This window comes from Aedes albopictus, chromosome 1 (genome assembly GCF_035046485.1).
Source record: "Aedes albopictus strain Foshan chromosome 1, AalbF5, whole genome shotgun sequence".
NCBI classification, from domain to species: Eukaryota; Metazoa; Arthropoda; class Insecta; order Diptera; family Culicidae; genus Aedes; species Aedes albopictus.
The window spans coordinates 123,682,167-123,743,064 of NC_085136.1; the positions used below are offsets into that span (position 1 = coordinate 123,682,167).

At 38.9% G+C, this 60,898-nt stretch overlaps 2 protein-coding genes across 2 annotated transcripts; one reads left to right on the forward strand and one right to left on the reverse strand.

Moving 5' to 3' along the window:
- Positions 1-6,977: 6,977 nt before the first annotated feature.
- On the forward strand, positions 6,978-51,613 carry LOC109397607 (uncharacterized). The gene is made up of 2 exons (XM_062846741.1): positions 6,978-7,360; positions 50,610-51,613. The coding sequence occupies exon 2, from the start codon at positions 51,148-51,150 to the stop codon at positions 51,451-51,453; it is 306 nt and encodes a 101-aa protein (XP_062702725.1). The 5' UTR covers positions 6,978-7,360; positions 50,610-51,147; the 3' UTR covers positions 51,454-51,613.
- LOC134285615 (uncharacterized) lies at positions 33,286-34,303 on the reverse strand. Its single transcript, XM_062846732.1, has one exon. The coding sequence runs from the start codon at positions 34,213-34,215 to the stop codon at positions 33,340-33,342; it is 876 nt and encodes a 291-aa protein (XP_062702716.1). The 5' UTR covers positions 34,216-34,303; the 3' UTR covers positions 33,286-33,339.
- Positions 51,614-60,898: the final 9,285 nt, after the last annotated feature.

Below are 60,898 nucleotides of genomic sequence, written 5' to 3' on the forward strand. Positions count from 1 at the left end.
AAACAGTCACTACATACTAGTAAACAAGAGAGGTCCCAGGAGCTTCTTGCTGAGCAGTTCGATCACTTACTAGGTGATTTCAAATCATTCATGGATAAGTTGGGGTATGGTAAAGCTGAAAATTGGAAAAAAATCTTTAGCTTAAGGTGTGGATGGATACATGAAAGGATTTGTTGGAACGTTTGTCCATTTACTACGCATTCTAAATATTCTAAAAATGCTTAAAATTCTTAAAAATTTTAAAACTCTAGAAATTTATTCTGCTGCTGCTATTATTCTGCTATTATCAACGCATCCCCTGGCTTTCGCCCATCTGCGTTGTCTTTTCACTAGGCAATACGTCTACCAATTGATGTTTATGGGCTTGCCGGACCAAGTCATGTAGCTAAGCCAAACACCCCACCTACAACTGTTGGGTAGGCACCATTGTCCCGCCCACTGGTCTTTTACAGCTAGTTGTAGGTGCATGTGTGCGTGTAAGTTTTGGAGTGTGTGTGTGTCAGTGTTGGTGTATTGTAGGCGCCAACTCGTTCTAATCCACTCTGATAGCTAACACCCTATTGAACCATTACCCTTAAATTTGGCAATCTATGAAATAGAATGAGTTAAACGCCTGTAGAAAACAGTCAGTTAAATCAAACAAGGAATATTAGTATTAAAGCGAAGATACAACGAAGCAACGCCCCGAACCTCGAGAGCACAAACCCCAAGAACCAAATGACAGGCAGCGCCGATAAGTCGATCGACTGGCCACCATCAGTGAATAACCAATCGAGTAAACCCCCCAGCACAAACTGCCACCAGCTCTCCCGACCTGCGCCCAACAAATCCGAGGCACAGCCCAGCCTTAGCTTCACCTTAAAACCAAAATCTAGATTACAGAGCACAATACTTCCCAAGTAACCACACAGCTCGAGCCGCAAATCACGCACAACACGGCACAAATAAGACAAACACTACCACGCCCGTACAACCGAACCCGACCTAGAGTAGAGAAGGGTCTCTTTCCACTCCAACCCGGACTCAACTGCACCCACAGGGCAGCGCACCTCACCCACACCGCACTCATTCATGCATCACTGTCCGAGCCGCACGGTCACCTGGGTTGAGTCTATCTGCATGACCTCGCCCAACCCGTAACGCAGAGTTTAAATCCCTCTCTTGCATTACAAAGTACTCCCTCTTCCCAAAAATCTGTGCGTGGTATAAATGAGATCTTAAGGCTGAAGAAATCGTCACCAATACAACCGCCAACACTGAGCACTCAATGATGTCGGCCTTATCAACGACGACCCCCTCAGTCCCAAACCCAATTATCCCACACTACCCAAGTAACCACCCTGCTGAAGCCGTAAGCACCACACGCACAAAGCACACACACACCGACACGCACCACCCCACACAAACCACCAAGGCCGAACAAAAGCGGAAAGCGGTGCCACCACTGCTGAATCACGAGTTTTTCAGTATAATTCAGCAATCGTAGATCCATTCTTCGACCCTACTCAGCCCTAACGGTCCATAGCAATGCCTGTCAATATATGCGCCTCACACATGCAACCCCTACACCCTAACAGTATGGTCACTTGGGTATCCCTGGGTTTTGACATGATGGTCAGGGATCACAGCCATCAAAACGTTCCACACTTTATCAGGGCTTACGACCTGTAGACATGATGATTTCTCAATAGTTTCAAGCTCTTTCGGACCTTCCGCTATTGGAGACCATCATGGCTAGCGGTGTTAATTTTAAAACTCTAGAAATTTAGTATTCATAATTATTTTTAGTATTTCTTAAAATACTAAAAATTTAAAATTTTAAAAATAAAAAAAAACAAATTTTCTAAAAAATTTATTTTTTTGAAAATTTTGAAAATTAAAAATAAATTCTAAAAAATTTAAAAATGCTAATTTTTTTTTAAATTCTTAAAATCTTTGAAATGTTAAAAAATCCTGAATTTTTGAAAAATACTTAAAGTTTTTAAAATTCTAAAAGTTGAAAAAAACTAAAAATTCTAAGGAATCTAAAAATTTGAAACTTTTTAAAAATTCTGAAAAAATTAAAAAAAATTCAAAAAGTATTAAAAAATTTATTTTTTTTTCCTAAAATTCTTAAAAACTATAAAATATCTTAAAAGTACTCAAAATTTTCGTGGCTTCGTGGCCGTGCGGTTAGCGGCGTCAGTTGTCTAGGCGTTTCGTAAGCCTCGGAGTGCGGGTTCGATTCCCGCTCCAGTCGGGGAAAACTTTTCGTCAAACGGAAAATTCTCCATTGGGCCACTGGGTGTTACGTGTGTTGTCCGTTGTCTCGTGTATGTAATGTTCAGTCTGTGCAGCCTCTGGCTGAAGACGGTGTAGTGTCTTTAAAAAAAAAAGAAAAAGAGAATTTTAAAAATTCTAAAATTACAAAAATAATCAAATTTTTAAAAATTAAAAAAAAATAAAAATTTTAGAAAATAAGTACTTAAATTCAAAAAAAAATACAAAAAAAAGCAAAAAATGCTAAAAAATTAAAAAATTTGGAAAATTTTAAAAATTTAAAATAAATTCTAAAAATTTTAATTAATCCTATTTTTATATCTAAAATGCTGAGAATTTAAAAAAACCTAAAAATTTAAAAAATTCTATAATTTTTAAAATTTTTAAAAATTCTCGAATTCTAATAGTTTTAGCATTTTTTAAAATGCTTGAATTAAAATAAAAATTAAATATGGGAATTTTTCCATTACCGTTTGCACCAAAGGGTCTCAGATTTTCATGATTCCCGTAACGTGGGTAGATCACCAATGATGTCAGTGGAATGCCAGCTTTATATCCTTGCTTGAAGCTGATTGCAAGAGAACTACCGTACCTGCCAGAAAGCATAACCAGGAATCCATCGTCTTCAGCGGTACTGGATACATTTCGCAACACAATGCAAACCCCAAAAGTTGTTGCAGAAAATTTTAATGTGCAATGGCCCAGGATTTGGCGAAACGTTCGAAGCAGGGCATTGACAACAGCCGAGAAATCCTCCTACTATATTATCGTCAACGGAAAAATCCCACACGCTGCTTTGTTTTTTTCGACAAAACAGGGTAGACACTCCCATGTGCATCCATTGCACTAATGTAGAGGAGGATCTTGTACATAAGTTCTCCGTGTACGTCATCTTTGGAGCTATCTTCGTCCGAAACTGGAAGCAGTCTTGAACAGAAGAGTAAACTACAAAATGTTGTCATTTTCAGAGTTGAAGAATACTGATTTCATTTCAAGAAACAAGGCTCTAAAAATGTTTATTGTATATGTAAACTTCGTTTTAGATGTCAAAAGTAGTTTTACAGTAGAAGCTCTTGACTTTGTTTTAAGTAGTTGTTGTCCTTAGATTAAAAATGAACTAAATAAATGTGTTTATAAAAAAATGGTGCACTGCTAATTAACATTTTATTTCAGGAGGATTCAGATAAATCTTATGAACAAATAAATGCTAACCAAACATAATCATAACATTTTAGTTTTCACATAACAAAAAGGTAAGAATGTTCTATCATTTAATGAACAATCACACATATACACACATATCATATCATATATTGGGAAAGGGAGGGACCATCAGGGCATCCGATTGAAACGATTTGGATAGGAGCCTGGGACTGCCTCCTCCTTGTTGGATGTTAGGTTCATGTCGTGGATTGAGGGCGGGCTCTTCGACCCCATCTATTGGGAGTATTTTGTCAATCAAGGGCTTGATTTTGCCGTTGTTTGTGGGAACTTTCTTTTGGATGGAGATTCTTTTCCCCTGACGTTAGGTTCATGTCGTGGATTGAGGGCGGGCTCTTCGACCCCATCTATTGGGAGTATTTTATCAATCAACGGCTTGATTTTGCCGTTGTTTGTGGGAACTTTCTTTTGGATGGAGATTCTTTTCCCCTGACGCGGGTTTCGCGCAAGTGCCTCTGCTTGCGGGTCCGCACATCCCTTTTTTTGGCCCTTCATACAGGAGACTGACAGGAGATGACTAACAACAACACAATCTTGATCAAATCGCTTTTCAGATTATCCCAGTGCTATAGGCAGATGCCTTGCTACAATAGATGGTAGAACAATATCATTATCATCATCATCATCAAAAAGGGTCTTAGATTTTCATGAAACTTTTTCCATGAGCCCGAAAAATGAACAAAAAATAAAAAAAATTCAGGGTCGCCTATTTTCCCGAAAAACTAAAGTGGAAATTTTTTGTTTTCCTCTGACGCCCTGACACTACTTACTTTAAAAAAATCATAACTCAAGAACGAAGCATCGTAGAAACAAATTTTTCTTAGAAAATGAAAGAAAATTTTCTCAGAAATCGAAAAAAAATGAACTGGAAAAAGTTTTCCACAGTTGAGAAAATTCGTAAAGAAAAGCCGGAAAAACTATACCCAAACTCGTGGAAAATTTTGAAAAACATATTTTTGAGAAGGTTATTTCATAAGCTTTAATCGCTGAAATTTTAGGAATGAACTTTTTTTCGTTTTAAAATTATGGGCAATTTTGTTGAAAAATGTCCATATGTGCCATATAACCCTTTTTTGAAAAATCATAACTTAAGAACGAAGCATCGTATAAATAAAGTTTTTTAATGAAAATGAAAGCAAATTTTTCCAGGAATCAAAAAAAAAATATGAACTGGAAATAGTTTTCCACAAAATTTTTCACTGTTGAGAAAATTCATAAAGAAAAACCGGAAAAAAACTATGCCCGAACTCGCGGAAAATTTTCATAAAAATATTTTTGAGAAGGTGATTTCATAAGCTTTGATGGCTGAAATATTTGAAATGCATTTTTTTTTCGTTCCTGAGTTATGGCCAATTTTGTGAAAAATGACCATATATGTAATATTGGCTTACATGGTCATTTTTCACAAAATTGGTTATAACTCAGAAAGAAAAAAGTGCTTTCCAAAATCGGGCATAGTTTTTCCGACTTTTGTTTATGAATTTTCTTAACGGTGGAAAATTTTGTGGTAAACCTATCTTCATAAATCAGTTCATATATTTTTTTTGATTCCTGATAAAATTTGCTTTCATTTTCATCAAAAAACTTTGTTTCTACACACTAACTCTCAGCTACCCAAAGCGACTCAGATCGAGCAAAACTATGATTATTCAAAGAAAAGGCTTATGTGGCACATTTGGACATTTTTAATCAAATTTGGCCAAAATTCAAAAACGGAAAAAAGTGCATTCCAAAAATGTTAGCGATTAAAATTTATGAAATAACCTTCCCAAAAACATTTCTTTGAAAATTTTCTATGATTTCGAGCATAGTTTTTCCGGCTTTTTTCAACTGTGGAAAATTTTGTGGCACACTTTTTCCAGTAATTTTTTTTTATTTCTCAGAAAATTTGTTTTTATTTTCTCAAAAAAAAAACTTTGTTTCTACGATGCTTCGTTATGATTTTTCAAAGTATGTAGTGTCAGGGGACAACAAAAAATTACACCTGAGTTTTCCGGAAAAATAAGCGACCCTGATTTTTGTTTGTTCATATATCCAAGAGCCTTGCCTGTGGAAAAAGTTTCATGTAAATATGAGACCTTTCGGCCCAATTTGTACAATAATAAAAGATGCCCATGTTTTAAAAATTCTGAATATTCTTATACAGAATTCTAAAAATTCCTAAAATTCTTAAAATAAATAAAAATTCAAAAAAAAATTAAAATAAAAAAAAAATATTTTTTTTTATTTCTAAAAATTACAAAAAAAAATCTCAAAATAAATATTTAAAAAATTATAAAAATGTTAAAAATTCTAAAATTTTAACTTTTCTTAAAATGAAGATTTTAAAAGATCTAAAAATATTGAAAATTCTAAAACTTATTTTTTTTGAAAAGATAAAAAAATCATACTTTTTAAAAAATTATAAAATATATAAAAATTTCTAAAATTCTGAAAATACAAAAATGCAACAAGTTCTTGGAATTTTAAGAAATTGTGAATTTTAAAATTTACAACAATTTATCAAACTCTGATATTCCAAAAATATTTCAAAACTCTTTGAAAATTCTAAAAAAAAAAACTTGAAATCCCTGTTTAATTTTTAAAATGCTTCAAAATTTAAAAATACTGTCTATTTCTAGATATGAGGTTTCTCCATAACCTCATCTAAACTTTCGTATTACTAAACTTGGGTCGGAATATGTTGAAAGCACTGTCTGATTTCTAAAATCTGTTCTGTGGAAATCGTCATTTTCATGCTTTTTAAAGTTTTTGTTCTCTTGGTTCGTAAGATGACTGAATTCCAAAGGTCTGGAGAATTCTGAGTATTGCTTGAAGTTGGAATACCTAAATTGTGTTTCGAAGCCAAACTTATCTGAAATTCTTGAGCCAGAATCCAAAATCTGAAATGAATGAAATGGACTAGATGAAGCTCGGGGATAGAAGTAGTACCTAATAGAAGACTTCTTAAAACCATCCAGAACAGTAACATTAAGTGTGGTGTATTGACCTTTTGGTCTATGAAAGGCTTGCCTTACGACCACACACCTTCTCTGTACTGGGCCAAGTTACGACAAAACGCCTTTATTGTGGGCTAGAAAAATGACACTGCCAAACGAACAATTTATTTCGCCAACAACACGAACCTGAATTTCGTGAGCACCACGCAAATATCACATTTCCAACCATGCGGTGCGGACCCTATTTCGAAACCAACCAAAGCCCCTTGCCTTCAGCTTCCGCACTCCGACCGAAGGCACTTGATCGTAGAGCTTCGACTTGGTGGTGCATTGATATTGTGTGCTATTTGTGTGAAGTTCCATTTGGTACCGCGCCGGCGCACATGCCACCAAATAACGTTAATCGTTTCTTCCCGACTCACTATTTGGGCATTGCATGATTGCAAGCTCTGTAGAAGTACTCGTAGGTACTTAGCTGCCTACCTACCTACCGATAATGTGCACTCAGCGTGGACCGAGCGCCAGTTTGTAACAGGTTTTGCACGGTAGGATTTATGCCTTCTGTGGCATTTGAGTCAGATTCGAGCACGGGTGCCTCTCTATGCCTTAACGCGAAAAATTCCAAACGGCAACAATCTACTACCATGTGCTTCAGTTACCATCCGTCGGTCCGCAGTTGAACAACACGTTGTTTTTGGTTTACATGTTTCTTTTAAAAAAACGAACGTATTCGTAAATAATACGTTGCTGATAAGCGAGAGTGTATCGCGAGAACCTAGAACTTTTTCGCGATCTCCCGAGACGAGGCAGTGACCAACGCGAAGGTCACCGGTGTGTTTGAACTCGTCAGTTTACAGGAAGAGCCACTCTGAGTTCAAGTGAATTGAATTCAAATATTTACAAAATTAGTCAACAGTCAGTATTGAATTGGCCATAACAAGGTAATCAAAATTGTCTTATGGTCACAAGTCACAAGGGGTGGCCGACAGAGGGTAAGCACAGTGTGTACCCCTGAGCGCAGTGAAGTTCAAGAACTACCGTAAAGTAGGGTGAAATTATTAAGTGTGTCGTACATTATTAAAAAAAAAGTTTCATTACATATATACATATTAGCTCAGCTTAGTTTTAAAAGACTACACAGTGCATATCTTCTTCTTCTTCTTTATGGCTCTACGTCCCCACTGGGACTTGGCCTGCCTCACTTCAACTTAGTGTTCTTTGAGCATTTCCACATTGAAGGGCTTTCTTTGCCTGCCATTGCATGAATTTGTATATTGTGAGGCAAGTACAATGATACACTATGCCCAGGGAGTCGAGAAAATTTTCCCGACCGGAACGGGAATCGAACCCGCCGTCTCCGGATTGGCGATCCATAGCCTTAACCACTAGGCTAACAGAGACCCACAGTGCGTATATGTATGGTCATTACTCCGAAACTGAATAACATCAATCAAATAAAAGAATAACTAGGAGTGATTATAATCTTACCTCCTGTGCAGAGTTCAGTGAGTCTGCTTATAGAATGTTCAATAACGGCGCGCTGGCCATGTTATTGTAGTCTTGTCGTCTCTTGCAGGGAATAAGCCATTTACGGACCGAGAATTGTTGATATTGATATTGATATTCACGCGTTAGGTCGTAAGATGGACTATAGGGTAGAAATATTGGTAGGCACAGGAAGGGAGGTTCGTTATGTCATAGGAATCGCTTTGTTAAATTATTAGAACCATATATTAATTATACACCATGTTTCATAACTGTAGACAATATTTTTGGATATTCGGATATGTAGAAAGGATTCGATCCATATTATTTTCTAATTTAATTCATTGTTTGAGTAAACATGAGAAAAAATATAATATCGATATTACATGTGTTCTCTGAATCTAATTAATATTCTAATATAAGCCCCTTGTTTCACAACAATAGATCCAAGCGGAAATTCATTCTAATTCATTGAAGCTACACAAAACATTCAACATATCAATAACGAGTAGTCTCTCTTTTGTTCTCAATAAACTCAAACAAATTGGAAGCTGCTTGGATTTTATTCCACGTTTGAACAACTGCACGATGTAGATTTGGAATGCTTCTGTACGGCTTATTTTATTCATACATTGTTCTTATAATCCACTCTAAATATTCTCAATTGGGTTCTGGTCAGGATGAGAAGATGAACATTCCTTAATCTGAACATGCTTTTCACGCCATAATTGCTTGAACCGTGTGAACAGGTGTATTATCTTGATGAAATGTCTAATTTGTTCAACGGCGTTGCTGTAAAAAAAAACGTCAGTAGATACATCTTCAGACTCATGCATTCCTGAAAGTCCGTCCATTCTAGTCGACAGAACCCTCCCTATACTATCAAGCGGCCACCTTCGAGAAATTTCTTGAGAAGTAATGTGATTCTTTTCGTAAATCTTTCCAGTGTGAAAAAAAAAATCGGTGGATTCTAGCTGAACTTCTTTTCGTCCAAAAAGATCTCATAAAGTATCAAATATGTCTTACCTCCAGGATTATATTCTTATTCTCTATTTATTATCCCTTAGGATCCCTACAAAACAACATAACAGTTGATTATCCGCATCTGGAAGGATCATCCCATATCACGTTGGTCTCTTAAATATCGAGATGCGCAGAATTAACTTTAATTAGTTGAAGCATTTAGAGATCAAAATGAAGGACCAATTTTTAAGCCTCCGTAACTAGAAAAAACTTTCACCAAACAGATATCACCTTCACCTTCCCAGAGTAGTTTGTACCTTGGAAACCAGATACAATAACTTGTAAAAAAAAGTTTTACTAGAAGGTTTTTGTCTGGAAATGGTATGCTAGGGAGATTCTGGTTGATAAAAACAAAAAACGAGAGACAGCTTTACCGCTGTAATAGGCCAAATAAATCAGGCCGAAACGTCGGGGAATGCATATTTAATCGTTTGGATTCCCTGGACTGAGAAAGCCATAATCTTCATAACACGTAAAAAATATATCGACAAACTCAGAGAAAATCTTGAACAAAAACTATCGAGATCGCTAAAGATATGGAGATATCGTGATAAAGTGATATCGACCTGTAGAACATCAAGATGTGGAGTCAACTGTAATATGTACCTACTTGTTGACATAGTAGGCAATCGCCCCTGCCCCGAGGGGTTAGTTCGTTAGTTACACCCTTGGCAACCATAGTTGTTATTTTTTCCTAACAGTCAGTTCTTGACAAGACTCCGGCCAATGTGGTCGTAATAAAGTTACTCCTGAAACTTATCCGTGTCGCATTCATTCCGAAGCTCCCACTTCAACAGGTTATGGGCACCAGCGCGAAGTACGTGGAAGCGGTGCAGTGGAGTGACCATGTGCGGAATGCGGATATTCTCGGATGCAAGAGGTTTGTCGGAGGTGCTCACCGATGTGGTCTCGGAAGAAGCAACCGACAAGAGCAAGTTTGAAAAATGGAATCTTCAAGCGGCTGGCGTATCAGAGGTGATCACCGGTGTGGCACCGGAAGCATCAACAGAACGAGTCGTGTTGGTGAAGGCCCGAAAGTTATCTCCAAGCGGCAGACAGAAGTGATCACCGGTGTGGCACCGGAAGCATAAACTGGACGTGTCATGTTGGAGAAAGATCGGAAGTTACCTCGGCTGTTTCACGAAACGTAGGGCGTCGCGGAAGTTCTCACCGGAGTGGCTCAGGTAGCAGAAGCCAAGAAAGCCAAGTTCGAGCCAGAGGGGGAAGCAAGGGCGAATCGCGGGTTTTGCGTTGGAGGTTTTGCGGATCCAATGGGATTGGAAGCACAATGGAAGGTTCAACTGTCGAATAGTTGTGCCTGGATGAGTGGACCAACGAACCTCAGGAATCCAACAACAAATCCAGTGACGAAGGGGTGTTCTCGCTGTTCGCGGAGGTCGCCAATTGGTCGATTAAGAGGGGGTGTTGACATAGTAGGCAATCGCCCCTGTCCCGAGGGGTTAGATCGTTAGTTACACCCTTGGCAACCATAGTTGTTATTTTTTCCTAACAGTCAGTTCTTGACAAGACTCCGACCAATGTGGTCGTAATAAAGTTACTCCTGAAACTTATCCGTGTCGCATTCATTCCGAAGCTCCCACTTCAACACTACTGTACTCCAATCTCGACGCATGTTATCGCAATCAAATTTTAAGCACGCTTTCTTATGATGACTTAAAAGTTGTGGAGCCCGTTCCCATTTTTCACGTTGATTGTCTGGACATTCTTTCAGGACTCGATAAATTGTCAAACGCGTGACGTTAGTGCCCGTTTTTTCTTTATCTGGTTTAAACTTTTTAGCGAATTGATTGCGATCCTTCGTTTTTTTGCGAATAGACAGCTTTTTCGTGTTTTCTTACTGCCGTATTGTACAATATGTATTGAATCTTAAGGCTTTTTACGGCATCATCAGCATCGGCCGCCATGTTGGATATGAGCCTCAAAATTTCAAAGTGATAATTCTCTGTCACCAAAACGAATATTCGTATGGAAAAGTATCATCCTATATGCTCACTCGCAGTGATTGCGATGATACTTTTTCTGCTGCGTTGTTGCAGAATTGACAGTTTTTTATCACTTCAAAAATGCGAGGCAAACAATCATTGAAAAGCAAAAAAGTCAATGATTCATTTGAAAACTTAGTGATGCAGTAAGACACCTTAAAATAAAATTATTAAATTACATTTTGCAAAGTGTTAAACTCCTGTCTTGATGCGTCAAAATCTTTCTTGTTTCAACTTCAGTTATACATTTTGCAAGCGGCATATTTTAAATTGAAGTTCACTCTTAACAATACGTCAACCGCCGAAATAAAACTGAGCTTAGAAGATGAAACAATGCGTTGGTTAGGCACAGCGAACTTACATGTATTGGATCTTTCCACGGAGCACAGTGCCAATCTATCTCTATCATATATATAAATAAACGCAACCAAAAGTGAACTGCACCGCATCAACTTCAGATTAATCAGACACATTTTAAGTGTAGAATTAGCTTAATGAGGAATTCCACGGAGTCATGTCAGTCGATCCTGAGCGACCATTTCAAAAATATCTGAAACTTTGCACAGTTTTTCAATTTCATCTAAATCGCCATTTTTCGATATCAAACCTTCATATTCACTCACGACTAACTTTTCAAAAGGGTGTATGCGAAAATAGTTCAAAAATATTCTAAAAGCTGTACAGCAAAAACGGATTGTTCGATTGTTATGAATTTTTCAGCAAAGTTAGATAACTAAATGATGATTCCTTAGAAAATATACACTGTAAAAAATTTCTTTTTTTACTATAAAAAAATATGATCTTTGTCACAAAAACTCAAATATCTCAGAACCCTATCTTTTTACCAACGTCAATTTTTTAGGGAAAATGGCCCATTATATCAGCTATCTACCATAAAATTTTGGTGATGGTAAACTGATAAACAAAAAAGTTATGACATTTCAAACATTTCACAATTTTTACATTTAGTAACAAAAAAAAATTTTTTTCTGTGTAAATTATTTGGAGAACTATATTTTGATGCTGATTTTATTGTAAAGGCTACCGGATGAATTAAACAAGTAGTTTTCATGATATTTTTGTTTGATTATTTATAATTACTATAGTATCTATTTGAACCTTAGACGCGATCCAGTGTTGTGATCAAAAATATTGAGATTGTCATACTTTTTATTGTACGTGACTGGTGAAAAAATCCCTTGATAGTGTTGAAAAGCTGTTGATGATAAGAAAAATGGAATTAAACTTATTTTGAAGACGAAAGCTGCATAATAAAAGTTTTATATATACGCGTATACGTCTAGTTGATCTGCAAAAAAATACCTCTTAGAGAACAGACTTTATGATCGGAAAAATGCGAGTAACTTCAACAACAACAAATGCATGAGAGGTACATACCACAGACAAACAGACGAAACGCCTAGAACAATTTTCGTGAAAATCCATCGCCCAGTTCACACTACCACCACCTGGTGGAAATGTTTCACGAAACACTGCGTTGTGCAATATCGTCATCAGAAGGCGCTAGTGTGAAACGTCAAACGCAAAGAAAAACGATGGGCACTCTTCTGGTTATGAAAGCCACAACCAAGATTCAAAATGATCGTTAAAGGCGTGGTCAATGAAAATTTCGTCAGTGTTACGTTTGTTTGTCTGTATACATACCATGAAAATGCTCACGAAGAAGCAAAAAAATACTACCGCTATGGATATTAAAAATTTTATAGTAAATTTTTTCTTCGTCCAAGCAAACAACACCAAACTAGTCAGTTAAAACTAATAAGTGATTTTGTTTATTATAATCTAACGAACAACATGAACAGTCGCTTTCTCAAAGGTCTTCAACTCAACGCTCTCTTGTAGACCGTTTGTGAAAAAAATGTTCAAAAGAGTTACGAAATCTCATAGATAAACTGAAAGAGACTGGTTATGCCCAAATTGAATACAAATTTACGCATTTGCACGTCCTGCCGTCTAGACTTTGACAAACGAGCCATCTGTATATCATCGGTAAAGCAGGGCGCAGGAAGTTCGAAAACGACAACAACTGAGAAATTGCCAGAAGTGCTAAGTGCAGAGAGTCATGCCACCGTACCATCAGCGACATCTGTTTAAACAATTTAATCACGCCTCTTTTCAAAAATGCTTTGAAATATACTTCAACATTTATACCCATTTCAATATTTTTAACGTTGCAAAACACGCTTTCAACATTCATCTTGAAGAAGAGGGAAAACACTTGTCCTCAAATGTAACAGCAAATTAATCAATAAACGACTAATGCGCGGAGGGCGTGATAAAATCGGAACAGTACTAGCATAGCATAGCATAGCATAGCATGAATACTTGCACAAATCTTGGGTGGAGTTGCAAAGTTGAATATATCCATTGACATTGCTGATGTCGCTACTATCTATAATGTCATAGACCCACTCAGCTCCACACACCTGGCCAAGTCCTTGCAAGCATTTATAAATCCCTTCATCAACTTAGAAAGAGCCCAGAACTGAAGCAGCTTCCAATACATGAATGGATGTTGAAAATAGCGAATTTTCAACTTAAATGCAATTAAATAACAAATGTATAACAGAGGTAGAATTATTCATAAATAAATAATATTGGAAAGATCTCACCAATTGTTGTGTGGTTATTGTGGTCCGATATTCAGGTTCTTCACATGGAGTCTTGGCAGAAATATTTCTGACTTGCCTCATTTTTCTTCGAGTGAGACATGACACATGAGCAGCAACAGTATGTTTTCACACGCATATTTTTCACTGATTTTCTTCATTTGTTTCTTCTTGTCTATTTCATTTCTACATATTCTAATGTAACTTTAGTAGCTTATCGGCTACGCCCTCGACCGACGACCGTGATTTCCAGAGCGATAAAAAAGGGTATTGCTGCGAACCAATCAAACTACGACAGAAAATCTAAAGCTCTTTCATAATCGATTTCCGGGAATTTTGCTACCACAAATAGATTTACTTGCCAGCGGTGGCCACTTGTAAATGTGAAAAATGTGAATTTTACTCACTACTTAAATACCTGCTTTTCAACAAATGTCATGACAACATTCGAAATAGAAGAAAACTTCACACATGGCCCGATTCAAGTACACAAATTCACAGCTCTGCTGCTGTCACAACAGCAAATTATCCCCAACACTTTTTTCCAGCACTGCATTTACCCTCTTCAACACACACCCACATAGCCTAAACAATCGGAACCACTTTCTGGAAATTCAGACCAGTGGACACTTTACGGCTGGTTTCTTTCGTTTGTTTGCCAGCTGGGATCGGCCCGCGTTTCATGCACCGGAAAACGTCATACTCACGATGGATCACATGCACAATTTTTGATCGACTTTCGCATTTCAAATTTGCTCGGAACCCTCTGCAAAAAAAAAACCGTTTTCCCAACATCACTCCGGCGGATTCCGTAACCGATATCGTAACTCGGTAGACTTAGAACCACGAAATTTGCTCTATTGGCCTCGATAATCGCGGACACGAAAAAACATGACAGCGAAAACAATTAAACACCCGCACGCGCTCCAGAATATTCGAAGGTTGGTATCATGATAAAATCGGAACAGTACTGTACATATAATATACATAATACATAATAAAAACAGATTGTTTTACTCACGCAAGGCCATTAACAATAAAATCAGCATCAAACTGCGCTTTCCGGCCGAAATAATTTACACTAAAAAAAAATTATTACTAAATGTGAAAATTGTGGAATGTTTGAATTGTCATAACTTTTTTGTTTATTAGTTTATCATCACCAAATTTTTATGGTAGATTGCTAATACAATGGACCGTTTTCCCTAAAAAATTACATTGGTAAAAAGATAGGGTTTTGAGATATTTGAGTTTTTGTGACAAAAATGATATTTTTTAATGTTAAAAAAAGATTTTTTTTTCACAGTGTACATTTTCTTAGGAATCACCATTTAGTTATCTAACTTTGCTGAACAATAAAATCTGCATCTAACTGCGATTTCTGATCGAAATAATTTACACAGAAAAAAATATTTACCAAATGTGAAAATTGTGAAATGTTTGAAATGTTATAACTTTTTTGTTTATTAGTTTACCATCATTAAATTTTTATGGTAGATTGCTAATACAATGGACCGTCTTTCCTAAAAAAATTACGTTGGTAAAAAGATAGGGTTTTGAGATATTTGAGTTTTTGTGACAAAAATGATATTTTTTAATGTTAAAAAAGATTTTTTTTCACAGTGTATATTTTCTTAGGAATCACCATTTAGTTATCTAACTTTGCTGAAAAATTTATAGCAATCGAACGAACCATTTTGGCTGTGCAGATTTTTGAATATTTTTGAACCATTTTCACATACACCCTTTTGAAAAGTTAGTCGTGATTCAAAATAAAAATTTGATATCGGAAAATGACGATTTAGATGGAACTTAAAAACTGTGCAAAGTTTCAGTTCAATAGAAAATCATGAATTAAAAAATTTCCTTAATTTTGATGCTGTTGCTTGGAATCGCTCTAATGTTAAAATACACAATGATAAAAATAAATAAATAAGACACATTCTACCGTGAAGTTACAACGTTTTGAAGCCTTTTTGATCAGATTTTCCCCAATAACTTTTTAATACGACCGTAACCCTGAAACTAGCCCTGAAATATATTTTTTTTTTCATATTCGGATCCCTTGTAAAATGTTCAGTAAATATGGTTTGCAAAACAATAAGTTTTCATTGCAAAAGCTTGTTTAAAATGGGAACCAGTAGCGTAACGTCACACTATTAATTTTCATTTTGAACATAGTTTCAAATACACTGATGAAAATGCCTTAACATCCATGTGCACAACAGAAACATGTGCTCAATGAATAAATTGAGATTTGAATTATGAAAAGAAATCCACGTACTCAAGTGAGACTCGAACTCACGACACCCAATTCGCTAGACGATCGCTTCTATTCCTTCAAGCTACGGAGTTACTCGACTATCTCTGTCGTCAGTAGGCGTAGAACTGAAATCGATTCCACAGCCGCACATGGTTTTGCTTCTTTTCACAATCCAAATCTCCTTCGGGTGGGATTAGATGAACATCTAATGCACATGTATGTCAAAGCGGGAGAGGAAATTATTTTTAAATTGAAATTTGGAGTAAATTCCATTTTCGTTAGCCGAAAACTCTGATTTTCAACTAAATTGATAATACAAATCCATATGCGATAGTCGATTTACTCCGTAGCTTGAAGGAATATAAGCGCCCGTCTAGCGAATTGGGAGTCTTGAGATCGAGTCTCACCGGTGTAAGTGGATTTCTATTCATAATTCAAATCTCATTTTGTTCATCGAGCACATGTTTCTGTTGTACAACTTGATATCAAAGCATTTTCAACAGTGTATTTTCCGCATGGCTTGGTCAAATCAAGAAATTGACATACTTTCTAATGAAAAATAAATGTTCAATAGATTATATTTACCGCGAATTTGACAAGTATTACGAATATGTAAAAATATTTGAGGTTTACAATCGTATTTATGAATTAATTATAGGGGAAACCTGACCAAAAAGGCATCAAAACGTTGCAAACAGATTAATCTTTCACCTTACACTTGGCATCCACGCACGAATGTGTGAACCCTCAGCCCTCCATATCCCATCAACACTCCGACATCCGCATAAATTTGTGCAGATGCAGAAGTACATTCGGTGTGCCGTTGATTGCAATAATTACCTGCCCTACATTGACCTGTAAACTGACGTGGCTGGCATCACTGTAGCTTAATTTTCTTAAATTTATTTTTTAAATTCAAAAAATGAAAGATCACCATCACTCAGTCACTGAAAATGCCTGTTAGTGTCCCAATTAACTATCCCATTGATTCATTGTGTGGATGTAGCTGCATGGTCTGACGATACTGGAGTAGCATCTACGGGCTGTCAAATAAGGTCAACAACGATATAGTGATTAGGATCGCTCTTTCCCAATCGAACTGTGCACAAAGTGACATGAGTTTCCTGTGATGGCGTCACGGACGGAGCCTTCATTATGCGCGGATGAAACGCAGCACCGACATTGTGATCGACCATCAACTCCTAATCGGCGCATTCACCATCAGTCCTGGCGGGTGTAAATACAGTTTTGTCACCGTTCCAAATGTTCTAGCAATAATATCCATGTCATCCGCAAAACAAACAAATTGGCCGGATTTCCTGAAAACCGTTGAACAGCAGCATGAGAGTTCATCATCTTGTCGCCGTCTACGGAGAGAACCAAACGAACTAGACAGATGATGATGATGATTTCCATTCATTGTAGCACGGTACTAAGCCCGATAGCAATGGGCTGTCCATCCAATGTGATTTGATCAAGCAAAACATTATAATTATACAACCAAGATCATACAATTACATATAGTGCAAGCCATCGCATTGGAGGATGCCCCAATGAATGTGAAAAAGAAGAATCTGTCATTCTTCACATAAAAGTCATAATAAGAAGTTGGCATCTCCACTCTTCCCAACCATTATGTTTCGACTGACAGCTCTTATTTCCCTCCACTCCCAAAAATAGTTGTTTTATACCAAATGTTTTATAATATCAAAGAACTATCATATTATAGTTTTCCCTCATAACTTACCTATTTTTCTCTTCGAACCTTACCAAGTACCCACAAACTCCCAGGTCAAACCAAATGTGATGATGATGATCCTTCAATGAACCAAACGAACTAGACAGATATCCCGAAACTGTAGCAATTTTTTACACTGTTCATCGTCACTTTGATAAGTTGAGTGAGCTTCCAAAAGGAACCGTTTTCATCCATGACTTTCCGTAGCTTTGTGCGGTCGACACTGTCGTACGTCATCTTGAAGTTGATGGTGTTCACTGCATTTTTAAAGGATTTACCGCACGGTAAAGATCTGGTCTGTTTTCGAGCGGTCATCGACGAAGCTGGATTGATATCTTTCCAGTTCCCACAAACTCATGCACTTTAGGTGAAAGACGAAGGAAGATGATCATCTATATATATATATATATATAAATGAGTTTGAAGTCCCTTTGAGACAACAAAACTCAAGAACGGCTGAACCTATCATCATGACTCTTACATGGATTGATTTGTATTTATGGTCGCTGTGTTTATATGTATAAAAAGTTACGAAAATCAACTGAAAAAGTAAAAAAATTAATAAAATACTGATTTCTAATAAGCTGGGAATAAAATTAACGCGATCGAAACTAAACCAATCTAGATGGCGGTGCAGAGATGACCTCAACAGTTGTCAAACCACCACATCATGGCAAGACAAAGTTTGCCGGGACAGCTAGTCTATATATAACAATGAGTTTGAAGTCCCTTTGAGGCAACAAAACTCATGAACGGCTGAACCGATCGGAATAACTCTTGAATGGTTCGATTCGTATTCATGGTGGCTGTGTTTATATGTAAACAAATGTTGAGAAACTTTACTAAAAAAGTAAAAAAATTGATAAAGTACTGTTTTTTAGGAGCTGGGATGAAAATCAATACGATCGAAATAAAGCCAATCTAGAGTGCGTTGCTGCAATGAACTAAACAGTTGTCAAACCACCGCAACTTGGCAAGACAAAGTTTGCCGGGCCAGCTAGTCTGTAATAAAACTTTGCGACATTAGAATTGTGATCAGTCGGAAGTTCTTACACGCCAACTTGTGACCTTTCTTGCAGATGGGACCAATGACCAATGACCCTTTCCTTCCACGAGGGAGTTTTCCCAGTAGCATGGAAAAGGTAGAGCCTGGTTCCATTGCCAAAGGCGGGGAATCCACCCGGAGACCCGTCGCACAGTGGGATCATTCTGAAAAAAGACGATCAAAACCTCTAAGAGCCGTTAGATGACATTTTAGCATAGAGGTGTCTTTGGAAGATGTGTTCAGAAAAATCGTCTCTATTTTTTTGCATATTCACTGTATGGTAAAACTGTAGGGTGAACCCGAGCAGAAAAATATTTTTTCAAAATAATTTTTTAGAGGGTAGATGTCTTCAGCAAAGTTGTAGAACAAGTAATTTCAAGTATCTTTGCTGAAGACACCTTATAGCTTGGACTTCATTTTTTGGGAGAAAATATGAAAGTTTGAAAAACAACCTCAAAATCAGTTTTTTGAACTTTTCCATGATTATATCGTAAAATTTCAACGTGATATGTTCTACAAGTTTGTAGATACTACTAGAATACACTATCTTGCTGAAGACACCAACTCTGTAAAATTGAAAATTGCTCCAGTAAACCAATTTTTTTGAAAAATTTTCACTATTTTCACTATTGAATATTTTTTGGATAGGCACTTTTTGGCAGACGCGCTATCAAAACTTCAATGCTTTATCATCATGTCCAGAATAGACTAAAAGTGACTTAACAATCGGGTCTGATAAGGCACTTTGATTTTTGATGCTATTTTAATAGTCATTTTTCAAAGAAAATATTCACAAATTTCATACAAATCAATTAATACAAACTGAAAACTCACGAAAACTTTTCGACATTAATATTTGTTAATCCAAATAGTATTCTTGTTGAAATAGTCTACATTTCTAACACTGTGGTTGACTTCACATTGAATATACGACAAAAAATATCGCTTTTTAAATTTTTAGACCAATTAAAAATTGTGTTTTTATCTATTTTTTATTGTAATTCCCAATGCATTTGTTTATGTTAAAATACATACATTAATCAATCAACTAAAACAATGATAACATTTTTTTTCATTTGCTATGTTAACATTATAACTGCGGTTAAAAAACTAAAAAGGCGAAAATATAATGAATGCCTCTACAAGTTTTGTGTTGAAAATAAAAAAAAAAAATAAAATAAAACGAGTGAAACATTGTTACATCACATTGAAATAGCCAGTATCTGTTAGAGATATTCTAGGTTGTAAATCTTACGTCATGATGAAAATTCTTCACAGATGTTTTATTGAATTTATTATGCTGTTTGATACTCTTTAAAATTTATTTTTTCCAGTTTTCAAGAACTGCGTCCGTTAGGTCGATTCCTGTCCATGATTTTCAAAATTTCTTCGTCGTAGACATACTACCTTGGGTTATCCCTTGACAAGCCCGCATCAAGATCTGGGCTCGATATGGATACTTTTCCGAAGAAGCCTTTAGTTTCAAGTTTATATTATAACGATTTTTTGAAAAGATAAAAAGGTTTTGTGCCTTTTTGAGAAAGATTTCGTAGATGAGGAAATCACTCAAAGAGGCTTTTCCCTTTTTCAAAATTCGTAGTTCAAAATAAGTGATACTAACAGTTGAAATAGTCTACATTTATTTAACTTGCTTTTTTTTTATTCAGAATTACTACTTGGATGAGCTAAAAATAATATCGAAAGGTTGTATGAGACTTGTGAATATTTTCTTCGAAAATTACTATTAAAAAGCTTCAGATATCAAGGTGCCTTATCAGACCCCATTGTTAAGTCAATTTTGGTCTATTCTGGACATAATAAACCATAGAAATTTTGACAGCACGGCTGCCAAAAAGTGCCTACTCAAAAAATATTCGATAGTGAGTTTTTACCTCATCTAAAATTTAAAAAGCGATATTTTTGTCGGGTATTCAATGTAAAGTCAACCACAGTGTTAGAAATGTAGACTATTTCAACAAGAAAACTATTTTATTTAACAAATATTAATGTCGAAAAGTTCTCGTGAGTTTTCAGTTTGTATTAAATGATTTGTATGAAATTTGTGAATATTTTCTTTGAAAAATGACTATTAAAATAGCATCAGAAATCAAAGTGCCTTATCAGACCCGATTGTTAAGTCACTTTTGGTCTATTCTGGACATGATAAAGCATTGAAATTTTGATAGCACGGCTGCCAAAAAGTGCCTATTCAAAAAATATTCAATAGTGAAAATAGTGAAAAAATTTCAAAAAAATTGGTTTACTGGAGCAATTTTCAATTTTACAGAGTTGGTGTCTTCGGTAAGATAGTGTATTCCAGTAGTACCTACAAACTTGTAGAAAATATCACGTTGAAATTTTACGATATAATCATGGAAAAGTTCAAAAAACTGATTTTGAGGTTGTTTTTTAAACTTTCATACTTTCTTGCTGAAGACATCTACCCTCTAAAAAATTATTTTGAAAACATATTTTTCTGCTCGGGTTCACCCTACAGTTTTACCATACAGTGAATATGCATAAAGATAGAGACGATTTTTCTGAACACATCTTCCAAAGACACTCATATGCTAAAATGTCATCTAACGGCTCTTAGAGGTTTTGATCGTCTTTTTTCAGAATGATCCCACTGTGCGTCGGTATATAGACCAATAGGATTGATCGACACGGCAGGGAAGGTGCTTGAAAAGCTCATCCTCACGCAATAGAATGTTGAGTATGCTGTCCCTTATTTTACAAAAGTTTGAAATGTTTTAAATTCGTTGTTGGAAAATGATCGTTTTAGCTAAGAAATGATTTTGTCAAAATTTGAAGACCGTATCTCAAGGCTAAGTGGTTCCTCAAGGGGCTTAAAGTTGTCAAAATTGTATGGGACCAAAAAAACATGAAAACAATACGCTGGTCTACTAAAACCGATGATTTTAGAACCCTAAAGAAGCAAAAATGTTCTCAGAATTGCGATATCTCAACTTGTTTTTAAGTTATTGAGCAAAATAAGGTTGGTTTCCTTCGGGGTCTAAAAAAATTGAAAAACATGAAGTTTTTTCGGTTGTTGTTTGTCAGTAACACAAAAACGAGTAGAGATATCGCAATTCTGATCTCATTTTTTGGCTCTTCTGGTCTCAAATCATCGGTTTTAGTAGAATAGCGTATTTTTGTTTTCCAAAAAAATTCATGTTTTTGGGTCCCATATTATTTTTGACAACTTTAGGCCCCTTGAGGGACCACTTAGCCTTGGGATCCGGACTTTAAATTTTGACACAATCATTTCTTAGCTAAAACGATCATTTTCCAACAACGAACTTGTAACATTTCCATTTTTTGCAAAATAGGGGACGGCCTAATGTTGAGGCACATTTTTGAGCGTTGCCGTTTTTGCGTGTGTGCATGCATCGCTCCTGTACACTGAAGCAAAACATCCTCCTCAAAACGGCTGAAAAGTGATACGCTCGAGCCCTTTAACAATACTCAGTCGAAAATCGGATGATGACCATACGGTCTGATTCGTCATTGGATGACGATCATACGTATGCGTGTCATACGGTTGTGGTGAGATCTTATGTATGGTTTCCTTATGAAAATCTTGCTAGTTTTGAATTGCATTCAAAATGCAATCAAAATGAACAGAAATACGTTTTTTGAATGATTCTCAGTGGTTTTTGGTAATTAAAATTTGCCTGAATACTGTTTCATGCGAATTGACGAAATTTCATAAAATAAAATATCAATTTTATTGTAATAACGTAACCACATTTATTAAAACATTTGTTTTTAAACATTTACAGATTAAATTTGTCCGAAAACTGCTTAAATATGTGCGTCAGCGACAACTGCTCCCGATGGCGACGATAGAATCCTCTGAAGCTGGCTCTGAAAACTGGCGGACTGTGCTGGATCCAATGGTCAGGATGATGAAAATTGTCATTCTGCGGATGAATAGGCGAAACTGAATTTTGAGAACATTTCAAAAGCATTGTAACTCACCTCTTAATTTAAGCAACCACTTCAAAATAAAAGATTTTCCACGCTTCTCCAGAATTGCGAGTAGAAATGTTCAAAAACTTCATGAACTAGCTCGTAAAATACTAACTCGGAAATATTAAAATGGTGGCCTTATTGCGTCTCACGAGTAACTAGCTGCGAGCCGCCGACCATCGGGAACACAATTTAAAACCGACTGATTATTGTTTTGGGGCGTGATCGAAGCAAGCATCATTCTGTGTTCGACTGGTTTTTTGTTGGTATGTCGAGTGCTCCAAAAACGGGATGTTATGTCATATGATAGTGTTCTGAGCATCATCCACTTTCTGAATGATTCGGATACGGGTACTCGAGGAAGTAACAGTCACATTATTTCTGCATACGATTTTCGGAGGAGACGTTTTGATGCCTGTGCATATTACAGTTCAGTCAATTCAAGGAGGATGTTTCGGTTCAGTGTAGGGGTGAGTATGGCAGTATAATCGATCGCGTTCGCTATTGTCTCGAGAGAAAATCAAAACAATAGATGCGCAGGTGTTTAGTATTCAGTATTGTGTTGTTCTTTGCTGTGCATGCATCGCTCCTGTAAGGAATGAGTATGGCAGCATAATCGATCGCGTTCGGTATTATCTCGAGTGAAAATCAAAACAATAGATGCGCGGGTGTTTGGTGTTCAGTATTGTGTTGTTCTTTGCTGAGTATTGTGTTGTTCTTTACAGAGAATAACATTAATTAAGGCAATAAGATGATCGGCATTGAACCACAAAAACCCCACAACAATTGGTGAGATCTTTCCAATATTATGTATTTATAAATAATTCTACTTCAGTATATTTACCGTATAACTGCATATAAGTTGAAAATTCGCTATTTTCAACATCCTTTCATCTATTGGAAGATGCTTCAGTTCTGGGCTCTTTCTAAGTTGATGAAGGGATTTATAAATGCTTGCAAGGACTTGGCCAGGTGTGTGGAGCTGAGTGAATCTATGACATTGTAGATAGTAGCGACATCAGCAATGTCAATGGATATATTCAACTTTGCAACTCCATCCAAGATTAGTGCAAGTATTCATGCTATGCTATGCTATGCTATGCTAATAGGGGACGGCCTAATGTTGAGGCACACCGAGGGTGCAAATGGTCTCTCAAGTAGTAAGTTCGGCTTCCGGAAGGAGAGATCGACCGTAGACGCATACTTGTCGGTTACAAAAACCGCCAGGAAAGCACTCGAGCGTAAGGGAAGGGGGAATCGCTACTGTGCAGTTGTGACTCTGGATGTGCAGAGATGGCATGCTCCTCAGTGTCAGTGCAAGTGTGCGCGATTTTAATATGAAAATGAGCTGCACTGTGCACATTTTCAGTGCGGAATGCCATCCCTGGATGTAAGGAATGCGTTGGATAGCGCCAGTTGGTCAGCTTTTGCAGTAGCGCTTCTGCGTCTGGGAGATACCCGAGTACCTGTACAAGATTCTCGGGAGTTACTTCCGAAATCGATTACTAGTTTAGGACACAGAGGTGGGTCGGAAGTGCTTTCACATAACCTTGGAGTCCCACAAGGTTCCATCCTGGGCCCGGTGTTATGGAATGTCATGTACGACGAGGTGATGAGGTTAGAGTTCCCGGTGGTAGTGAAGATTGACGGTTTTGCTGACGACATTACGCTCGAAGAATACGGTGAGTCGAGCGAAGAAATGGGGTTGACTACCACTGACTCGATCAATGTTGTGGAAGCGTGGATGAGGTCCAGGAAATTGGAGTTGGCTCACCACAAAACTGAGGTGATGATTGTGAACAACCGGAAGTCGGAGCAGCAAGCGGTGATCAGTGTAGGCGATTACACTATCAAGTCAAAGCGCTCCGTCCAACACTTGGGCGTGATGATCGACGATAAGCTCACCTTCAGTTGATTATGCCTGCAAAAGAGCCTCCACAGCTATAGTGGCACTGTCTCGGATGATGTTCAATAGCACTGCGGTTACGCCAGTATCGCTAGTGTCACTACGTTCATACTAATGTATGGCGGCCTGGCATGGGGCACGGCGCTAAGGTCCGAAAGTTACCGTGGTAAGCTGGAACGTACTTATAGGCTGATGTGCCTGAGGATTTCGAGCGCGTACCATACCGTGTCACACGATGCGCTCTGCGTCATCACTGACTGGTATGGTGCCTATCGGTTTCCTTATCAGTGAGGACATGGAGTGCTTCGAAATGCGCGGCACAAGAGGCATACGCAGGACAGCCAGGATGGCCTCTATGGTCAAATGGCAGCGCGCGTGGGACAGTTCCACCAAAGGAAGGTGGACCCATAGGTTGATACCGAGGGTAGATAGTTGAATTAATAGGCGCCATGGGGAAGTTACATTCCACCTGACACAGGTCCTTTCAGGTCATGGTTGCTTCCGACAGTATCTACACCGTTTCGGGCATGCGGATTCTCCCGAATGCCCAGTGTGCAATGGTTTAGAGGAAACGATGGAACACATTTTGTTCGTGTGCTCGCGTTTTCGCACAATGCGTGACCGCATGCTTGCCACAAGCGGGGAGGACATAACTCCGGACAATTTGGTCCAGAGGATATGTAGGGATGAGGTTAGCTGGAACGCTGTTTCGACGGCTATCATCCATATCGTCTGGGAGCTACAGAGGAGGTGGCGCGTGGACTCAGAGAATGGCTAGTTCAGGTGTGGTACAAGAGGTGGTCCAGGGGTTCGGAGTCGGCTTCGTAGGTCATACCGGTGCCCTGTGGTTGAGATCGACCCTTACAGCGATTAAGGGGCCGGGGAGAGGAAGTCGCGTTAGCGTTGCTGTCGTGGCGTCGGTCTTCTAGGTTGGATCCGAGCCCGCCGTTGGAAAGGGGTCCCCGGCAAGGGTCGGGGTAGGTGAGACCCTGCTGTCTGCAACCTTCGGGTGCATCTGATAGGGCCTGAAGGGTAATGATACCCCTGTCCTCAGCAGGTCAGATCTGGTTGCACGTAGTCACCAGTTCTTGATGTCTGCATAACAGTTGGGCGCGAACGCGATGGCTACACACACATAACATAAGTGGAACTACTAAGGAGAATGACGACGAAAAGTTGGTTCTTTTTGCTTCGAAAAGAATAGGTATAACTGGTATACAGCACACCGTTCTGTCATCGATATTCGTAAACAAAAACTGGCATGGCAGCTCTCAATTACTTGCAGCTGGTATAAAACTGTGAAGTTTGGCTAATCCGATATTGAACACTTATGAGACAAAATTAAAAAAAAAATCTCTTGAATTTATCAACAGATTTCTGACGAATACAGTTTTTTTTTATTAAACGGTGCTGTATGACTCGTCAAAGTGAAAATGACAAAAGTAAAACTTAATTAGACAGGTCACCCAATCAGTGTAATTTATCCCTTTTGTAAATTATTTATGTAACAAACTGAGGCTAGCTTGAGATTCTAGTGTTGTAACGAGCTCTTTCTTATTGGTCTTGTTTCTGTGAAAACTGTCAGGTTTTTCAATTCTAATAAATCTAATGCACCGTGTGATGACTTGTACGTTTCTTCGGTGACCAGTAGAAAACATGATTTTAAAAGCACTTACAGCGACAGGTCGAACAACACAACGTCGACGGGACAAAAGACAAAATGAAAAAAATTAAAATTACCTGATTTTCAAAGATCGATAATATTACTAGGAATGAAAAAAAAGTCTACGAGTTTGATCCCGCTTTTATTCTGCACACTAAGATCTCGATCTTGAGCTCGTATTTTTTTTTTGCTGAGTTATAACTTAAACTTTACTACCGGGCTCGACTACCGATTATCAAGAATTCAACAGCTGAGCTGGCTCGACAATTTAGCTCTTTACAATAACTTAGTAAATGAAGTCATCGAGCGAACCAAGCTTAATTTGCTGTTATTTTCACACTACGCGCGTTCGTTGCTATCGAGATTTATATGCCCGAAAAACCGGATTAGTGCGGCGATACTGTGCGTTATACTAGTTTGACGTCTGCGACAACGGCGACAACAAAGCACGCAAGAGGTGGCTTCTCAGCAGTCGAGCGAGGGGCGACTGAAGACAAAAAAGCTTGAAGCGGTGATAATATTTTGACACATATAAAAATTCGTATATTTTAATCATTTTTAGATTGAGTTTTGCCACCGCTAACAAAAATAACATTGAACGCACTCTTTCTGTTGGTGCAATGAATGTATGGTTCGTTCAGCTGCTAAATGCTATGCAATCTGACGTTTGAGTATTTATTTTATATCTTCAAAGATTTGCTCGAAAGTTTACCAACGAATGAAAAATGCAATACATATTTTTTCTATTTCATTGCGGATAAAAGGCGGAAAAGTGTTACACTTGTAAAGAAGATCGTTTAGTACAACATGAAAAAAAAAAGATCAATGTGCGTTATAATCGATTTTTTTGACATCCCGATATATCTATTGTGTAAATGATGCAGCATAAACGAAAATGTTTATGTAGCACGATGTTTGTATATAAATACCCAAAGTAAAAAATGTTAACATATTTAATAATTTTGTTCGACATGTTCAGATTGTGGGACCCCTCGTATATAACTGCTCAAGGCATACATTTAAAAATATCCTAAACTACTAAAGGATGAAAGTGAAATAATAACTGACAGAAACTCGATGTGAATTTTATATTTAACGGATTTCTTATATGAAATGTATTATTACAGATACACAGACTTACAGTTACAGGTGCGGAGTACAAAAAGAACGATTTTCTAAACGTGTTGTACAAAATACAACAGTACGATCGCTCGAGGGTTAACATCACTCTCGATGCCTACGCCGGGAGACACCGGATTGGCCAGCTAACAAAAAAAAATCCGGAAGATTGCTCGCCGGAGGCATAGCAAGACCTCCTCAAATTAATCACTTAAATTGTTCAGAAGTACCCACCGGATCTAAGCGTATCTGACAAAGAATTAAATGTTTTTTTTTTTCCAAAATGTGATTGTTCGGTTCTCTACGATGCGGAACTCGATTAGAAAAAGTGAAAATAGTTCAGTTTGCCTATGCTGCGCCATGGCATTTTTTGGCAGCGTCACTCTTTTCATAGGGTTCTCACTCCTGCCACCAGATGCGGAGGGATCGTTAGCTTCCGTCAAATTTGCTTATTTGTAACACTATCCTGCTGAGCCAATTTTCTCTACCTTTTCCTCTACCTTTCAATACCATATACCTCTACCTTTTACTTACATCACGCGAAGCAGTAGCATCATGGGTTCCATAGAGATGGGTGACATTTCAACACACACTCAGAAATAAAAGTATACACGGAATTACTATTATGTATGCATTTTGTATCCGCCTCTCTCTCACTCTCTTTCTGTTTTCATGCTATCTGGTGCTTCAACTGGGTTGACGAAACACTTCTCTTCAACCCAGACTAAACGGTAGATAGCATATGAAAACAAAAAGAGAGTGAGAGATATGCGGATACAAAATGCATAAATAATAGTATTTCCGTGTATATTTTTATTTCTGAGTGAACGATCAGTGTAATACTTTGTTTACAATTCACCTGCTCGAGCGGGAGACTCAAGCTTAATAGCCTATCTTATGCCGTTTTTTTTGTTTCAGTTTTTTTTTTGTTTCAGTTCCAACCTGGTTTGGAACTGGATGACACAGACAAACAGACGTAACAGCTTCAACGAAATCCATCGCTCAGTTCACGGTTGCAATCCTAACACAACTTAGGTTCGATTGTGTTGCACATTTGTTTGACTTTATTAGTTTCAGTATTTTCCGCCAGTCCAGTTCTAATCCAGGTTAAAAAAATAAATAAAACGGCATTAATTAATGCGCACCACGAAAGGAAGAAAAAAAAAACTGCCAGTAGTGAACATGCATAATTAAACATGATACATATTGAATCCATAGATTCTTTTTAAATGTTAAGCTCGTAACTAGTATAATGGTTTTGACATTTCGATGTTCCTTATACCATATTCAAATCCCACACTGGGTACAACTTTCTGAGCGCGAGTTCCACTTATGTTATGTGCTACACAGCTAACCTTGAGGGTGCGATATGCACTAGCCCTTCTCTGAAGCGATGCCTTCTTGGTGGTTCCGGAGAGACGTAGGGTTTGGCCACCATAAAAATGTTGTTTATTGGGTCGAGGAGAGACTAGTATTGGCTTTTACTTTTGTTATAGAAGAGACGGCCTTAATCCCACACTACCAGCACCTTTCTATTCGGATGTCTGTTGAGCAGATTTCCCCCCTAATAGATTTCCCCCTAATAGGGCCCCCATGGTTTAGCAGAAAAAAAACTGCTTTTGCGAGTTTAAAAATGTATGGAAAACAATCAGACTAGTCGACGTACCAAATCTGAATTTTCAACTCAAACGAGAAATCTGTGCTGCTGCACGCTAATGAAACTTGGTGTAAATCAGTGGAGAACACTCAGCAGCTGCAGGTCCTCATCAATATACCCGATTCTTTTTTTGCACAGGTCTGGTTCTTGCCATAACTCAGTCAATTTCAAACAGATTCTCATGAAATTTTACCCGACCCTTGCAAAAAAAAAAAAAAAACAAAAAAAAATCGAGTGTAGATGCCTGCGGTAATTCGTGCATGGTGTCCTCACAATTGTATCTCCAACATCGAGCTCCGTCGTCGATGTCATCAAAAGCCGATAGCGACAGAAATTCGGTAGCGAAAGTTGGGTTGGGTCGGCCACACTCTACGCAGGAGCGGGAACGAAATCTAGAAGCAAGCGTTAGATTGGAACAAAGTATGCCTCGAAATGGAAATGAAGAAGTCGTCAGAACCTAACAACAGGTTAGAACGATGGCGGGCAATCGCCCTGGATGTAGATCCTTCATTTCGGCTCTTTGCACCACCATGCATGCTCACTCAGGTTTTGTAAAACGTCTCATTGAGGCACGTTTATTAGACTTTTGGGGCTGTCCATAAACCACGTGGTCATGAGGGGGGGGGGGGGGGGGGTTCGGCCAATGATCATTTTGTATGGACAAATAAAATTTTTTGTATGGACTAATGACCACGCGGGGGGGGGGGGGGGGTGGGTTGAAAAGTCCAAAAAAAATGACCACGTGGTTTATGGACAGCCCCTTTTAGGCGTGTAATACTATTTCAAGTCGGGGCCCGTGGCAATTGGTCACACGTTTGCTTCATAAGCAGATGATCATGGATTCGATCCCAGTCCCGGCCCTTTCGTCAGTTGCTTTTTCCCCCTAGCAACTGACACTGACCCTCTTCTGAGCCTATGGCTCAAATGGAATCGGGTACTTGGACATCGGCGAACGGCAACCCATAATGGACTCCCAATCGGACTGGAAGCAGGATCAACCATCACTCACACATCAACATCCTCGTGCTCATCATTCTACCATGATACGGTTGAAAGTGAAAGCAGCGCAACGGCAACCAGTTCGATATAGTATAATTAGAATACACACTTAGAAAAATTCATGTAAATTTGCGTCACTTTGGATGCACATATAAAAGCGACACATATGACGTAAATTTGAACGCCCAAGTGACGTAATTTTCAGTCACATTAAACTGGATTTTTCGTCATATGAAACGTAATGACTCACGATTCCCAAATTGTTTACGTCACCTTGAACTCAATTTTACAAGAATGACGTATAATTAAGTCAAAAGACCTGTAAATTTACGTCATTAAACTGTTTACGTTCTGTGCAGTAAATTTACGTCACGAGTAATTTTGATTTTTTCGTAGTGTGTAGAATACATTTAAGCGCTGTACAAAGTGTAAGTACAGCTTCCAATATTGGAATCGCTCACGCAGTGCCCTAGTGAACAATAGAGCTACAAATTAGGTTAAGTGATTGAAGAATAAAAATAATATTATTTCACATCTAATACATTTTTAAAACGCATTTCTAATTTAGCTCATGACACACTATCTCATTCAAGAATACATGATTTTCCAGATATTCTGCTTCAAATTTGACCATTTTGCATTCGGATGATTCGTGTTGCAGATACGATGATACTCTGTATCCACGGAAGTCAAGTATATTTTTATTTCGAAAACATCCTGGACACTGGACCAACCAAGCAACGTGACACGTACGTTGGTCAACTTCACCCGAACTCACGGTACCGCCAATTGCTCAGCTACGTCAGAGACGCATGCAGATCTTCTTCAACTGCCTTGCTTCATGTCGGCCGGCGCAGCGACGAGAGGCAAACCACGCTTGAGCTTGGTCTTGAAAGTGTTGCCGTTACAGATCGCTCGCGCTGCAGAACCGGTGCGGTCCGGTACCGGGTCGGCAACTCTCAGATGTGTGTACAGTAAATCTCTGCAAGGTCAACTGGCTTGCTTGCAGTCCGATGAAAAACATATGATCGAATCATCTTGTTGAATCATATGCCTAGTTATTAACATGCCTATATGTTAGCTATACTAACTAGCAGCAGCGCCTCTTTGTCGTCGCGGCACAGCTCAATGGACGAGCCCACTCGAGTGAGTGATCGTTTGTGAATGAATGGTCGTCGCAGGTATCATCTGGTCGGTGTACGATGGAACCGTTGTGATTGAAAATTACGATGCGCACAACTGACTTGCGAGCCTTTCATTGTTGTTTATGCTCAAACGTAATGTTGATGCGCGATTCCTCTTCGCATACTGCTTTTCGCAAATATAGTTAGGGGTAGGCGAGCATAGGGGAACTGTGAGTATTACGTTCTCAAGATGCGCCACCATTTAGCGTTATTTTGGACACTTTTTCAACTGCAATCGTTGAAAATTTCTACTTGTAATGTGGAGCATTTCCAGCCCAAAATACAAAAAATGGTCATTTATGAAGCTTTTAATTCGAATGAGAATTAGGTCATGCGCTGGATTTTGTAAAACATTTACTTTTGTAACAACACATAACCATATTTCCTCACCTAATTTTTGAAAAAGGCGTATGAAAAAACCTGGTAATCTTCTTCAAGAAAAATATTACTCGAAAGCGATTTGTTAGATTGAAATGATGTAATATATAAAAAAAAAAGATCCGTAAATGATATTACTCTCAGCGTATTTTTATTTCTACAATTCCTTCAAATATACTCAAACATCTTGAGTATATTTGAAGGAATTGTAGAAAAAAAATACGCTGAGAGTAATATTATTTACGGATCTTTTTTTTATATTTTAATTTATATTCGAATATACATACACTTACAAGCTAATTATACACTTTCATTACGAATCTATGACAGATGTCATATAATTTCAATTTTCCAAAAACCTTCGATTTTTTAAAATATTTTTTCTGTATATTTTTGCGCGCAAACGAAATTAAAAAAAAATAATAAAATAATAAATTTAAGCCAATTGACATGAAATTAATATTTTTTCTGAACAACTGAATATTTGAATGATTGAAAAAGTAAAAAAAATATCCTAATGTTTAATTACTTTATTTCATGCGATTTTATGTCTTTAATACAACCTGTTGGACTCAAGAGCGATTAAAAGTGGCATTAAATTCATGTGTTCGGTTTGTGTATAACCTCAAACGCTTAGACCATGTAACACACTTGCAAGAAACATTGTTGAGCAATACTTTTTAAGGTTTCTATTAAACACGAAACTGCATCTTATTAGGCCGTTACAAATATTTATTTCACTTTTTGTCCCACCACTCTTTGGTTGGTCGAGGGGGGGGGGGGGATAAAAATAATAAAGCATTCAATCTGAAAAATATTTAAAACTCATCGGATTTGTTAAAGAATTTTCACCAAACCCCGAAATTTTGATAAATATTTTTTCATCTGCCCCCTCAAAATGCAAAATCCAGCCAAAATTTTTTGAAGGGGGGGGAGACAAAAAGTCAAAATATAATTTGTATCAGCCGTACATAAAATAACTTTATCAAAACAGCCTGCTTATTTATACTTTAAATTACATCCATTTCATAGTAACAGAATAAGAAACTATTAACCTGCATAGAGTGATGTGCGATGTGCTGGGATTCTCTGCCAATAGTGCTTAAAATAAATAAATAAATAAATAAATAAAATATAATAAATAAATAAATAAATAAATAAATAAATAAATAAATAAAATAAATAAATAAAATAATGTCGACGGCCTTATTTGAACGATCCTAAGAACCACTGCAAGTCCGTTTTGTGTAACTTTTTATTCTTCAATCACTTAACCTAATTTACAGCTCTATTGTCCACTTAGGGCATTGCGTGAGCGATGCCATTTGGAAGCTGTACAATGTACATATATGTACAGCGCCAAAATGTATTCTATTTATTCTAATTGTAATACATCCAACTGGTTGCCGTTGCGCTGCTTTCACTTTCTACCCTATCATGGTAGAATCACAGACAAACAGACGTAACACTCTGATAATTCCCATCGTACACCGATTTAACGGTCTTTTTTCAAAATTTGATAGTTGGCCAACTACCCAACCGTGGCGCTCGCATAGTTTTTGTTCGAGTTTGACGTTTGCTCACTACCGCCACCTAGTTGGTGGTCGGCCAAACATAGTCGTTTCAGCATTGGGCGAATATGTTTCCGTGACTATGATTTGAATCGAAAAATGTTCGAAGTGTTACGTCTGTTTGTCTGTGGTAGAATGATGAGCACGAGGATTTTGATGTGTGACTGTTGGTTGTTCCTGTTTCCAGTCCGATTGGGGGTCCATTATTATTTTTTTTTTTACTTTAATTAGCGACACTTTACACCAAAGGTGCATTCGTGTCGTATCGTTTATTATGTCTTTTATTGAGATTTTATTACAATGTCAGTTTTTTTCTTCGATCTTGTGATCATTTTCCACTCTAAATCTGTTTTCTGGGTGCCTGGATTGCATGATCGCTTTGCTGCATTTTCTTCCTCCGTTCGATTTGACTCGGTTGACAACCGCCGCTTCGCAGAATCGTTATCGGTATTTTCTGTCGCTGTATCGTTCTCATTCGTCCATCCGTGATCGTCGTTGTCGTCGTCGTCATTCTCTACGTCGCTGTGGTCATCATTAATTTGAGCCGCCTGTGGTTCGTTGTCGTTTTGGATATCGCGCTCATGAGCCGAGCTGGATGGTGTTCTTTGTTGTTGCTTTTTTGTACCGCGAGCCGTCGTCGTTTGATTGCTTTTGTTTGCGCAGCTAACGTATGTGCTGTGATTGTTCACTACAATATGCGATGGTATCGGCTTGTCCATCCGCATGCGAACAATTCTGACGCCGTTCGGTATCCCAGCAAAATAATTCTTCCACACTTCATTTTGAATGGAAATTACTTGCCCGTATTGCTGCAGGTGGTCGGAGATGACATCGTTGTCCATTTGGGGTGGTAGATCGTGGACCCTGACGGTGCTGGTAGGGCCATCCACGTAAACGGGAATGTAGTACCTGATTCCTTCGAGCGTAAAATAGTGCTGAAGATGGTGCTGCTTCTGTAGCCGTGGCCGTGGGGCTACGCCGGAATCGTTCATCTCAATGAACAGACAGTTTTTGATGTTGTGCAGCTGGATGTTTCTCACATCAGCCATGTCAACTTTAATGAATTCCTTAAGGAATGTTTCCACTTGTTGTAAGCCGGGTCGCTTCGGTAATACAACGAAGTCCACGACTAGCGTATTTCTTCTGTGCGAAGCCATCTTGCATGGATGCAGAATTTATTCGCAGCAGAGAGAAGAAACTTTGATGCACAGGAGCGTTGAAAAGGAAGGTCTGTTGCGAACGAAGGGCGATTGTCAACTGGGGTCCATTATGGGTTACCGTTCGCCGATGTCCAAGTATCCGGGTTCATTTGAGCCATGGGCTCTGAAGAGAGTCAGTATCAGCTGCTCTCAGGGGGAAATTGTACCAAGGATGCACATATAATAGGTTGACAAACAGTCAAAATTTGTGATTTTTTGATGCACTCAACGAAAAGTTATAGCATGTTGAATATTTTTGTGAGAGAAAAATAAGTTGCCTATCACAATGATTTTATTGCCCTTTTCCGGCTATACCAGTCGGCTAGTATGTCTGAAATAGACGTAAAAACTTGAAGTATTTTTAGGCAAAGTACGTTTAATTGGCAAATTGAGAGATAAATTTGTGAAAAAATTACCACTTGTTTTGGTGGGATTCGAACCCACGACTCCGTTATCGCTAGTCCGGCGCTTTAACCAACTAAGCTACAGAACAAGTTACAACTCTGCAGAATAGAAAGTCAAACTGGATTCGAAGCACCACCCTAAACCGGGTCCGTCTTTCACAACTTTATCTCTCTTTCGGCTCTTAGATGCCAATCTCCCGCACTCTCGCGGCCTACGAACGACAAGTGTGCGCGTATTGTTTTTAGAATGTTGATATTGAAGCATTCTAAAAACAATACGCGCACACTTGTCGTTCGTAGGCCGCGAGAGTGCGGGAGATTGGCATCTAAGAGCCGAAAGAGAGATAAAGTTGTGAAAGACGGACCCGGTTTAGGGTGGTGCTTCGAATCCAGTTTGACTTTCTATTCTGCAGAGTTGTAACTTGTTCTGTAGCTTAGTTGGTTAAAGCGCCGGACTAGCGATAACGGAGTCGTGGGTTCGAATCCCACCAAAACAAGTGGTAATTTTTTCACAAATTTTTCTCTCAATTTACCAATTAAACGTACTTTGCCTAAAAATACTTCAAGTTTTTACGCCAAGTTGCCTATCCCAAACTTTTTAACCATCCCCTGTACTTCAACTTCAAAGTGTCATACAAATCGCTCCTAGCTACTCCCCGCGCAGAAATTCGGTTCAAACGCTCGTCTGAGTATGCAGAATTGATTAAAGAAAACTGCAGCTGCCAAGAGCTGCCGAAACATTAGCGCCATAATGATATGCGTAATTTTGGTCGGAATTCGACATTTTGAGGGGGGACACAAATAAATTATACAAAAATTTAAAAAATTTGAACTGAAATTAGAGTTGTCGAGAAAATTTCTTAACAAATCCGACGAGTTTTACAATTTTGCCTAATTGTTTGGGTATTTTTTCTACAAATACATTTATTATTTATTATCCACTCCCTTGACGAGTCAACGAGAAAAGTGACAAAAGAAGAAAATGAGATTTGATCCGGCCTAATTTCTGTTAATAATTTGTTATCGAATGGAATAAAATAAACTTAAGGCGAAACTGGAAAATCGGTTTTCGTACACATGTAGAGTATGAATCAAGGTATCTTCTGATTTTTTTTTGTAGTGGAAAATATTTTCCATTTTCGCAGAAACCATCTTTTAGTAAAATTTTGTTCAAAAATGGTTTCTGCAAAAACAAAAAATATTTTCCACCACAAAAAAATTCAGAAGATACCTTGATTCATATTCTACATGTGTACGAAAACCGATTTTGAGAATATTGCTTCGTTATTCAAAAAAAAATTAAAATCCAAAAAGTGAGGAAATGCTTCCAGTTTCGCCTTAAGTCAACAATTTTGAAAATTGCCCTAAATAGGGAAACCTATTTATTCGCATTATCAAATAAACACAATTTTCCAATTTCAGTATGTGGATGCGATGTAATGTAGGCTGCAGTTCTGGAAGCAAATCTTCTTCTATATGGCTTTACGTCCCCACTGGGACTTGGCTTGACTTGCTTCGAATTAGTGTTCTTTGAGCACTTCCACAGTTATTATTTGAAGGGCTTTCTTTGCCTGCCTTTGCAAGAATTTGTGTATTCAGGCTTATTCTGCGCGGCGTGTGAGGTGAGACGAGTCGAATGAGGTGACAAAAGTCGACTCGCCCCATTTGATTTACATTGGTCGTCTCACGTCGCATGAGATGAAACCGCCCGTCTCACCTCACACGCCGCGCAGAATAAGCCTGATTGTGATGCAAGTACAATGATACACTATGCCCAGGGAGTCGAGCAAATTTTCGCGATCCATAGCCTTAACCACTAGGCTAACTGGAGACCAATCTGGAAGCAAATATCCTATTAAAATTTTAATTATTAAATCAATCATGTTGGAAAAGTGATATGAAGAAGAAAGAAATGTTTAAAATACATACTTTAAACTTACCCTTTGTGATGTTATTATTAGCAGGTGTTCGAAATGCTTAACAACATCCGTCTGCGGAATCCAACGAACTCTTGAAACATTCTCCGCCATACTATTTTTAACTAATGACGCATGCTGAATAGGATTTAAATGATTTTCAGTATGAGGCATAGAGTAATGCGGGGCAAAAGTTCGCACCTAACAGACTTCTCAAAATAACTATTAAACGAAAAGAAAATAATATTGTTGTTCTTCGTTGAACGGGTCCTTATCATGTTGCCTTCAAAACGTAGTACTAGATTTTTTCGCATTGCTTTTCTAGTTATAGTAATACAATTTTCAATACAAGTACTCCAATGCGAACTTTTGCCCCATAGTGGGGGCAAAAGTTCGCATTATGCGGGGCAAAAGTTCGCACCTTGTAAAGGGTAGTTTATTGGTGTGATGTTCATTAATTTCATGTTAATTCATGTTCGTCGTTTCACTCTTGCCATGAAATCTGTTTCTTTCTGTTCTTAGCATCACGGCCCAACTGGAATACGACCTGATGTTCAGCTTATGTATAGAATGTGTTTTATGAATACTTCCACAACTATTAACTAAGAGCTGTCCTTTCCAGCGTTTCTGTAGTTGTCAAAATACATTGTGGAGTAATCATAGATATACGTGTTGCACAGAATACATGAAAAATAAAATTAAATATGCAGCAAAACTGTTGAACGGGACCGTAATCGAATCTTATCCCCGTCAGTATGGTGATAAATTATAACTGTGAATTTACAAATTAAGCTATGATAGACTCCGGTAAAGTAGATGAACAAAAGACCTTCAGAAACATATGGAAAGACACGACGAGGATGACGAAGAGAATGTTTTAAAATGTTTTTGGTCATTCTTCATTTTTTGATTAAAATGGGTGAACATAATGTTTGCCTTACAATCAATCTTCCTTCAAAACTAAGTTCAAACCCTCTGCCGCAACGATTTCAGGGTGCATACTACACATATTATACATATATAGTAGTGTCTATACGAAATCATCATTGCTCCAAAGATTCTGTAATTATATTGATGAACTAGATTCAGAAATCTAGTGCGAACTTTTGCCCCACAGCTACTGCGAACTTTTGCCCCACTGTCAAGGTTTTAGCAATGTCCCTTTCTACAAGAAGCACTAGTAGTTTATAGTTTGTTCGAGTGCACCCCGCGTACTACTATAGAATAACGATTCTCTGGCATCAAGAGGTTATGAGATGCTTCTTCTTCCTGTTACTACAAATTGTTATTCCAAATGATCCAAAAATTCTATCAAAACACCAAGAAACACAGTTTTTTGCATAACTCTGCCAAACCATAACGAAATCGTTCCAATTTTTATTGACGAGTAACTGACCTGATTATGTGTCGAACCCATACAGATTTGTTTGAGTTCTTAACAAGTGCTCAGAAAAAGACCCACTGCGAACTTTTGCCCCGTGCGAACTTTTGCCCCGCATTACTCTAGTTGAAATTTCTTAGATGTTTTTGTGATAATAATTATTCACAGTAGCCCCAAAGCGGAAAATCGTTTATTGCTTGTGTCAGATTTAATTCTATATTCTTGCCGGCTGTTCGGGTTGGTTTGGAAGTTGACCATCAATGTTAACTTCTTTTCCCGATCAGCCTAGATAGCTGTGTAGTGTCGGTAGCGGTTGTCTCAATTGGCTAAGAATAACACTACGGACCGCCTGATCCAGTGGTAAGAGTCCACTAAACAGGTGACCCCTAATTCATGGTGTTATGCGGCTTTATGCTTACCGTGCCAAAGAATGAATGGTTAGGGGGGGTCTAATAAAAACCTAACCACAAACGGAGCCTGTGGAGAATTAGAGCGTCCTTCACAGTATTACGCCCATACTGCGCTAACCGGAGCAATGGGGCAGTGGACCTTGCGTTTCTCCGAGATAATCAGTTGCCCTTCGTAAGTCTCAAATTTGAGGCTAAATAAGGGCGGGGTTATTCAAATGTTGTTAATTAGCTTACATTACTGCCTATATGGGTTCGCTTAATGCGTTTTCGCCATTGGCGTTTTTCAATTGACCACGATTTGGTTCGTCGTTGATGTTTCCTGTTTGTGCTGTGTTTGTGAAGTGCGTTATCCTGTCTAGTTTGGGTAGTGGCTACGGCAAGGAAACCTCTCAATTTTCAGCGTAAAAAGCGTATGTAGCCCAAGTGGATCTATGTACTTCAAAAAGTTCATTTTCGTAGGGTAACTTCTGTCAAGGTTACCTTGTGAACCCAGCTTTGCTTTTTTCATTATAGATGAACTGTCGTGCCTCGAGCATGCTCTATTTTAGAATAACGTTAACAGTACGTTTCAACCTTTCCTTATGGATGCCTTCAAGCAAGCTCTTGTTCTCAGCATCTTTTCGCTGATATTTGGCATCTGAAGTAGCTCAAACATTGATTTGAGATGCTTCAGCTTGATGGAATACTTAGGTAGTACAGTTCATGGTTAACTTAACATAGAATTGCACCTAACCCAACTCTGCATGAGCAGAATTTGTCATGAGTTGACTGATTGGCATGTGTCAGATGAGTACTCTCCATTTGACCTTTTTGCACTTTGGAGTGTTCCTTCGCAAACTTTGCGTATTCAGGCGTCCCTGCTCAACAAGCTAGGGAACCTGTAATAATTGGTTGCGATCACATTTTATGGATAACTCGCTTCCATTGCTACTCCAAGAGAGTTTCATTATGGTTTTGTTATTACAACGCCCTTCATTGTGGTGTACCATAGCTACTGCTTTGAAAGAAGCTTGTCCTCTGCGGTCTGTGCGGACCGCAAGAGGTATTCCTGAATGGAACTCGGACCTGTTCAGGTTCTAAATATCTTCGGATAAACCAGTCTTTTGTATAGCTACGAATCTTTAGCTTCTACCCCGAGGATTGTAGCTATAGAATCGATTTATTGAGCACTAAAAAGCTCTGCTGACTTCAAATCTCCTGGAGCAAATGGGGCTTTATCCTATTTTTCTCCAGAGGGATTTAAGTTTTTCAAACATGTTTTGAACTCTTGTAGTTTTCTATTGGGTATTTTCATGGCATGAAATTACTCTGTAGTTTTATCCCGAAAGGGTGCGTGCGTTGTAAAAAGAAGGAATAAGTTCCAGATTTATCTGGTTACGTCGTTCTTTCTGAAATACTCGAAACGCATTGTCGATTATCACATCAGTGATGTTCGTCTGGCTAACATGCCTGTTCATGTGAACTCACATGTCTCCCAATTTGGGATGTCCACAGTGACTCTTTTACATAAAGTTGTATACGTTTTCAAGAAAGCACTCGCTCAAACGTAGTTTTTGCTTAGGTGATTTCTTGAATATTGAGGATGCTCTTGATGACGTGCCTTTCTATGTCATATTGAATGTCGCATGACGTCGTAAGCTACCTTTAATGAGCTATAGGCTCTTTTTACGCTTATGCGTTTTACAGTGTCCTTTTCAGGGCACTGATTAACCCCGTTGTGGTATGAGCTATGAGCTCGCGTTGCGCTTATGCGTTCATTCCCTCTTCTAGGGCACCCCTTCCTATTTCATCACCTTTCCCTTTCCCAATTCCCATCCCTTGCCCCATTCTCTCTCAGGTAAATGATGGAATAGGCTCATATGTATGGCGATGGCACAAATGTCCTAAATGGAGGATAACGTGCCTCTGGAGCCGGCCTTCTGATACCTGATACCGACATACTATTTTTAACTAATGACGCATGCTGAATAGGAATTAAATGATTTTCAGTATGAGACATAGTTGAAATTTCTTAGATGTTTTTGTGATAATAATTATTCACAGTAGCCCCAAAGCGGAAAATCGTTTATTGCTTGTGTCAGATTTAATTCTATAAAAGGATGAGTTTCATTCAGTAGGGCGCAGTAAAATTATTCTGCTGTGAAATCTTAAAAAAATCTGATTCTACGGATCTGAATCGGCGTGAATGAAGAATCATTCCTTCCACGGCGGCGGTTTTCGTTCAGTGTATGTATTTGAAGTACACAGAGTCAAATATTTGACAAGGCAAGAATTAAAAAAACAACTTTTGTTTGCCTTTAATGAAAATTCGATCTAGTCATATAAGATGTTTGTGCACTGGTTTCGTTTTGGACACATCCCGACTAGAAAATTGTAACAAAAATATAACATAATCCTAACAAATCATGTTATTTATAACTCATTGTGATATATCATGTTCATCATCCTTGGTGTTTTCAAAATTCTATAACTCAATTATATCACATTATGTTATAACTTTTGTTTCATAACTCATCGTATTATAATTTAGTTTAGAATCTTCGACATTTTGGAAAATGTAACAAAATTATATCAAAATATGATAGAAACCAGTTATTCAGAAACTAAAATTCATATCACATTTTGTTATAATTTTGATATGATTATAACAAAATAGGATATAATTTTGATTAGACCAGTGTTCTTTTTGTTACAATTTTAGTTATTTTAACATCATCCTGCAGCTAGTTTATAACATAATATGTTAGAGAAAAATATTATAACATCATAACAGAATATGTTATAAACTTTGTAGCAGTCAGGAAATTTGTATATAGTTTGTGTTTATTCTAACGTGAAGTTTGTAAATATCGTCTTAAAGTATGTTAGGAACAAGATTGTAAATAACCTAGTTGAATTCGATAAGTTGAATTCGTGCACTTGTAAATTTGAAATAAATCCCTTAGCATAGGCAATCGCAGGTTGCGAACATTTTGCTGAATCTCTCCTGAGGAGGGCTCACGATTATCTTCGAAAGGTTGGAAAGGGACAGCGGCACGACCATCGTATCGAGTTATTCTTCGTGACTTGCGATCACGAAAGTGTACGATGAGTTTTCGGGAAATGACGAATTTCCGGTTCGTCCGAGAATTCACTGTCTTAATCTGAGGAGATACAGACTCGATCATTCCGTTCGTGACTACCCAGCAAATTAGAAGTGTGCGCGTTTGTAGTCTGTTCGTTGCCTATTGTAAAGTAAGAATTTTCCTAGTGACGTTTAGTGCATGTTAATTGATTAAATTTCGTTCTCTAGGGTATGAAAAGTGTGCGTATAGTAGAATTTGTGTGCGAAAAAGTTGAAAGTTAGAAGAAAAGGTAATTGTGCTCTGAATGTGCTATATTGTGCTCGTGCTAAATGTTCGTTTTGCCAGAAGGCTATTCACTTCGCAGCAATCCTACTCGCACCCAAACGCGTGGACTTCCCCTCAACGAACGGAAAGCTTCCCGGCCAATCGTCAACCTGCCGGAAGTCGGTCGATACGTCACCTAATCGACCGAGTGAGGCTCAGCAGGGGACCTCTACGATCCGTAAGTCAGTTCACCATCCATCAACCTGACCAAGACCGCCATTACGTGGGCTGCGAAACGCGCGATACACCATTCATCGATAGCGGCCATTGGTGATCGCCGTTCAACACGCCCGTCTCGGACGGGGCACTGACCTGGGCCACAGGTCAACGACATCGGTCAAGTAAGCCAGCGAAGTCGGTGAGTCGAACAAACCTCTTTTTTTTGTGGAGTGGGGCGTCCGCTGAGGGCGCCTCGGAGTGTTTTTTGCCAGTCACAGACTGAAGACGATGTGCCGCTAAGGCCTCGTAGCGAAGATTGGAGATCGTCGTGCGTGCGTGACGAATTGCCGCCGCCCAGATCCGGTTGTCACACCAGGAGCGCAGACTAGCCCGCAGATGCGCCGCCAAGAGTCGTGACGTCAAACGAACATGAGCACATGAGCACGTTAGGTAGATAGGAAGAGAAAGAGAAATCGCACACGAGATAGGAAGTAGATAGAGAGAACGAACACACACACCACCACCAATAGTCGAACTACATGCTAGCATGAAATGATGTAAGATAACATAAGCCAAATATATTCGTTTCGAACAAACTATGTAGTGTTAAGTCTAATAAAACGTCCCAATTATGTGTAATAATGTTCTCTAGTGTTTGATTAGTTGCATGTACCACCCGTCACTACGCGTTTTGATGTCGTTCCTGTCCTCCGTCCACGGAGTTTGATTGATGGGGTTCTCAGTCCGTTTCCTCTTTGCTGTTGCGTATCGCGGCGAGTGTCTTGTCTGCCAGTGATGAGAATTGGTGAGCAGCCGCGAATGTTGTCTCACTTTGAGCATGCGTGATTCTCTCACCGGATTCTCTGAGTGCCTTCGCGATTAATGGTCATGATGCGATAATAGGGTGAACCCGTTCGGTCGTTTGGTTCGTAAGCCAGCTGGAACGATCCGTAAAATTCCTTTCGGAAATATTAAATGGACTCGCCCTCAGGAGAGTCTCATCCGGGCAAATTAAAATTGGGCATGTGGTCTCCCTTGTGGAGTGGCGCTTAAGCCACGTGTTTTGAGACGGATCGCCCGGGCTGGCTACAAATTGGCGCCCAACTAAAGGTTTTCGAGATATTTGAGTATTTGTGAAGTTTCTGATGTAAAATTATGTGTATTTAAGAATTTTGTGGTATTTATGGAAAGTTTGAGGTTCACTTATTGATAGTTTTGGGATTATGATGTGAATTTATCCGTATTTGGTTTCTGTGGACAATCTTTGAGTGTTTAAGTTATTTTTGTGAATTAAGGAACATTTTGGGAAGTATTGAGCAGAATAAAGATTGAGTTTGTGCAGTGGAATATAGTGTTGAGTATCAGTATTTACGTGTCTGTTGATTGCAAAGTTTCGGTTATTTTCGTTTCGTGTATTTTGTTGAATTATTACTATTTCATTGAAATGGCTGTAAAACTTGCATATATGGACCGTTTGATTATCGAGGAAGTTGGCTATGAACTGTAAATATGAGGAGAGTTTGATGAGGCTTAAAATGATGGATATTGAGGTACTTGTTTGAGAAATAGGATTTGGATGATGGAGTATATGAGTCCGACCTTAATTGAGTGTGTTTTACGTGGTATCGTTCATGAAAGGGTCCAGTTTATGCGTTTACGAGTAGTTTAGAAGCAAGGAATGAGAAAAAGAAGAGTACAGTATGATTTGTACTGAGAGCAACGTAGGTGTAGGGGGTGAGCAAGATCCGGGGAGTGAGAGAATTCGGGCTCTGGAGGCCGAAGTGGTTAGGCTGAAATCATTGATTGCAATGGTGGAAAGGAGAATGAGAGAAGCCGGTAAGCATGAAGAGAGACAGGAAGAATGTGAGGTGGTCCAAAGTGTACCATTGCGGCAGGGGGTAGGCGAGAGTAGGAATAACCGTGAAATGAAACCGCTACCGGAGTCACCAACATGTTGGTACTGTGAGGGATACGATCACGTAGTAGATGATTGTATTGGTAGAAAAAGAACACTAGAACTTTGGCGTAAGCTAGATGAGGAAAAAGCGAGGAAAGGCCAGGAACAATTGGAGGTTGAAAGAGGTCTTGCACCGGAAGGCGAGACTGTGAGTAACAGAATCAAAAATTCAGAAGGTGTGTTCAATACACAATCACTGGAGAGCTGCGTCATCGCAGTTCAGGAAATAGCCGGTGCGACTGAGAAGATAGGTTCTGTTTTTCCGGTAAAACAAACGTTGGTTCGGAAACATGACGTTCTGAGATCCGCGAGTAAAGAAAGGCAAGCTAGACAGGTAGTTCCGTGGCGAGGATTTTCAGGAAGCGGAAAGGGTCAGAGTAAGACAAGAGAAAGGAAAAAGGAGGAGGAAACGAAGAAAACAGCGAATGTCAGGACGGTAAAGGGATGGCAGATAGAGTGGTCGTTTACTTCCGAGCGATGGAGGGTATGGTTTTTGAAAATTTTATTAACGGAAGTTGAATTTGTCATTCAATCCATTGAGATTGATTGCTGTCCGGTACCTTCGGCAAGGCTGGCACCGGAATGCATTCCAGCAACCATCAAGAGGGTAGTAGGCAGCTATTGGAATGATTTGGAGAGTTTGGATGGAAAACGACTTGGCATTTTCCATTGCAAGTTCCTAAAAAAACTTGCCAAAGCAGGCTCTCCATAGTTTGACCTTGGATGTCCTTCAGCTATGTAACTGTTTTGGAACAGTGACAAGGAACCAGTCAAAGGTCTGGTCTCACTAAAATACTTGAAATTAACCTTTTTCCAGCTATGAGGCTCTTGGGTTTCACCCAAGAGTTACTTTTATCCCGTTGAAGCTGTGCTCCGGGTAAATAACATACTGGCTCGCCATTGCAAAGCTTAGCGCTGATCTTTGGATCAGCTGCCGCCCCTACAAAACCTTTTCCTTACTAGGGGCATCCTTGGACTGTTCAACAGTCCAAGAAGAAGCTTTGCAGTGTGCTGGAGAATGGAATTAGTCAGTTCTTTCAAAGTAGAACCGTTGGAAGGAAGTTGTGGTTATTCGCGATCCCCTCGACCAGAAGTCAGAGAGAGCCCTGGAAGTTTTCCCGGGCGATGATCTCAAACCAAAAGCTCAGAGCCGTAGGGTAATGACGAGCAGTACTGCTGAAGGAAGTTTAATTCGTGAGTCTGGCATTGGGGATTGCCAGACGCTGATCGAAAAGAGAGACTCAGAAGTTTTTGCAATTGAAAGCGATGTTGAGCAACCCGAGTCAATCGAGCAATAACACAACAACTTCAAAAAAATGGCTCTATCATGGGAGTACTGCCCAGAAGTGAAATTTTTCAGAAATTTTCATTCTAATGGAGACATTTCAGGGAAATTTTGGCAATTTGTAAATAATGTTAGTAAGGTAGTTCACAAAGGTAATCTTATATGTCTAATTTAGTACTTAACATTATTTTTCTTTATTTTTTTCTTGTTAAAATTAACTTAAAATTATTCGGCTTTCGGCTGAACATGGCCAACCCTCCGTGACGTCGTCTCGTCGTCGTCCGTTCAATAGTACCTAAAAACCAGATGATTGCATTAAAATCCGTTTCCTTTACTTTGAAGTGATTGGAAACACACTCACCTGACATCCGAATCTGCTGGAACTGCCTCATCCGGCCGGCGAGGTAGTCTTCAAGGCTAGGTCGTCCAATATCCCGATTCAGTCCAGCGAGACAATCCTGTACAAGCCTCCGTCAGCCAGCCTTTTTCCTTCCGTATTTGACCTAAACCACAAAGAAAATAGAAAACATTAGTACTTACAGTTTATTAGTTACTTATCTCGTAATTTTCCGATATTTGCAGCCATTCTTGGTCCGTTTTTCGTGGAAAATTACCTTAAAAACTTTCACGATTTTAAATTGCCACTGCACTTTCAATGTTTTTGTTTACGTTTGACGGTTCTCAGGAAGGGTAGAATATCAGAGTTTGAGTGTCGTGAGTGTCCGGAGAAAAATTTCTCTGAGTGACGTAATTGTGAGTGATTTGTGTTTTCTCATTTAATAATGCTTCGTGAGAGCTGGAGAGAACCTCTAGCGTATGAAACGTTATTGGAATGATTGTTTGGGAGAATTTAGGATTCGCACACATGGATTAGCGTAAGCCAGAGAGTTTTTTTTTGGCGAGTTAATTGGTGTTGTGGCGGTTTTTGTGTTGTGGTTGATGTTTTCGGTTTGTCCTACACAGAGGCATGGATACCGGGTAGCAGGCTCGGTGGTTCTCTGTGAGACAGAATCGTTGCGGTGAATTCAGAGGAGAAACGTGTTACCAACAACAAGGATTGGTGTAGTTTCGAATCTGAATGATCCAGTTATTGTTGTAGAGTGTGTGCGGTCATATGGGAGAAATGTAAGGAATCAACGTTTAGGTTTGGTGTTTGATTTCTCCATTTGTACCTGTTCTGTGTTGGTGTATGTTCATTGAGTATCAGATGTTCTGCTAGTTAATGACGTGTTGTTGGGATGATGCTTCTGCTGAGACTGAAAGGTTTTAGCAGCAATGCAGTTTTTAGGATTTCTTTGGGGTTTGAGATTATATGTTGGTGTCGATATTCTACCTAGTCTGAGAACGTCAAGCAGCTCAATCTTTCCTTGGGGTGAACCTATGTTTTGTAAATATTGTTGTAGATATAAATATGGAATGATGTGTACGTAAAGTTTTTTTTTCGAATTTATCAAAATTATTGTTATGGAAAATAGGTTAGGAACCCGGATGAATTTGTAATATATAAACATGAAGTAGTTAAGGGAATCGATAAATGAATAATGTACATAAATTGTACAGTTTACCACTACGAAAATTTGGTTTAAGTCCTTAAACCAAATTTTCGTAAAATAGCCCTGGTGCAATGTAGCAGTCAGGAAATTTGTATATAGTTTGTGTTTATTCTAACGTGAAGTTTGTAAATATCGTCTTAAAGTATGTTAGGAACAAGATTGTAAATAACCTAGTTGAATTCGATAAGTTGAATTCGTGCACTTGTAAATTTGAAATAAATCCCTTAGCATAGGCAATCGCAGGTTGCGAACATTTTGCTGAATCTCTCCTGAGGAGGGCTCACGATTATCTTCGAAAGGTTGGAAAGGGACAGCGGCACGACCATCGTATCGAGTTATCCTTCGTGACTTGCGATCACGAAAGTGTACGATGAGTTTTCGGGAAATGACGAATTTCCGGTTCGTCCGAGAATTCACTGTCTTAATCTGAGGAGATACAGACTCGATCATTCCGTTCGTGACTACCCAGCAAATTAGAAGTGTGCGCGTTTGTAGTCTGTTCGTTGCCTATTGTAAAGTAAGAATTTTCCTAGTGACGTTTAGTGCATGTTAATTGATTAAATTTCGTTCTCTAGGGTATGAAAAGTGTGCGTATAGTAGAATTTGTGTGCGAAAAAGTTGAAAGTTAGAAGAAAAGGTAATTGTGCTCTGAATGTGCTATATTGTGCTCGTGCTAAATGTTCGTTTTGCCAGAAGGCTATTCACTTCGCAGCAATCCTACTCGCACCCAAACGCGTGGACTTCCCCTCAACGAACGGAAAGCTTCCCGGCCAATCGTCAACCTGCCGGAAGTCGGTCGATACGTCACCTAATCGACCGAGTGAGGCTCAGCAGGGGACCTCTACGATCCGTAAGTCAGTTCACCATCCATCAACCTGACCAAGACCGCCATTACGTGGGCTGCGAAACGCGCGATACACCATTCATCGATAGCGGCCATTGGTGATCGCCGTTCAACACGCCCGTCTCGGACGGGGCACTGACCTGGGCCACAGGTCAACGACATCGGTCAAGTAAGCCAGCGAAGTCGGTGAGTCGAACAAACCTCTTTTTTTTGTGGAGTGGGGCGTCCGCTGAGGGCGCCTCGGAGTGTTTTTTGCCAGTCACAGACTGAAGACGATGTGCCGCTAAGGCCTCGTAGCGAAGATTGGAGATCGTCGTGCGTGCGTGACGAATTGCCGCCGCCCAGATCCGGTTGTCACACCAGGAGCGCAGACTAGCCCGCAGATGCGCCGCCAAGAGTCGTGACGTCAAACGAACATGAGCACATGAGCACGTTAGGTAGATAGGAAGAGAAAGAGAAATCGCACACGAGATAGGAAGTAGATAGAGAGAACGAACACACACACCACCACCAATAGTCGAACTACATGCTAGCATGAAATGATGTAAGATAACATAAGCCAAATATATTCGTTTCGAACAAACTATGTAGTGTTAAGTCTAATAAAACGTCCCAATTATGTGTAATAATGTTCTCTAGTGTTTGATTAGTTGCATGTACCACCCGTCACTACGCGTTTTGATGTCGTTCCTGTCCTCCGTCCACGGAGTTTGATTGATGGGGTTCTCAGTCCGTTTCCTCTTTGCTGTTGCGTATCGCGGCGAGTGTCTTGTCTGCCAGTGATGAGAATTGGTGAGCAGCCGCGAATGTTGTCTCACTTTGAGCATGCGTGATTCTCTCACCGGATTCTCTGAGTGCCTTCGCGATTAATGGTCATGATGCGATAATAGGGTGAACCCGTTCGGTCGTTTGGTTCGTAAGCCAGCTGGAACGATCCGTAAAATTCCTTTCGGAAATATTAAATGGACTCGCCCTCAGGAGAGTCTCATCCGGGCAAATTAAAATTGGGCATGTGGTCTCCCTTGTGGAGTGGCGCTTAAGCCACGTGTTTTGAGACGGATCGCCCGGGCTGGCTACAACTTGATATAAGTTTCTAGTCGGGATATTTGACCCTGTGTACTAACAGCTTAAAAGAGCGTTTTGGGATTATGTCCTTTTTCTACGTGTTAGAGTAGATATATATACAAACATCACATTGTATAGCTTACAATTGCTAGGATTGTTAGTCTACCTAGGAAGATACAGGACACCCAAACTATATTCATAGATGTTGCAGGAAAGAAACTTTGTGTTAGTAGGGTGAAATTATTGTGAAGAGCTCTATGCGACAGCTGACATTTGATGGAAGGATTACAGGGCTCTTAAATTAACATACTTTGACATTCCTGAAAGATAGTATAATAGTATACAAAACTTACATACCGTCGATGGGGGTGACAATGGGTCTGGGGGGTGAGATTGGGTCAAAACGGAGAAACATAAAATTTGAAATAGCTCTTCAATTATCGCTAATTTATATTGAAAACTTTATATTATTTCAAAGAGGAGATGTTTTTACACGTCATGATGCAGAAAAAGATGTTTTGCAATAATCGTTTTTTGTTAAATTTTTGGCTAAACTTATATGATGAAACTACTATTAAATCACTCTGAAAAAATTTCTCCTTCGTAATGTTTAACACAAGCATCTAACCATAAATTTTCTTATAAGTGGTTAGCTGTAGGTATTACCTGGTTGATGTAATGAAAAAAGGGGGCTGTCATTGCTCTTTTTATTTAAAAACTCAATATTTTCGACCATATGTCTAAATATTAGGAATGGGGGTGAGATTGGGTCAAGCAAGTTATCGAGTGCACATAACCTTAACTAAAAATTCAACTTGTTATCCAGTCCCCATTTGACGTTAGAGTGGTACCATGTTCACCGTATCTTCATAAAAGCACGCTTTCTTTTAAAAATATGTCGAGAAGTGTCAAACGAGTGTGTTAATACGTGTAGTGCCTAAAATCATTTATAGCAATACACCCATTCGTTTGGACAGCTCCCCTAATCATCAGCTGATCAATATCGTAAGCTCACAAAATAGACTTATCATAATATTTGAACGACCCCCTATCTTGAGATGGAGTGATTTGCTTTAGCAATATAGAGGCCAATGATCATGTATATAAGATTTTATAACGAAGGGTTTGGTTAAACGTTTCTTATGCAGTATACTAAAACTATCATGTTTTTTTTTTACAATCAATCTTTCAATGCGCCCCTCCCTAATTGTAATCTCCCCTCCTCTCATGGAGGTTGAAATTCTTAATGAGGATGATTATGATGGCTAAAAATGGTGATACAGTATACAAACGTTATTTCATCAAATTTCAACCATTTTTTCGGTTGTATTAGCCCTTTTAGGTGGATTAATGATCTTTTTAAAATTACCTAAGTTTTTATTCGTCATGATAACATTATGTTTTAAGTAGGTTTACTAGATATGATCAATAAAATTAACTTATATTCTTAGACAGATGATTTCGAATACTTTGACCCATTCTCACCCCCTCTAAGGGGTGAGATTGGGTCAATTTTCAATCATTTGTAGTTTAGTAAGCAATTCATATAACGTGATACTTTCTTGCTAAACTATCATTACCACATAGGAGAGTATACATACCAAATAAAAGTTATTCCGACTTCAATTGCATTTGTTATTTAACAAACAATCTTTGAGTATCCTTTTTTGACCCATGCTCACCCCCAACGACGGTAGCTATTTATGTAACGATTTCATTTTCAACACGAGTCGCACATTAATCCAACGAGGCTTACCATAAAAAGCTGCTCTTGAATGTTTGATGATGATGACAATGATATCAATCAGTTTGAGGAATTGTTCAACGTAAAACCATCTTATAAACCATCGCATCGCCTTGTTTAACTTGCAATGTTCTGGATGTCTAGTTCTTATGTCCCAACTGTTATCGAATCTTATGGCATTGTTCAAGTTTCACAGAAATGGCCACGCATGAATCATCCGTTTCTCTTTTCTTTCTTCCACACAGCCAAGGGGATCCCCGCCGTCACTAGAATCAGCGAATGGACGATCGCATCGGCGGCAGTAGCATCAGAACCCGACCGAAATTGCGCAAAAAAGGAAAGCAAAACATCCATCCATCCGCGACAGCGCCAGCGATAGAACGGCCTTCGCGAAAAGCCCTTATATAAAAGCATTGGCTCGCTCCTGTTTGTTCAATAGATCATCTAGCGTGTAGCACTCGATCAGAGGTGCCACCACAATCTCCTCGGTAGCATTGGCGCGCGCGCACGCGTAAGTTCTGTAGCTGATAGTGTGTTCATTCCGCTCGCCATCTAAGGGATCGCCGCACGGTGTGAAAACAGTTGATTGAAGATAATTGGATTGATTAGGCCTCGATCGCCAGTTCAACCACTGAACTTGAGCCAACCATTTAGAGGCAGTTCTTCAAAAGCTGCTGCCACCGATTTGATCGACATCGATTACGCGTATAGCCCCCATCATTGCCTGATCGGTAGAGTGGCTAAAAATAACCTCTCCAAACGTGGTTACCCCAGCAGACCAAGATGAGGTCACTGTCATTGGTGTTGTCCGCGCTGCTGAGTTTGTTGCTGCTGACCGAAGTGGCCCTCGCGTCGCCGGTGCTCGATAAGCTGTTCGGATTCGCTGCCTACCAGCCGGGTTATTCCGGCTATGGGTACGGTGGAAACCAGTACGGGTATTACAGTTCCGGTGGAGGAGGTCCCAGCCCGACGCACAGGAAGAAGCCCAAGGGTCGCTCGTACAAGGACATCTGCCGGGTGGTGAATCCAACGCCCTATGCGCTGCCTGGAAGTGTGCCTTATCCTGCGGCGCCATTCTGTCCGTATTGAAAATCAGTGTAATCAGTGAGCTGATCGTTAGAAATACTCTCGTGATGTGTTCCTTTGAACATGATTTGTGTTTTGAAAGTGTGAGATTGAACCATGAACTGTATATAGTTAGCGATAAGATGATAATAAAGTGCAAAGTATTGTAAGTTTATTTCAAGGAGGTGTGTGAAATGTGTTGCTTTTTTGATGAATGAAATTCCAATGCATGATTAGTGGTTGTTGTTTTTTTTTTTAATTTACGACACTTGACACCGTTATGGTGCATTCGTGTCGATAAAATGCATCAAAATAATACAATATTATTGAATTTACATGGCTTGTTTCTTCTTCGATCTAGTTTGATAAACCGTCCATCCCAATTCAGCTTTCTGTGCTTCCTCGTTGCATGATTAGTGGTAATTGAGAAAGTGCAATGATATCAATTTGCACTACACTCTACCGCTCTAATAGGTTTCATATAAACCGTGACTCGAATCAGCGATCATGAATTATGTGTTAGTGCCAATCGTTCAAAGCTTTTACAGAATTTGCTCAGGAAAATTATTCTTAGAAAAATTAGTAAGGACTAGTTTGTATAAATATTGTTTCATATTCTTCTGCAAAAGTATAGTGAAGTGTTTTTTTTTAATGAACTAGTTATATACATTTTTAAAGCTTTACTAAATAACTCAAAGTAACAGCAAGGACGTAATACTCCAACAATTTCCATCGTGCCGTAAACGTAACATCGATAGCTTTAATATTGTGGATTTAGCACTAAATTAGTATCGGATGTTGCTTCGTTGATTTCCGCTGCCTTTCCTATGTGTTAAGTACCCAAGTAACCATGCTGTTGAAGCTGTACGTATTGCATAAATAACGCATTAATATTGACATGCATTACTCTATATAAACTATTAAAGCTGAATTAACCCTTTGAAGCCGGATTTTTTCGAAGTGTTATGGAGTTTTTTCTACGTTTTTCTGTAGTCATTGGTGGTCAATAGCATAAAAACGGTAGAATATTAAGCAGAATATTTTTTCTGGATATCCTAGAGGTCATCCAAACTATTCTGCCGAGAATCGCATATCAGTCCCATCTCTGTTGGATTTCCTATGCAAATGAGACATATATGCGATTCACGGTAGTATTCTTGACTTGAGGTTAGATCCTTAAGTTTACGGGTGTAACGGTAACTTCTTTCATTATACAAAGCCACGATTTGTAATCTATCATGTTCAGTAAGTCTTCTGAAAGGTCAATAGACAGTATCAGATCAGCTAGGATTTTCTAGGTCATCCAAACTGTTCTTGTCTTTAGATCCTTAAGTCTACGGGTGTAACGGTAACTTCTTTCATTATACAAAGCTACGTTTTGTAATCTATCATGTTCAGTAAGTCGGAGTCGGATCTTAGGTCATACAAACTATTCTTGAGTTTAGATCCTTAAGTCTACGGATGTAACGGTAACTTTCATTATACAATGCTACGATTTGTAATCTATCATGCTCAGTAAATCTTCTGAAAGGTTGATAGACAGTATTAGATCAGTCGGGATATCCTAAGTCATCCAAGCTGTTCTTGAGATTAGATCCTAAAGTCTACAGGTGTAATGGTAACTTCTTTCATTATACAAAGTTACGATTTGTAATCTATCATGCCCAGTATGTCTTCTGAATGTTACAGTGGTTGTTTTTGTCAACTAAGCTTCATAACAGTAAGAAAGCCCATAATATCCCAAAAATAAATAACAACGCTTATTATTTCCGTAACTGCTTTCAGTGGATTATGTAACACTACTCAACGTAGTGGCAAAAGCTATTATCACAAGTATACACCTGAAGCTATGGTTTCAAGAGTAGTGTTGTTGATCTGGAATATCTCAAAACTAACTTGAAATGACTCATGATATGCCAGGGGGATTAAAGATTACAATAAAAGTTCATTGTGAGAATAAGTGCTGTTGCTATCAAGAGCAAAACCTCAGGATAGTTTGGACGACCCTGAATTTCCCAAAGGTTCATAATAATATATAGTAGACTTCAGGTTGATTCAATCACCGCGAATGATTATCAAACGTTACTCAGTATGTCAGATACAGCTGATGTTACGAGTGTAGACCTGAACTCTGAACTCAAAGATAGTTTGGCTTGTAGATTTGAAGGACTTCATTATAGAACAGTTTGGCTGAATGTCCCAAAGGTTTATAATAAGCTTGTAGACTTCAAATTAGTGCAGTAACCACGAATAAATATGCAACGTTACACAGTATAGCAGATATGGCTGTTGGCTGTTGTTACGAGTATAGACCTGAAGTCCTGAACTCTATGGTAGTTTGGCTGACCTAGAATATCCCTGTAGTGTCTTCAAATGACATTTGAGATTTCAAGAGCTTCGCGGATCCCAGCAGATTATGCAATACTATTATTTATGGCGAAAACACAAAAACTTATTCTTGCATATTTGAAGAATTTCATTATAGAACAGTTTGGACACGACCCTGAATGATAATGCAGCATTACTCAGGATAACATATATGGATACTGTTACGAGTGTAGACCTGAAGTCCTGAACTCTAAGGTAGTTACGCTGATCTAGAATATCCCTGTAGTGTCTCTAAATCACATTTGAGATTTCAAGTGCCCCGCGGATCCCAACAGATTATGCAATACTATTATTTATGGTAAAAACACATAAAGTTATTCTTATAGATTTGAAGGACTTCATTATAGAACAGTGTGGACGACCGTGAATGTCCCATAATAAGCTAGTAGACATCAGATTGCTCCAGTAATTGCGGTTGATTATGCAACGTTACTCAGTACAAAAGGTATGGCTACTGTTACGAGTGTAGACGAGAAGTTCTGAACTCCAGGGTACTTTGGCTGACCTAGAATATCCCTATAGTGTCTATAAATGTCATTGTAGACCCCAGTAGCTTATGCAATGCTATTATTTGTGTCAAAAATACATAAAATTATTCTTGTAGAATCATTTAGACACCTAGAAAAATTTAGAATACCTAGAACATTCCAGATTATAAAACACCTTTTAATATTCTTGAAGAAGGCTAAATTAATACATATAAATGTAACCCACATCCCAGTTCAGCTTTAAGAACAATTGATATGTCAATTATTTCGTTTTTTTTAAATGTCATGGTGTTCAGGATATTCCAGGTTATCAATGAATTCCCAAATACAAATAGCCCCCTTAATGCTAGAACTAGGTAACTGGTTTTACGAAATTTCGAGAGTTTTGTTTATATCTTAACAAACACCATAATAAACAAAAGTTTATCCATTGGAACTACGAAAACACATAATGATTCATCTTTTAAGACCAACAAAGTGTTTGTTTTACACCAGGATTAGTTTTGCCAGCCATTTTTATCTAGCATTAAGGGGGCGAAATATTTCCGTTTTTTTAAATATAGGACTCAATTTGCAACAACTTTTCCGAAGACAGTATACCGCATTTAGTTCACCACTGGACTACGCGAACTATTTCTTCGATGTATGCTGAATAAGTGCTCTGAAGACCACAAGGATGCAATCGCGCACTTTTATTTGCGTTTTCGTACTCGTGGTAAGTAGTGCGACAGTCCAGTGGTGAACTAAATGCGCTATATTCAGTTTTATGGAAAGGGTGAATTTATACAGCCGTTTCTATGTTGGGGTCAAAAGGTTTTAAAGTGGGAAGTGGCGTCACTATTCCTGAATTACGATTATACCAGTCAGTATAATCGTAAGTCAGCAATAGTGGCGCCACTTGTTACTTTAATTCAGCTTCAATGGTTAATGTAGGGCAATACATGCCAATATATGCGCTTTATATATGCAATACGTACAGCTTCAACAGCATGGTTACTTAGGTAGTGTGCTGAATAGAGCATCAGATTTACTATACAACCCACTACTTCCGACATTATGGTTAACGTAAAGGAAAGGCAGCGCAAATCAATGAAGTTACTTCCGACACCAATTAAGTGGTAAATCCACAATAGTGTGGAAAGTACTGTATTCTGAATCGTAAATAACGAGATTTTTTTTTATTTATTTATAGTTATTACTTACGTGTTAAACAGCGTTGCTTTGTTATTCTGCTTTCATTCAATAACACTTTTCACATGCGTTAGATCGCTTTGGGGTCATCAAAGGTTGGTTTCTCGTAAAATTTGAAACGGAAATCATTCATTGATTTATTTTTAGGAGCTAAAGGGCAGCCTGTGGCGTTTTCTCTTTCAAAGAGTAATTTTTTTCATAGTAATAAATCGAATGAAAACTTAAAACGTTTGACCCTAAAATATAATTCGTTCGAGCTGAAATTTTGCATGGTTGATATGGCACAAAAATGGAACCCAAAAAGTGCACAGGAGTGAAATGTATTTTTGTGTCCCAGGGCTATTGCCGTTTTCCTTGTTGATCCCAGATTGGAACTGGATCGCTGGTACGTACGCCTGTACTGTCATTTGTATGATGTTTTATTGTTTATACATTGGAACCTCCTTTATGTCATTTGCTGGCTTTGCATGAATTACAGAAGGGCATAAAAACAGGGAATTCTGTGCATAGTTTAATTTAGAGCTTAAATCTAGTTCGCGTGAACAGGTTTTGCTACTGGACATTTGAGATGAGGCCATGAGGATTTCCAGGAAGATCCCAGAGAGCGCAAAAACTGGGTTTCAGAGGCGTTTGAGAGGTTTGTGCTGTTTCAGAGGCTTTCAGGAACCTTTTAATGCGTTTCGTCAGGTGTCGTTGTGGTTTTGATAGGATAGCGAGGATTTCAGGGGCGTTTCAACAGTATAACGGGTGCTTCAGGGACGATGCAAGGGGGTTAAATGGAATAATGGAGGTTTCGGGAGCGTTTTAAAGGTTTTCAAGGGTTTTTTTTTTCTGAAGTAGTCTCAGGAGTTATTTTTATTTATTTATTTATTTATTGACAAAATATGCAACATAAGACTTAAGTCTTTTAATAACTGTTACAACGATTTCCCTGAGGTAGAATATGAGAGGCGTAATCTTGCTACGATCGTTTGCATTTTCACATTTACAATTCCTTATCTATTTCTAATTATACATTACTTGATTGAAGTGCTCTATACAGTTTCTTTTAAATGTTATAGGAGATATTACATGAGATAAATCCATGGGTAGCGAGTTCCAAAAAACTACTCCCCTAACGAAAAATGAATTACCATACTTTGACGATTGAAAACGCGGAACAATGAATTTATTTAATCTAGAACTTCTTGCACACTGGAGTTTGTTGTATAAATATCTTGGCACTTGGTGCTTAGCAAGTTTGTGTAAAAATAAACAGCTACGCATTCTTGCAAAGTTTTTGAAAGGACAACCAATTAGATGATGTTGTAAGTGTGATACGCTGGCTAAACGATCAAGATTGAATACATAACGTACGCATGAGTTTAGTGCGATTCGTAATTTATTCATGGCAACAGCCGAAGCATCAGTGAGTATAAAATCACATGCTAAAAAATGTGGAAGAATTAGGCTTTTGAACAATTTTAGTTTAATTTCTTTACTAATAAACATTTTTGAGGCATAAAGTGTACGTAAGTTAAAGTTAAAGGCCGGTCAGGGGTATTTCAACCTGTCTGTGAGCCGACGCGTCGTGACATAAACTGAATATTTCACATATGGTAATAAGCTAGATGCGAATATCAATACGATACAAAAGTACAGCTCATTAGATGCTGTAGCTTACATTCCCTCATCATCGAGGAGGAAATCAAGGGGTATTTAAAAGAGATAACGGGGATTTCAGGAGCGTTTGAATAGTATGAAGCGCCCTAGAGACCACCTGAAACTCCCTGGAACCCCATGAAACCACATGAAAACCACATGAAACCACATGAAACCACATGAGACCCCAAGAGTCCTACAGGTAGCCTCTGAGTCCGCCTGGTATACCCCAAAACGCCCCAGAGCTCTCCTGAAGCGCACTTGAGATCCCCTGGAACTCTCCTTGAATTCCCTGAGACCCCATGGAGCACTCCTGAGGACCCCGTGAACCCCTCTGAGACTTCGTGGGGCCTCCTAAAACGCCCCTAGAGCCCTGGAACCTTCGTGAAACTCCCTGGGCCCTCTGAAGTGCCCATGAGGCGTTATGCTACCCTCTATAAAGCTCGCTGAAACGCTCCTGAGATCCCACGAAGCATCCCGAAGATCCTATGGAACTCACATGGAAATGTTCTGGAATCCCCTGAAACGGCTCTGAGGACTCCAGATACCCCTGAGACCACCTGTAACGCTCTTTAGATTTCCATGTACCCCCGGAAACGCCCTTGGAAACCATAAAATATAATAGTAGAGGCCGTCTGAATTGCCACTGAGACCTCCTGAAATGCCTCTGAAATCCTCTAAAGCGCCACAGACACCTTCTGGAAACCACTTGAAACCGCTGGAAGCAGTGAGCTCGTGGTTCATCGCTCGAAAACTCCGAGTACTTGCAGGTCCTCCCCGAGCATCGTCCGTGTTTCGTGTCCGTAGAGGACCGCCGGTCTTATTACACGCTAAAACTGCTTAGCACTGAAATGTGTAAGACCTACTCATAAGTGCATAATTTCCCGACCACACAAAAATGTGTAGCAGTTACACATTCTCAAAAAACAGCTCGTACACTCTTCTAGATGCGAAATGTTGATTTTTTTTTTGTTTTCCAAGGTCACTAGTAATCCTAGCTAGATTGGCATATAAAAATTTTTGCGATTTTAACAATTTTGCGGACACTGGAGCTGATTTTGTAAATGTAATCAGCATGCCTTGAAGGTTTATTCATGTTCTATCCTGGTTTTATACGAGCATGTCAAAAAGCCAGTTGTTCTAAATTAGTGTTATGTGATAGTTTTTTTACTTTGAACCTTTGGCGTTCCATAAAACTATCATATACCTTCTGCTATAAACATCTTCAATTAAAGACTTGCAAGTAGTCATGAGTTGGTTTTATCACATATTATATACCATTTCAATAAAACTTGCATTTGCGGTTGTTGTCGGAGAGATTTTTTTTTGTAAACAAATACTCAAAACTGTGAGGCAATGCATAAAACCAACAAAAGATTTCGTGGCCGTAACATAAACCAAAAAAATGCTGTGATAAAACCGCTAGTTCTATCATGAGCTCAGTTATGACTACCTCAGGAGGGTTAGCCCTATTGGAGGAATCATCAGGAACACAGAGTTTTATCAGAAAAATATGTCGCCTAGGCGGGATAATTGATGTAAATACAGAAAAAATATTACTCAATTTTATGATTTCACGTACAGCTTAAGATCAAATTAAACCATATAACACGTTTCCGTCATTTTATTTTTTCAGAAGAAATACATAATGTCTTTTAAACTCCGCTGTGTTAAAAAAAACCTTTTTTGCACCCAATTCCACCGAGTAAATTAAATGCATTTAACTTCCAAATTATGCATAGTTTGTGTGGCGCACTTAGTTTTTGTCATTATCACAGTCACATTCATCACAAATTTTCCGTGGCATGTCTCCTGACACGTATTGAATAGGAAAAGAAGCCTGAATTCCATATCTGCATCTTTCCAATTGATGGCTGGATAAACAACCAAGCATAATTTATTCTGACAATCGAACATTGAGAGTGAAAAATAATCAAAACAATTATTTGACAAGTCAGAAGATGGTTTTATTTAGAAGATTGATAAAACTATGATACAACCCGAAATCCTATGCCGGTTTGCATACGAAGTCCTGTAGACCCTAATAAGACTGGGCCAACTAGCCAGAACGTGGGCTTATTGAGGCATACAAGAACTCGAGAGCATTTTCAAGTCGGCATCAATGGTTTTATGTTAAGGATTTTTGAATCGCTAAAAAACTTTGATAAAATTCAAATTGTTACTTGGGTTGTTACTTCGGGGGTTACACATTTTTGGTGTAGTCTGGAAATTATGCACTTTAGTGCTGAGCGGCGTTAGCGTGTAGCGTCTTGTGGGCTTCGTGGCCGTGCGGTTAGTGGCGTCAGTCGTTTGGGTGTATTGTGAGTGCCACGGAGTGAGGGTTCGATTTCCGCTCCAGTCGGAGGAAACTTTTCGTTAATCGAAAAATCCCCTACTGAAACACTGGATGTTTCGTCTAGTGCGTTGCCTAATGTTAGTGATTGTTCAATGTTCAGTTCAGTCTGTGCAACCTCTGGATGAAGACGGCGTATAGTGTATTTTTACATGGTACATTTGATGCGGAGGTGAATCTTTTTTTTTACGGGCCCATATAGCCGAGGCGGTAAACGCACGGGTATTCAGCATGACCATGCTGAGGGTGACGGGTTCGATTCCCGGTCGGTCCAGGATCTTTTCGTAAAGGAAATTTCCTTGACTTCCTTGGGCATAGAGTATCTTCGTGCCTGCCACACGATATACACATGCAAAATGGTCATTGGCAGAGGAAGCTCTCAGTTAATAACTGTGGAAGTGCTCATAGAACACTAAGCTGAGAAGCAGGCTTTGTCCCAGTGAGGACGTTACGCCAAGAAGAGGAGAGGAGGTGAATCTTTTTTGATCGTAGTTTCATCTGGAGCCCATAGTAGACACGACTTCCAGTGATGACGCGCCTTTGTATTCCACGGCTCACGTTATTGTCAGCCGTTAGCAAGGAACCAAGGTAGCCGAGTTCTTCTACCACCTTGAAAGTATCCCCGTCTATCGTAACATTGCTGCCAAGACTTGTTCTGTCTCGCTCAGTCCCACCTACCAGCATGTACTTTGTCTTAGCTGAATTCACCACCAGTCTGACCTTTGCTGCTTTACGTTTCAGGCGGGTGTACAGTTCTGCCACCGTTTCAAATGTTCTAGCAATAATATCCATATAATTCACAAAACAGACAAATTGGTCGGATTTCGTGAAGATCGTATCCCGGCTGTTCAGCCAGGCTCGTCGCATAGCACCTTCCAGGACGATGTTGAATAGTAGGGTGGAAAGTCCATGCACTTGTCGTAGTCCCTGTCGAGATTCGAATGAACTGGATAGTTCATCCGAAATCCTTACGCTGTTCTGCACACCGCCCATCGTTGCTCTTATCAGCCTGGTAAGCTTCCCTGGAAAGCTGTTCTCGTCCATGATTTTCCATGGCTCTGTGCGGTCGATACTGTCGACTTACTGTCGAACTTCCCACGAACTCATTTACTGTGTAGGTGAAAGACGACGAAAGATGATGCGTTCGGCTATCTCAGTCATACACTTAATTAGACGTTATATGTTTATTTTACCCGACGTAAACATATAACGTCTAATTAAGTGTATGACTGAGATAGCCGAACATAAAAGTTAACACCAAGTTCCAGTCGCAACTACCATCGGATGATGCGTTCAACAGCGTCAGCTGGGCCGCCAACGAGTGCGCAATACGTCACCTAGGAGTCCCGGTTAGCTTATGCCGGATACTGGAGAACTACTTCCAGAATAGGTTGCTAAATTATGACAC

Bases quoted from the DNA above. Each gene is read 5' to 3' on its own strand.
- LOC134285615 (XM_062846732.1), bottom strand. From the start codon at position 34,215: ATGGCTTCGCACAGAAGAAATACGCTAGTCGTGGACTTCGTTGTATTA.
- LOC109397607 (XM_062846741.1), top strand. From the start codon at position 51,148: ATGAGGTCACTGTCATTGGTGTTGTCCGCGCTGCTGAGTTTGTTGCTG.